The sequence below is a fragment of the Labrus mixtus genome, chromosome 10, assembly GCF_963584025.1.
Source record: "Labrus mixtus chromosome 10, fLabMix1.1, whole genome shotgun sequence".
Classification (NCBI taxonomy): Eukaryota; Metazoa; Chordata; class Actinopteri; order Labriformes; family Labridae; genus Labrus; species Labrus mixtus.
In genome coordinates, this window is record NC_083621.1 from 5,364,017 (window position 1) to 5,436,105 (window position 72,089).

At 41.6% G+C, this 72,089-nt stretch overlaps 1 protein-coding gene across 2 annotated transcripts; it reads right to left on the bottom strand.

Moving 5' to 3' along the window:
• Positions 1-9,145: 9,145 nt before the first annotated feature.
• ankrd50 (ankyrin repeat domain 50) lies at positions 9,146-50,099 on the bottom strand. 2 transcript variants are annotated; one of them, XM_061047684.1, is made up of 5 exons: positions 49,852-50,099; positions 47,314-48,475; positions 31,632-31,864; positions 11,208-14,752; positions 9,146-10,925 (listed from the first exon to the last, which is right to left on the bottom strand). In XM_061047684.1, exons 2-4 carry the CDS (start codon positions 47,832-47,834, stop codon positions 11,211-11,213), a joined length of 4,296 nt encoding a protein of 1,431 aa, XP_060903667.1. In that variant the 5' UTR covers positions 47,835-48,475; positions 49,852-50,099; the 3' UTR covers positions 9,146-10,925; positions 11,208-11,210. The 2 variants fall into 2 exon arrangements, with proteins under 2 accessions (XP_060903667.1, XP_060903666.1); XM_061047683.1 differs by having other exon boundaries at positions 9,146-14,752.
• Between the last annotated feature and the right edge of the window lie 21,990 nt (positions 50,100-72,089).

Consider the following 72,089-nt stretch of genomic DNA (forward strand, 5'->3'; position numbering starts at 1 on the left):
AACCTTTGCCAACTGTGAAATTTCCTTAACACCAGGGCGATAATAGTTTCGCATAACAAGCCGATTTCGCAGCTCAGTGCCAATAAAACACCCAGGCGGTGCTCACTTCTCTCAGTTTGATGAACAAATGCTGTGTTTCAAGCAAAAATCTGCTTTTCATTGTTGTGTTTTTTCACTCATGATGGTCAGCTACAGAGAAGCCAGGAAGGGGATGTCAAGTAGATTAGCCAAACAGAATCAAACGACCCAACGGGCTCTTTAAAATGCTTCAGAGAAAGTGGCTTTGATAAATGCCTGTAGGAGGTTCAGACATTACCTGTGAAACAGATATCATTATGTTGTGAATGAACTTCTTCACTCTGAGTAAAACTTTTCCTGTTGAGTTGCTTTGGATTCTTACACTTATTTAATATATATATATATATTTAGAGAAGGAATTAGACCTGTATGTCAATAACTGTGGATCAAGTTATATGCCGATGATACATTCATGAATCACTGAGAATGCTGTAAAAAACAATTTAAAGCTGGCGATAGTGTATGCATGTGCCTATAAAATACGTCCTGGCTAAAAATGTTGTTGACAAATTACTTTTTAATGCCTTTCTAAAAAAAGAGTGAAGTTAAACTCCCTCTTAGTTTGTTGTTTTCAGCTCTGTGTTCACACAGATGGGATGACTCTTTCTTCAGCTTGTTTATGCTTCGCTCAGACGCTCCAACATGTTTCATGCACGTCTTTTTGTCATCTTGTGAACCCCTCCCTCTCTAACCATATGGAGATCAGTCCTACAAACTGCTGCACTCGGTCAGAACAGTGAGGGAGGGATGGGGGAGGATGGGAAGCGGTGCAGTTTGTTTTGGTCTGAGAGGCTGATGCTGAAGTTTAATTATTTGTTGTTTGAAAGGATTCCCATAAGTTGCTACCAACTAGTCTTCTTTGGGATCCGATAACAATACATATGATTTAAAATAAAGAGGTAACAGATACTTAATTCATCACACAGTGTGTCTTACCCACAACATCTTCTGGACATAGAATAGAATTACTTTATTGGTCTCAAAAATTGTGGTGTTACAGCAGCATCTTATCAGAGCAAATAAAACAATATAAGAATAGCTACATAGTAAATAGGACATCTTTGAAAGTCGCATATTATACCTTTCAAAAGTGAAAGTACCTACCTACAAATATATTGGAATTTATATCATGACTTTTAATCATGAGCTATGGGGTTTGCAATTCAAGGGAAACATATTTTATATAATGTTGAAAAGATTGTGGCTATAAAACCCTTTCCAAATGACGTGCAGAAAACAACCATGATATAACTCTAGAGCAAACACAGATATGATATATGATGTTACTTATTTAAGCTAGGTTTAGGGTGAGCAAACTGATGCTAAAAAGTTGCCGCTGCAAAGCTAGCATGAAGAGAGGGTGAGGCAGCCTCTCAGAATCATGAATCAGAATCAGAATCGGATTTATCGCGAAGTACATTTACACATACATGGAATTTGTCTTGGTGTATTGAGGCAAAAAAAAAAAACAGTTAACAAAGGAAATAAGGCAAAAATGGCAAGAACTTAAATAATAAAATATGAGAGCAGTTACCATATATAATACACAATTTAAAAATGTAAAAATATAAGAAACACCAAATGTACAAAATGTGCAATGGAGCATATGTGCAGTTGACAATGAAGCAAATCTTACAGTGTTAAGAGCCCACACACCAGCCGCCAGACAATGAAATCTTTTTTTCTCCAAATATGGCTGACATCAAAACAATAACATATCTCTAAAAACTTGGAAGTAAGCTGAATGTTTAAGGGGAACTGTTGTGCTGCTCACTTAGAGCCAGGGCTATGAAGAAAACCTGTTACATACAAAGAATGGACTACTAGCAGACCATGAGGAGAGCCAATCTGATGAATTTTGAAAGTTTATTGGATGAGTAAAGTCATGCACACTGAAACTGTAAATGTAATGGCGAAGATTTGAACATTGACAACTGCAATGCAAACAAAGTATTCAACTAAAAAAGCAGGGCACCATTGTTACAATTCACCAAACCTACAGTCCTTGACAACATTTCTGTGGTTTATATTCATATGCACCTCTTAGTCCTTAAGAAACCAGATACACCACCCTGCAAGAATTGTGGAGTCACTGATTGGGATGTTATGAAAACAGCCATTTATGCATGACTGTATATGCATGTGGTTGAGGTATAATTTGCTCATTTCTTCCTCGACCCTTACCACCCCCACTCTGAGGAAGGAGGTGTGGGTGGAAGCAATCAGTCATCTACACCTCTGCAGAGCTGTCGGTCTCCCATTTGTCTCTGAGCTACGCCCACTTTTGAGTGATCCATTCAAACAATTTAATCAAATCCTCTTAAAATGTTACCTCGCCCACATTCTGTGTTTTATGCGGATGTATGTGACATTTTGGGGACTAAATATACTCTACTGCTGTTTCACCATCACACAGCTCCTGCATTGTGTCGCCATTTCATTTGATTACTGATGACAGCTGTGCTAATCATCACTGCACACATTATATAAAATAGATGTCCCTCTGGTCAAAGTGACACTGTTTACTGTACACTTTATAATGCCTTCAAAGTTTGTCGACTCTGTTACTTCCAGGCGTCATTGTAACTCACCTTCTCTTCCTTTGGAAATTGCTAGGATTAAGACGAACTGAAGACAAATCTGCTGTTAGTCACTTTGTCCTTTAGTGATAGAATACCAATGACAATACTATTGGTCACATAATGACTTGTAATCTCCAAGTAGAGTTTTCATTGTTTGCTTTTTATCTACATCTTCTCTTTTTTTAAAACTTTTTTTAAATGTCCCATATTTACAGGATGGCTGTTTAAGTCTGACGTCAAGCTCAGGATGGGGGTCTTAAATCCTGTTACGATGTCATGCAAATCTTTCCTTCACCAACTGGCAGTACATTGGCTAACAAAAATCTGGATGTATGTGAGCCATATTTCCAAGTAAAACAACATATGCAACAATAACCCATTAGCTACAGTGAGACTATAGCTAAGATTAGCATTTGGCCATTTTCTAGCTAATAACACCATTAGACAGTCGGTACTATTGTGCTATTTAATTTGCTAGTCCGACTTAAACTGGACTTTAAAATACATGTTAACATGTTAGTCTGACGGAAAATATACCGTCAAAAAAAGTCAAATTTCCTGTTGGACTAACTCAACTGGGTAATACAGTTGGGGATTCATTTACTTTTGCAGGTATATACCTCAATTCGTCCTAAACCGGCCAAGTAAATCTGCACACGCTCAACAGTTCTGGCACCGGGCTTTGACCCTTACGTCGGCTTCATTCTTGAAGACCCTGAAGTTGGTGCTGAGTTGGTCCCTAGTCTTTGAGCAGAGGCTGCTTTTTCATTCAAACAATCAACCAATCAATCAATACATCTGTATTTGTATAGCGCTAATTTATAACAATTGTTATCGCAAGACACTTTTCAAAAAGGCAGGTAAAAGACCTAATTTTGTTACAAGTCACAAGTTCTTTTTTTTTTCTTCAAATTTTTGAATATAACTTCTGCTGTAATGCAACAGATAGAATGGTGCAGTTTTTTGTATTCATTACCGTGCATTTAGTACTTTTGATGGATCTAAGAGCTGTTTATGAAAAACAGGTTATGCTGTTTGACTTAATGTGTAGAAGAAGTCTGGAACAAAAACAAGATAAAGGTATCAACATGGCAAAGAGAACATACTAAGTGTACAGAGCTGTAAAGTGTTTCACTCTTTCACTGTACGACCAACAACTAGTTTGCCGCTTGCTAACATGTTGTACCATTAATTGGTATGTGGTGTAATAGTGTAATAGTATGTAATGAATCGACTCTCCCCCACGGTAATTGTATACTGGAACAAGGACAGTCGCCCTAATCAAACTATAACCATAGCTCAACTTAAATCTGCATATAAACGTACATATATTAGACGATAACACCTGAAAGTTCCTAGTAAATGACAATTTTAGCTAGCTGACGATGTTAGCAAACATTAGCTAATTTGACTTTAATGCCAGTAACTCCTGGTTTATCAAAACAGAAACTTGAAATATGGCTCATTGTCCCTCCGGTTTTGCATTCCTTTCAAGTTGTTGATGAATTGTGACGCAATGATTTAATAGCCACTGGTCTGATTTCCTGTTGTTTAATAGATTTGAACGCTGGAAAAACAGCAGTATGGCATTATAACAACTGAGGGTAATGGTCGCCTTGTGAATTTGGTGAAGACACTGACCACGATGGAGCTTTCTCCCTGTGAGTTTCCCGTGTTTATATTTAAACCTTTCCATTCCCAGCTGCTTTGTTCAGATTCCACTCTCTTACATATCTTCTCTGCTGGGTGCAGACCTTGTAACTCAAATAAAAGTGAATTAGAGGATTATATGCTCCACAGGCTGGGAAAATTCTCTCACCTCTTGGGCTTACAAAACCTTTTGGAGAACACACAGAGAAGCTTCAAAACTGGATTGTCTTCAAGATGCCAACAAAGCTGTTTTTCTAAGTCCCTCGAAAGCTGACATTTTGGAGATACACGGTTTGCATGAGCAAGTCACTGTGAGGGGAAAGAAAGCATGGTGCTGTGAAACACTGAGCTCTCTGGTTTACAGGCAGCTGCTTTTGTCTCGCACCAGAATATCTCGGCCTGTGGAGCTACAGTCCGCCCATTGTGTGGAGCTCTGGTCCATTTATTGTCCTTGGCTTCATCCATTATGATTAATGATGCACAGTATGATGGTGCACTATAGCCAAAGCAACCACACTCAAAAGGCTGTGTTGTTGGTGTTTTGTCTCCTCTGTGAAAGACATGTTTAACTTACCTTTTTTACAATCAGTTGTTGCCCTTAGCCTGCTCAGAGAAAGTGGAACACCTGTGTACATGTTGGGCCCACTTTGTAGAGCTTCAAAGAAGTTTTTTCCACAGAGAGTTCATGAAAGCTTTTCATTCACGCTCCTTGATGACAGACTGTGGATTATGTAAACAGGCAACAAAGAGGAACACAGTCTGTATAATCTCACATTCTCCAGCTTCGTTGGCTGTGAGTTGCTCCATTGTTGTTGAGCGGAGGCTGCCTTTTTTTTTTTTTTACACATGTCCCTTCCTCTTTTTTTTATTCAAAAATCCAGCGTCCAACTTCTGCTGCAATGCAACAGATCGGCGGGGGAACAGTTTGAAAAAGAATCTTCCCTTTGTAAAATTTGCATTCATGACAGCGCATTCAGGCCTTTTGATGGATCTAAGAGCTGTGTATGAAAACAGATGAGCAAAAGCAGGCCTGTTAAGCCATCTTTTAAAAATGCCTGGTTCCTGAAGGGCTCATGAATACCTCTCCTCGTCGGCTGTGCTGCACTATACGCTGACACAAATTCAGACTAGAATGGCCTTATTGAACCTAAACACTTTGTATTTGAAATGTTGCCAACAGGGAGCATAAAATCCAGCAGGCTGTCTGTCAAAGCAGCATCTTAAACCCACTTTGTGATTATTCTTTGTTGGCATTGTGGGAGACTAAAGGTTTATAAAAGCTGTAAGTAAGATTTATACTGCCCCGTAGCACTAAGTGATCATAAAGTATCTGCAGGAGGGTGATGGGTTTTTACTTTATCAGTACCAATGACCTAATGGCTACTTGAGGAAGCTCACAGATTTCTGACTTTCAAACACACTTTTTCACACAAATTATAGGCTGGCAGAACATCCTAGTTCATTCAATTAAGAAAATGTTTTATTAATTAGGTAGTTCACTGCTTCCTATCTGAGCAAATGTGAACGTTTCCTTCTTTTAAAGGTTACATCATCTCTTTTTTTTTGGTATGAACTGCTGCAAGGCACAATCTACACAACGTAAAAAGCTTACTGGTAACAGGTGTGGTGAGGAAAAGTCTCTTGGATGAATTAGCTACAGGAGACTACACTGATTAAACTGTGACTGACACTAAATCGTGCAGAATCAAACAAAGACTTAGTAAATATAACTGTGCATGTATTTGAAACTACTCCTAAGTAAGTGGATTTCCAACTTCAACGTCAATTTCCATTCAAAATACTTTAATTGCAGGCAGTCATTTCGTCTGTTCTGAATAGTCAAGTAATTGCTAAAGGTCTGAAAAAGAATCAGAGTTTTTTTCCACACTGGCTACTCCCGTCAATCTAATTAGAAACATCGTATGACGAAGGGCTCCACATGGCTGCACTTGTGTCATTATAAAAATGGACAGATTTAAATAGCCCTTTGTACATTTTCTCCGTGAGTCTGACACTTGGCTGCCTCCTGACCAAATGACTGCTGACCAAATGACTGCTGACTAAATGACTGCTGGCATTGATCTGCAGAAGTTGACTCTATGCTCTGCCTGAAGCCAGCTTTTTTCCAGAACAGAAATTCACTAATTTGTAGCTAAAAAAGAAGTCCAATAAGATGTACTCTTTAATGTAGCAGTCGTGTTCTTATTGTGTACTTTGTGAAGTGCAGTCATATTTGCAAAGGGTTTTTACTGTTCTAAAGTCATAAAAACAGATGTGTTTATGTAAGATAACACATTTTGTGGCTTTATTCACTGTGAAATTCAGATCTTAAGGATGTTATGGCCACACATAAGAGGAAAAAGATTAGTTTTTATTTTGCATTTGGAAATAAAGTAGAAATGTACAAAATAAAATAAACCTTAAATTTTAAATTACAAGTTGATTTTTTTGTTTTTTAGTGCAAAGCAAAAGGAGAATGATGTGAACCAGTGCCATGAGTTGGACTTCTCGGTTGAAAATTTCAACTTTACGAGTAACAATTTGACCCAATTCCTGAGACTGTTTCATTGAAGGTTATACTCAGAGACCAGTTGTAGAAGAACAACTGAACATAACAGTATTCAATACAGAAACCCATTTTAGGCCCCGTGTCCACCTAGGGTTTTTTTTTTCTGAACGCCAGCTTTTTCAATTGTTTTCAAAAAGTAGTAAGCGTCGGCCTGGAGAAAAAACACAGCACCCAGCGCCTTTTTTCCGAGCGTTCCGCCTTTTTTGTTGCGCCGCACAGCCAGCGCTTTTCTGCCCGGAATAAACGCTCGGTGGACACGGGGCCTTATGGAGCACAGATGCAATTTTTCCAGAATTGTTTTGCATTAACAGCACTCTCACAGTACTTTAGGATACTTTTGAATTTTTTTTGTCAGTTTTGCTCACATTTTCCAATAATCGATTTTCTTGAATTCCCCCAAAAAACTCTGTAATTCTGGTATGCATCGGCTGGTGTATTATTGTCCTGTGACAACGTGATCTGTACTCTGTGTTGATGAGAAACAGAACACGTGTTCACAGGAACCGACACACCAGGCACAACCCTGCAAAACTGAATAGATATATTTTCAGTTTATGAGTTCTTGTTAAGTTCTTGCAATGTGGCAGCCTGCAAGGGCTTTTATTTATTTGATAAAACTTTAACCTGTGTACAACAGGCTCTGCTAGCTCGTGCAATAAAGCTAAGTGCTAATGACTAAAATCTTTTATCTAATCTTAATCATGTGTAAACCAGCTCTCATAAATCTCAGGATAGTTCATAAGATTTTGAACTTTTGGAATAAAGTTGCATTAGGCGGTTACATCTCTGCCACAACTGTCGCCGTGTTGTGAATATTGCGTGGGAGCTTGTTAGTGCTGTATCCAAAACAAGGGCATGGGGTGGAGAAGAAGCAGATGTGGCCACTGGCAGATGCTTCATAAGGAGATCCTCCAAGCTTGGACAGGACATACTACATTACATCAGTACCAGATGGTTTTCTCGTTAACACCCACCCTTTCAAAACATGCACAAAACACTGTGCTCAAAGTCCAAAAGCTGCATACAGCTTTAGCTGCTCTTTTTTCAGGAAAGGTTGGATAATGGCTGGCAATTAAGCCTAATTAGTCAAAGTAACAAATGTGTCCAATCCCTGTCCTTCGTGCTATAAGCTAACGTGCTTCATACTCAGTTAAACACTTAAAATACATGCTTCTATTCAAATCTAAATCACCTGTAAGATATGATTCATTATGACAGCCAAGGAATCCAGTTACAGTCCCTAACATATGAAGAATGTAATTTTGTAAGATATCATAAAATGTGTATTAGAGCTGAACTGATCGTCAAACCAATGCCATCTGTGTATTTGATCTCTCTGGCAGCTCCTGTTTGACTGCGATGAACTGAGTGAACTGAAGGGAAAGAGGTGGGCAGTGGTAGCACCTGGCTCACTCCTGTCTCCCACTTCAGCCTGATCCATGTGTCGTGCTGCCTGCAGTGTCCTGGTTTGGCCTTCCACCCATCAAGTGACCAACAGTGAGGAAGGTATTAAATGTAGAGCCTGTGGTTTTTTTCAGACCGAATGCTTTGGGGGGAAAGTAACACTTCAATGGATTAAAAAAAAAAAAAGGCCTCCAGGTCGAACTCTGAGAGAAAAAGAATCAGTCATTACAGATTTGTCAGATTCTGGAAGTAGCCTTCGCCCTCTCAACTGTCTTATTATCTGTCTACAAAGAAATGCCACAAAGTCAATTGATCATCAGTGCTTTCACAGGCTTTTTTGTGCCAGACAAATCAATCAGTCTGCCTTGAATTTGAGGATATTGGCAGTTCAGCTCTGAAGATAAAAGTGATAAATTGCCTTTTAGAACTTTAGAATCTAGACATATTCATTGAATGCTGTGCTTTAAGATAGTGTTGCATTTCAGACCTTATTACTGCATTTACACAATACCCCTGATTTCCTTTTATAATTATTTGCAGATTTTATTATCCACAGACTCTCATTTCAGGCATATGCTTTTATTTTGTTTTTGTATGTAACTCATCTTTAAGTCTTTGTGTACTTGTGAAATGTTTTTTGGTTGTGTCATTTTAATCCGCCACACCTGTGAGATTCAATTTTGCAGAAGGTAAACTTCCCTTTGATATCTTTTCTTCTCTTTATCAACATGTTCCCCGTGCCTCCTCGATGAGCAGGCCTTATACTGACACAACTATAATTTACTGTATGCCTTAGTTCTGTGTATCTTGTTGATACCCAACATCCATGTTAAAGGGGAGACAATGGGAAAAAAACAAAATGTATTTTTTCAGCAGTAAAGCAAATATGTTTATTAAGCACTTTAATATACATCAGAAAATTCCACTTCATATAATACAGGAATTCTTTTTAAATGAAAGTTGAATGTACATGGTAAGCTATTTACAATCCAATCACTGACAGTCAAATCAAAGATGACTGACAAAACACAGTCAAGACAAACAAGAGTTTCATAAGACTATACAGTATGTTTTCCAACACTGTTTCTAGACCTGATCCCGCCTCCAATCCTTCCATTGACCCTTCATGGCATATCATTGCGCTACTGTGTCACCAAAGAGCTGAGGGCGTTGACCTGGGCTTATAAGTGTTTTTGTATGCGATAGGTTCCTACTCCCTCTGATCCCCCCCAAAAAAATAGCTCACTGTTGACAGTATGAAAAGCCTGCAAAAATATGACAGCCTTTAAACGCTAACGCAGCTCCACACAGTTCATGACAAACAGATGTTTCGGTTCCCTCAGCGTTACAGTCGAGCACCTCCTCCCCCCCTCCTCCAGCCCCCGCAGGGTTAAAATACTGTTGAGCTGATATTCAGCTTCTCACAGGGGGGGGGGAGGGGGGGAGGTGGGACGGGGTTATGGTGTTTCTACTTTGGCTTTACAACTCTGCATTGCAAAAGAAATCATTCACAGCTATGAGTTGTCTTAATGGCTGAACCCTTTTTTTTTTTTTTTTTAAGCCGTTTTGTGCCATGCCCCTGAAATATCCAGCACGAATGACTGAAAAAGTAACCACATGACAAGAAGGAAACAAAGCGTAGATGTTGTTTCTCGCTTTACATTGGGTTATACAAGTGACTCTGTGGACAAATGCATTTCCTCAAATAGCTGCTTTCACTTGAAATCACTGCATTTAGCACCAAACTTTTGCTGATGGAACACCATGAGTTATTTAAATATTATTTTATGCACACACAAAATAATAACAAACAGGCAACTGAAAAAATCCCATAGGGACAAAATGATCTTTTTTTTTTTTTTTTTTTTTTACATTTTCAATGCACCTGCGTCTTTCTTAGATTTTTGTAACAATACAGACACGCACAAAGCCAACAAAACCGGGAGTCCAAAATAACTGCAGGCAACTTCTGAACACAGCACCATGGTAGAGCATAATGCAACACAAAATGCAGCAAAAGTGGCTTTTTTCCAAAAAAAATAAATATGCTTGTACGTTTATACTTGTGACGTAAATTGCCATAGCTATTAACACATTACATACAACATAGGTTAAGCACACTGATCAAGACTAACACAGATTATTTGGGGTCTGTAGAAAGAGCAGATGTATCATTCTGCCTTATGTTATTTCCTGTGGTTTGTGACAATGCACTCAGTGGCACATTGCTGTCAGGGTGGAAAAAAAAAAAAAAGTCGACCAAACAAAAGTCAAATAAAAACAAAAGCATTGGTATGTTTGTCTCAAACAGTTCTTGATAAAACATGGATGGGTTACAAAGTGAATAAGAACAAATGCATGTCTGTCATTTTACTCTTAAAAGTGCATACACTGTTTATTAAATAGCATTACATTAAATTAAAATGAATGTTTGCATGAATACATGAAGAAGGCTGTAACAGATGTAGGCACATTGATGTTTCAGTTCACATAAGCCTTAGGCAGCAATCAACAATTGTTCCCCGGTATTGTTTTTTGAGGTCTCCCCACTGATGAAAACATTTTTTTTTTTTATGCAGATGAAAACAGTTGCTTTGGCACATTCCCTCCAATGTCTGCATGATGAATGGCATTCAAGACATCTGAAAGAGTATAAGGAAGGATTTGGGTTAATGTTTTGCTCTGTGGGAAAAATTCTGTTTATTCAGATTTAGGCGTTCTTCATGCAGTTAAATCCAGCTAATTGTGGTTGTGTTGAGTACAATCCAGTATAACTAAAAGTCAGCCAGTGGCCTCTGAATGGACTAGCCAAAGTCTTGTCTACGTGCTGTCACCCTGACCTTCATTTCAACTCTTGAGCCAAACGCAGGATGTATTTCAACGAGAGAGCACACTGGAGGACTATTTTGCAATGTTTCTCTTACCAGCTATAATGGAGTCTCCTTTTTGTAGTTAAACCCAGGGTCTGATCCATCAATCTGCAGTTTCAGGGCTTGTTTAAGGCTGAGCTCGGTTTCCCCAATGGGATAGTTCTCTAAAACTTCTTGGTGGCCTCTGTTCTGTACAGTCCGAGGAACTGATACCCTACTCAGGAAAACCTGATTACCCTGTAGATGATATTTGGGGTTTGTCATGATACCATTCCGCTTCTTCTCTGCACAGCTCTGCTGCTGGATAAAGTACTGATCTTGGCTTTGCCCCCTTTCTTGCCGAATTGAACCACCAATCATGATCTTGCAATGGGGATCTTTCACTGAAATGTTTGCCACTGATTTGTTGAGGGCAATCCTCTTGTCAAACTGTGTCATTTCATACTCGAGAACCTGACCTTGGATGGATCCACTGTTTTTGACTTTCTTCTTGTCTCCCAGTACTACTTTACTATTGGATGTATCATTCCCGCACTTACTTCCCTTTGTTGACTTGAGACCTGATTTTAACATAGACCAATCAAATTCACTAGAAGGAGATGATGGCTGCTGACCTATGGACTTTGTTGTAGAGGAGGGGGACACAATAGACTGTCTGCTCCGGCTACGGGGCAGCGAGTGCTGTTGGATTTGTTCTGTGAATGTCAGTCCATGAAAACTGTCGATTGGCACAGTCTGTGCTGTTGCTGTGGACGACGTGGTTCTCAAGGAGGAGTTCTTGGAACTCTTCAGGGAATTATTTGAAAGGGAGGATTTCTGTCGATCTACTGTTGAATCAGGTGATTCTGAAGGGGAACTGAAAGCGTGAACAGGCCCATTGGTCAGACCACGTCCAGAGGACTGCAGATCTCCTGCCCCAGTGCTGCCAGAGCTACTTGATTTAATGGTGAGGGACTGCATTTTACCAGTTACGGACAAGGGTGTTTTCTCTTCCATAGTGTGAACTGGGGAGGGATTGCATCCATTTAGAGTCGTGGCGCCATACTTTTCCAGAAGTTTTATGATCATTGAATGGCCACCTTTTGCTGCCACTCTCATCGCTGTGCGTCCAAATTGATCAGCATGGTTCGGGTCAGCGCCGTTCTCGAGAAGTATTTGCACAACATCAATGTGACCCTCTTGTGCAGCTATGCCTAGTGCTGTTGCTCCCTGGTTGCATGTATGATCAACGTGGGTGCCATTCTCTATCAAAAACTGCACGACTTTGGTGTGTCCTTGCCACGCAGCAGACTGGAGGGCAGAGCGCTTCTCATTGTCACAGGCATTCACATCAGCATGATAGTTGATCAGCAGCCTCACCATTTCGACATGCCCTTGCCAGCAGGACACATGTAGGGCTGTTCTTCCCTCAGTGTCACATGCTTCTACATTCGCACCATTTTCAAGGAAATACTCTGTCATGGCCAGCTGATTTTCAAGTGCCAATATGTAGAGTGTAGGGCGTCCATCTGCATCTTTGTGATCAATATCAGCACCATGGCTCAACAGCAGTTCAACAATGTCCCTGTGGCCTTCTAGTGCAGCAACCCTGAGAGCATTTCTCCCATCATATCCCCTGTCATCAATGCATGATTTGTTTTCCAGAAGAATTTGCACACAGTCATAATGTCCCTCTTGTGCAGCCAGTATCAGCGGTATCCTCCCATCGTTGTCGACCTCTATGCAACGAGCCCCTTGCTCAATGAGTGCATTGCACACTTGGCGGTGGCCCTCAAATGAAGCCATGTGTAGCGGGGTCCAGCCTGCATCATCCCTGTGATTCTCATCCAGACCTCTGTCCAGCAGAGTTCTGACCACCTCCACATTGCCCTGAGCGGAAGCAATGCTCAGCACAGTCCTTCCCTCACTGTCGATGCTATCAACAGCCGCTCCCCAGAAAAGCAATGTGTTTACAACAGAGGCATGGCCCATTGATGCAGCAGCAAGAAGAGGAGTTCGACCGTTGTTGTCCGTGTGATCGACATCAGCCCCGCCTTCCAAAAGCAGATCAACTACATCCACATGTCCTTCATAGCCAGCCACAAGGAGGGGGGTCATGCAGTCTTTATCACAGTGGTCAACCTCTGCTCCCCTGTCAATTAAAAGGCTCACAACAGAAGCGTGGCCTTTGCTTGCAGGAACACAGAGAGCAGCAACTGAGAGGGCAGTCCTCCCATCCACGTCTTCGTGATTCACTTCCGCCCCATGGTCCAAGAGGTGCTCAACAATCTCTCTGTGTCCCATGTATGCTGCAGCAATGAGAGCTGTTCTTCCTTCATTGTCTGCCTTGTTGACCTCAGCCCCGTGCTGAAGAAGGTTCAGCACTATGTCCTCATGGCCTCCCCAGGCAGCTGCTCTCAGAGCAGTTCTACCATCGGCATCAGCACAGTCCACTTTGGCACCGGCATAAAGCAGAGCAGATACAACCTCTGAATGTCCACCCCAAGCTGCTGAGCGCAGGGCAGTCCATCCATCATGGTCTGTGTGGTTTATGTTGGCCTCGCAACCAATTAGGCAGTTAACCACTTTGGTATGGCCTTGCCTTGCAGCAAGTGTAAGTGCTGTTTGCCCGTGGTTGTCCTCTAGCTCCATATTTGCCCCTCTAGATATGAGCAAGTTAACCACATCAAGGTTTCCACTGTATGCAGCGTTGGCCAGCAGAGTTCTCCCACTAGAGTCACACTGGTTTACAGATGCCCCGTTGTCAAGCAATGTCCTTATTGAATCTTCTCTTTCCAGGGCCTGCTGCACAATACATGATGCATGGTCATCCTCATTGTTTACATGAGCTCCAGCTTTCACCAGAAGTTGCAAAACCTCCTGTTCTCTTGGTATGGAGGTGGTCAGCGAGTCTTTAGCAGGAGTTCCATTCCAAACCATCCAAAGAGCCAGATTAAATGGCTCAATCTGCAGATTGGAATTGACAAGGTGCAGTGCAAATTCCTGCACTTCAAGTGGTTTGAGCTGCTTGGCCCGACAAGTGTAACTCATCGCCAACATCCTATGTCCCTCCGCTGCGTTGCACAAGTACTTCTGGGTGCAATGCTTAACATCCAGAAGCCACTCTGCAAAACTGTAGTGAAACAGGATTTTAGTACTTCCAAGGCCATCAACCAACAACTTGGAGAGAATGTCCATCTTTTTCTGAAACTCTTCCATTGTCAGCGTCATGTTTTTGGTCCAGACTGCATGGTACAGTTCCTTGACAGTGAGTGGCCTGCAAGTTGCCAGGATTACATTAAGGATGGGCTGGACTTTGGCAAACTGTTTCCTGACAAACAGTCTCTGGCAGAGCCACAGGTAGAGGCCGTTGAGAGTGCCTGGGATGTCACGGATCTCCCGAAGCATGATAAAGTTTTCCACCACGCCATCAAGCACACGTTCCAGGTATAGGAAACAGCCGCTGCTTTTGATGTGGAGTTGGTTGAGCATCTCAGCGGTCTCCTTGGTCAGGTGCTGCCTAAGGGCCTCTTCCTGGTCCAGCCGGTGGAGGATGTACTGTTGAACGTCCTTGACGATGTAGGCTTTCCGTAGGTCATCAAGGCTTATTTTGCGGAATCCTGAAAGAAGAGAAAGGGACATTAGAGGAGTTGATTGACACATGTAAAGAGATCCAGAGGATTCGAGAATAAAAATTTCAATTAAAATGGCCTATAGATGAAGAACATGAAAGATGTAAAAGGATAAATGTACCAATGGCAGGCACTGGTTGTAGGAATCATGGTTTCTTTGTTATCCCACAGTCCCTCTTGATTCATTATCAAAGGTCTGACCTTGAGATCATACACAGTATCTATTCAATGATCCTGTTCCTTTTAGAAAATTATGGTAAAACAACCTTTAACTAAGGCATATGATAATTAACAGTAAAGCCATGCTGTACAAAAAAACAAAAAAAACTGAGGAATTGGGAGCACAACCCCTCGGGCTGGTGGAAGCAGACATGATAAGCAAGAGTTCACTATCTGTTCATTTAAAGAAAAACATAATCATGGTAATTAGTGCTCTTTGTTGTGTCTCATGTAGAAGCAATATCAGTTTTCATAATTTAGAGTTTGCCCGTAAGGATACAAAATACATAATTTTAGTAGAAACACGACTGAAATGATAATCACATTATATAAAATTATGGTTGTTTGTGTCTTATAAATGTATAGCAACACCCACATGTAAAGAAACTCATAAAAAAAACAAAGCAAGAATCTAAGCAGAACCTAAAGAAATGACAACTAAAATCTAAGTAAAATTGGGTCGACTGCTTATTCAGCCCAACCATTGACTGTAGATGTTATCTCTGTTGCAGTGGTTGAAAATGTTAATGAATCAAATTGTGGAGGGCAAAGGAGACATCATTTCCATGCTTGTAGCACATCAGCGCTCTGTAAGACATCTCTCCGGTGCCTCACTTATTATCATGCTACATGCTCCCATGCTCTCAGCGCAGACCTTCACAAATCCTTCCGGAAAAAAAGGGAATTATCACAGTGGGTTTTAATGAAAGATCTTTAATGGGAATTCCTCTCGGAGAGGTGGAAAATGGCTCCATAATGGCCTCCGCTAATGGGCATTAAGTGAACTTTCCCTCCATGTTAAAACAATCTGTTCATGGTCTGTGTGGCCACCACCCCGAGGGCATGTAGAGCGTTTTTGCATACTTATACTTACAGTTCCCATGGTTCCCAGGGTTACTGAGACAGGAAGTAAATGTCAGCAGAGGCTCTCAGGATTATTGGAATACTGTATTGTACTGAGAATAACAGGCCGACTGTTTCTTCCTAAACAGTTCCCAAACTTGCACCCTGGGATGGAAGTGAGAATATTAACGCTGACCTTTTTAAAGTAAGGTTATTAAACTTTCAAATTTAGGCATCTCAGTCATGACTGAACATTTTAATCTTCTGGCATTAAACTGCATTTGAAAGATTTGTTTAAAAAAAAAAAAAGGGTGAGCCACAGTACTTTAATCTTCAATCGTAAACTCTGATTACTTTGATTATATAACAACTTTTCCCTGAACATAACATGAATCAGACTCTGTCATCCAGCCCGAGGCAGTGCTCTGTTCATCTGACTGCTATTGTGTGGGTAGAAAAGACTGTGAAATCTTACTCCACACAGGGCAGGTGCTAACCACACCTGGAAGCCAGATAACAAACCTGGCTTGTTTAATGAGAGTTCCCAAGCACAGGCACTGACAGTTTGGAGAACAGATCCTGGTAAACAGAAGGAGTGATGGGTTTCTTTATCATCTGCTTCTGAGTTTGTTTAAGATAAGCGTGCCTCTGCTAACTGTGCCTCACAATTTCCTCCTTTTGCTTCGTCCTTGAGGCCTCGGTTAAATCAAACTTTGCTAATAAAAAAAACTGATGAAAAAAAAACTTTTACACCTCAGATTGGATGTTTAATCACATCATTTGATACTTGGCAAAAACTAAGAAAAGAAAAATCCCAGTCGGGTTGGACAAATGACCAACCATCAAATATTTTATGAGAATATTTAAAGCTCCTGACAAGAAGGGGGGTACAGCATGGGGGATTTGGGACTTTAATGTTATAGTCATCATAAAGACAGACAGTTAATAGATCAACCGGATCAAAACCCAAGATGAATATACAAACAAAACCTCCCAACTTGACACAAGCAATGGACAGAAATTGTATTCTTTGAGCCAAATGCCTTTTCCAATGGTAGAGGGGCAACATTAGCTAGTTATAGAAGCAGCTTGGATGTCAATATCTGCATGTATGTCTACTCTGAGAAGGAAGCTTTCTCCCAAAAAAACAAACTTTATCAAGGAATATTTAACACGATTCTACATAGTCAACCATGTTTGTGCTTTTCTAGAATGTGCAGCAGACGGTGCTGCGAGTATTAAAAGATGGAGCGCATTGTTCTGGACATGCAACAATATGACACTATTCGTTAACCTCCCCAAGCATTGTTTACTCTACTGTTTATTTGAGGAGAAAGTTTTCATTAAGGATCATTTGGAAACATAAATACCACACCCATATACCTGTGGTAGGCCTATATCCTTCAATAATATTGGCTGACCCATTTATCTGTAAGGCTTCAGAAAAGAATATTTTGCCAATTCTTAATGTCAATGTCAACAGATGTCATTCCTTGTTTGAAATGGGGATTACTTCTTCAAACACTTTGAATTAATAACGCTTTAAAGTAGAATTACCCAGTGTTTAGCTATAATTGCCCAGTCGGTGCAAAAACTCAGTGACCCCAACCCACTTTCACTGTCTCATTGTTTTCAGTGGCTGAGTGCATTTTCCACCCTCCCTTCAACCTCCTTTCTCTGTCTCCATGACCCCCTTTACCAGCTCCCGGCTCCAGCACTGGAAAAGTCACTGACATTCCAACAGAGACAGATTCACAGTAATGTACGCATGGACGCTATAAGAAAGTCAAACATTGTTTTCTTTGAGTACTAAACGAAAAAATGAGAAACAGTGTGTACGTTCAAAACCTTTACTCCCTTTATTCATTTTCACAGAGCCATGGAAAAGAAACAGGAAAGGCTCATTAAAAGTCTGGAAAAAGGCTTCTTTTAAGTTAATATCAAAGACACAGAAACACTCGGAGGTATCTAATGATCCTCGTGTGCATTCCTGTTCTCGGTGCACTCAAAAGTCCTCTGGCTACAACTTCAAGCATTAAAGCTCATATTTCAACCTCATCATCATAGAAGGTCTAACTCCTCCTCTTCTTATTTCCTCTAGCCTTTTGTTTCATGGACGTTTTGTTGATGTTAAGCTTGAAAGCCAAACCTGTGCACATGCTTCCATCCTTCTTTTAAGTGTGTGTTTGAGCTCTGGCTCTTCAGGCTGATGCACAGTAGAAAGTGCCTCTGCAACATTGGAATAAAGGATCATAGAAATACAGAAATCTGACGCTTGGTGTGTGTTTTGACTCTGTAATGCTCTCACTGGTCCTCCTGCTCCTACTGGATTTAATCCTTCTTTGGACATTCTGGGTTTGCTCCAGTGGGGACAGGAAACCCACTCGCTCAGGGAGGGAAGAGGCCGTTAAAGGGGAAGAACAAGACCCCCCCCCCCCCCAAAAAAAAATGAATCAGAGTAGAAAAAAAAAATTTCACTTTGAAAAAGAGACTTGAACAAAGTGTGACATTTTATATTTGTTCTTGTTGTTGATTTGTTCTATACACAGAGGGGCTGAGAAAAACATTGAGTGTGCATTACAGCCCAATTCTGGAGATGTTACTCCGTCATGAATATTTTCTCAGGGGAACAAAAGAAAAATGCTTCTGTGCTGCAGTGTATGATAAACAGTTTCTCTGAGAAATTCCACAGCTGCTGACACACCAATTATGAATATACAGTGTCTAAGAAAGCTGGAGGAGGGGAGGAGGAGACAGAAGTTTGACTGCAGACACCATGAGATAAAGAGAAAAAATAAAAATTGTACATGCAAGGAACAAAAAGAAAAGAATAGGCAAAAAAAACCTGATGTTAGAACAAAGCAAAATAAACATCTTCAGTTACTGAACTTGAGGGAAGATGACCTACAATTTTCCCCTTCAGTCGTCAGCAAACATCGCTCCATAAGGCTTGGAGGTCAAGAAAGAAATCATGGCACCGTTACTGCCTGACTCCTGCAGATAAAGCGCTGAAACAACCACGGGGGGGGGGGGGGGGGGGAGACGTCATCCAACCTGTATTTGATGACTGTGGTGTAACAGGAACTGCTATTAAGTACTACATAAGAATGCAAGAACTTTCATTTGGCATTAAATCTTCAAACACCCTCCAAGAACGATTTTCTTTCTTTCCAAAAAACCAAACAGTGATGAAGGCCTAGATTTTTTTTGCACCCATTAAAAGTGGGCTACACATGCTGTAGCCGAGTTTTGTATGAGTTCTGGCTATTAATGTGAGAGAGAGAGAGAGAGAGAGAGAGAGAGAGAGAGAGAGAGAGAGAGAGAGAGAGAGGATGGCTCAGAATTTGAACAAAAGCGACTGCTAAACAAGCAACAAATGACACATTCATCAGGGTGAGGGATGCAGCTCCTGAGTACAGGCCTCTGAGCCAGCTGCTGCTCGTTACAGAACTGGATACCGGCCACAGGAGACAGAGCCCCCGCGTACAAAAGAGGGACTGTTTGCCTTCTAGATTAATTTTTTCAGATGACAAACGAGGCAGCGTGCGTGCGTGCGTGCGTGCATGTGAGGAAATGACAGGACCGAGCTCAGAATTTCAGAACGACAGCGTCTCAGATCTCGGCGACGTTCTCTTTATGCGGGACAGCCACCTTATAGGTCATCTGATCTATAAAGAAAACAAGAAACTCAAGCCTCGCTCGTCCTGTCCTCGGGGCCCTTCAGTAAACCAAACGTCTGTTCGACAGCTGCAGCGTTCGCGGCTCCAAAAAAACACGAGCGCCAACCTCCAAAAACACATCCACAAAGTATGTGGATGAGAGTCAGCTCCAACAGTGTGCAAACAACAGGCCTTTGAATAGACTGCTGCTTTATAATCTTTGAAAAAGACTGCTAAGTTCCTCTTTTGATGATACACACTCTCTAATTTCTGCTCTTACAGACATGGAGATAACACTCCGTTTTATCTCGTCAGGTTAGAAAAGAGACAAAGCCAGTCGACTCTAATGGGGCACTAACTCAGCTGTGCAGAGATTACTATTGCCTGAGAAAATCATCTGAGAGCAGCAGCTACACTTTATGTGTCCCGTGTACGTTTCCTGCGCACGCTAAACGACCACCAGGCGAGACACTGAAAATGATTACACTTTAACAATTAATTTATGAATCGCCCGAGGCAAAGCAACATGAAAACACTCCTGCCACAACACGCCCTCACACACTCAGTTTCAAACGTGATGTGAGGAGGTTTCCAGTCCAACCTGTTGTGGTGCGACTGAACTAGACTGTGAAGGGGATGGGCGAGGCTAAAAGGAATACATTTAACTCAAGTTATTTTCCTTCACATTACTGAAAGAGAGAGAGAGAGAGAGAGAGAGAGAGAGAGAGAGAGAGGGAGAGGGAGAGGGAGAGAGAGAGAGAGAGAGAGAGAGAGAGAGCAGCAACATCCTTGTTAATGTCCTGCTTACCTCACGCAGTGTTTCCCCTACCATTATATTAGGGGGGCGGCCCGCCCCCCAACGGCCTCCCCGCCCCCCTTGTGCCTTTTTGTGCCTTTATTGTAGGGATAGGATAGTGGATAGAGTTGGAAATCAGGGAAAGAAGTCATTTAAGGATACCTTTCCGATAGAACAGGACAGCTGTCATTAAAAGTAACACATGAACACCAAGATTCCTTCAAGTGTTTGTGTCTGCGTCCGTCAGTCAAAACTCCCCTTTTTAGAATCTCTAACTTATGTAACGATAACGTTTCATGCTTTTTACTGCAAATAATTGTTGACTTTTATTGCATATTATTGTTAACTAGGCCCTGATATTGTGCTGTTTTTATTGTATTTGTGAGGTGACCTTGACTGTCCTGAAAGGCGCCCTTAAATAAAATGGTAATCTTAATTTTCAAATGATCTTGCTGCCCGTTTTTAATCACTGGACAGTGTTCATGAAGTGAACGATTCCTTCATGCAGTTGACATGAATGATTATTGGGAATACCTGAGGTGGAGTTATCTATTGTAAAAGTTTTGTAGGTGCAAAAATACCAAAAGAAAACAGGCACTCCCATAACTTTTCAGTTGCAGAGTTGTACGGGTTAATCTGTTTTCTGCTTCAACAGATGACATGTGTATTATAATGATTTGGCAGGCAGTGCAACACATGCATGTAATCTCTCTCCATCTGCATGCTTTTTCTCACTGAATGTTTTTCCTCGTGTTGCTGCCGAAGCGTTTGTGTTAATCTGACATCATTCAACTCAGACGTGAGCAATGTTACACATTCCAAAGCGGGGGATCTACAACGTTTTAAGTAAATGTGATCAGAGTGTTTATTCTGAGAGAAGAACTCCCACGTTTAACTGCAGTCAGATAATCTCAAAGGGACTCTTAATATCTAGAGGTCAATTTTGAATTAACAATAACCTGCACAGAGACAAAAAGCGTCAATCACCTGATCGCCCGTGCAGAACTCACCAAACATGAAGACGTTTTCTATTACAAAACAAATACAAAAAGTCACTGTATCTAGGATTTTTGAATGACAGGAGCTCGTTAAGATGGCGACAAGAGACCGAGTCATGAGGCTGTGCACCTGGCCGCATGTGTATGGAATCACTCACTGCATCCTATAATGGATCTCTATTCTCAGAGAGTTGTCATTATATATCATACAGCCTCTTTGCAGCTGCACAGATGACTGGAAAAATGTATCCAAGTGAAGAAAAATTCCCAAAAGAGAATTGGACAATTTGATTGTTTAGCCTGAGATACACAGATTTTTTTTAAAAAGGACATTAAGAGTATGAACTTTATTTGACTACACATTTTAAATACAATGTGATTGAATTTAAGTAGTGTTTGTACGGCCAATAATCCCGATGTTCATGCCACATGGCCGTTTTTATTCTTTGCAATGAGTTTAAAAGTGATGCATCTTTTAAGGGCTAAATATGTTTCATAAAACCTCTAAGTAAGCCTCCTTGTAAATCATTATGTACTGATTTTTTTCCGGATGACAGTTTTCATTGTGGCAGAGAGCTTGTGTAGAGCTGTGAGCTCCCTGCCCCACATTGGATCAAGTTTCCCTGAATCCCTGCCCGTGTTTTTTGTTCATCATTACACTGGCTGACCTCCCGCTGACCTCATTTAGCCCCATACCAGCATGTGTTTCCATTCACCTGCGCTAGAAACCACTCAGTCGAGCATGTCAGTTGTGTTTCATTAGCCGTCAAGGCATTATGGGCGATCACAGTGCAATGCCAGGGAAGGTCTGGAACCATTTTTCTGTAAGAATTCACAGGGAAATGTCTCCACAACAGTTTCAGCAAAGCTGTGGCAGCTTGCTGTGGAATCAGGTACTTGCAAAGTCATCCTCGGCATGCAGGTCAAAAGGCGGTGAGGTATGAAAAAAAACCTGGTCTTTACTTTAAATGCCTTTAAAGGCTTTATATGTGATTTTTCACACTTAAATATAATATAAATCAAGTATATCCTCTGAAAATAACTCTGTGAGTCATGACTGTCTACAATGGGTGTAACACCCGAGTCCCACTGTCTGTGATGTTTTCAGAGTCCTATCTTCAGTTTGTTTACATCGCCCGGACGGCCGGCTGACTCCTCCCCTCGTGCATAAAAGTTGTTTAATTGAGGGACTAGAGAAAAGAAGAATAACATACTGTACTCACTGCTTAACTGTGTTTCTAGATCACGCTCATTTCAGGTAAATTTACATGCAGTGTGAAGATACGAGCATAATAAAGATCGCTAGCATTAGCATGCTAACACAACAATGCAGCGCAAGTTGTTTTGGTTTCATGCTGGTGCTCAAGGGCGACATCTACTGGATCAAAAAATCGCACATAAAGCCTTTAAATGCCTTTAACCCTGCAGCGAAATCAGCCAAAGAAACGTGCCAGGAATTCCACTGCATTCATTCCGACAAAAACATATATCCAAACTTCATTTACATACCCTTCAATTAAAGCAGAAACTGACACGTCGTGCTATGTGCCTGATCCTTGAAGAAAATCAAATGTGCCTTAGAAAACTTCGGCAGGGGCATGCCACATACCAAAGGGCATCACCTCGGGAGGAGAGAGAGGCCAGCCGGCTCGTCGGCCATGTTCAGAATCATGTTTCTGCAGCGCAGCACCAACCAAAGGTGTTCCAGATACAGACACGGTAGACCCTGTAATTTGCACCGGCTGTCAGACTGCACGGCGGTAAATTACAGTATTCAGCCAGGATTATGGTCTTCAGCTCATCCAGAGTGAGGCTCGACATGCAGCCTCGCAGACGACAACTCGTACATGAATATGGACATAAATCAGCTTGTCTGTGTAAGCCAATTTAAAGAAAGGGGGGGTGGTAAGCTAATTAAATGCGTCGTCCTTGCTCTTTTAACCTCGGAGGGACAATCAATACTGAGAAGTCTAAGAGGAGATGGCTTTCATTACGTCCTGGTAGCATGAAGTTTTTGTCGATTGCGCTCTTTTGGTTAAGTGCGGCGCTGTTAAGTCTCTCTGATGAAGGCGGCAGCATGGCCAAAACATGTTGGGAGTCGGTTTTTAAAGTCGTTTTAAGTATTAAATAAAGACTTCATTTTAGGGGCCTTGGCGCGCCTTCTCGCTTTGCAGAACTGAAAATTGTTCTTGGCAAAAGTTATCTCTCGTAAAAAAAAGTACATTTACTTCATAGTTAAGTCTCAGATTCAGACACATACCAATCGACTAAATAGATGCCACAAAATGTCATTCTACTGGTGGATTCAGTAAGCAGAGCCGTCTTCGTCTGTCTTCAGGGTGCATTCCTCTGAGCCCAGAAGAAATAAACCGTCCTCGCTGCTTCACGACTGTGTTTGTGTTGTCAGCGGGCCAGAAGAGATCCTGAGGTCCCTCCAGTGAGGTCTTCTCGTTTTTACCCGATAGAAAAGTAAACACAAGAAGAAGAAGAAGAAGAAGAAGAAACACATCCAGGGAGATGTTGAGAGTTTTGTTGACCTTAGAGCAGAGAGAGCGGTCATGCCTTGTCTCGGATTCACCCTGCAGGCATCGGGGTGGGGGGGACAAAGGGGTGCTCAGAGAGGTGGAGGAGGGCGGGTCTTTTCACTTGTGATCATTGGTGGTAAATCAGCTCTGTCTGTTCTGTCTGTGAAGAAAGCTCCATTCACGACGACAGGGCAGGCTGAGTGGAGGTGGAAGATGTGGTTCAAGTCCGATGCCAGGGTGGGCTACCGTACCACTCTTGCAAACACAGGAAACAAAAACAAAAAAAAACACAGGCCCACCCTGGAGTCACATCATTTCCATTTTCAAGCGTTGCTCTTTTTTATACAATAGCTGTGGAATTTGTAATGACTTATCTATATACTGCAGAAGGTCTGCAAGAAGACCTGCCGGGTGAAAAACACTCAAAGCATGCGCTAATGTGTCATCTTCAAGGAAATGAGTAACCCCCGTCCCCCCTTCCCCCCCCCCCCATCGAAATTCCTCACATGGATAAGTGTCTTCTTCAAAAAGTGGCCACATGCTCCTGAAACATTCCTCACACTGAGCCAGGAATATAACCGTCTTAATTACAGCTGTGATTCATAACTTAGAGGGGGCTTTATGCGAGGTTTGGTGTGGCTATTTTCCAAGTTCGCTTGCTGGTAAACCCCCACACCCAACACCTGCCAAGTCCCCCCCCCCCACCTCCCCTCCCCCCCTCTGATCAACTGGAAGTCAAATTGGAAAAAAGACTGAAAATAATAACTTATTTTATGGTGGTGGAAATCAATCTAATTGAGGTTGCTATAAGACTACAGAGCAGGAATGCGGCAGTTTTAAGAGGAGCGATTATCTTTCATGAGTACAGCAACACACTGGTACTGTGTTATTAGAAGTACTGGCACAGCACATGACAAATCCTTCCTTCTTCTCCATCCTTCACTCTTGTTGGCTTGTCTCTCAGGATCTCTCTGAGCACATCTACAGCATGAGGTGTTGTTCTGTGTTCACTTGGCTCTATCGTTGTCATCTTACCACCTCGTACACTCACAGATTAGTCACAACATGCTGCCACACCAGGGCAGAGATTTGAGTGGTGATAGACTTCTTATTCCGGTTATCTTGGATCTTAAAAATGCATTTTTACCTCTACAGGAATGTGTTCCAGTATAAAAATATAAATAGCCAGTTTTGAGAGAGACTTTGAATCAGTCTTTTATCTCTTTTAAAATAGTTATTAACATTACATGTGGGATCCATCTGACAAAAAAGTTTCGGAAGGAAAATCGAAGATCAATCTCAGAACGATATCGGCCAACTTAGCAAACACAGGAAATGCTAGCTGAGACTGCAATGCTAAATGATGGCTATGTAGTGCCTACTGGAGGTATATCACTGCAGTGTAAGCACTATGGCTGTGAAGCACTGATTATCTTTATTTCATAATTGAAAAGTAGGAGAAAATGATTCCTCTACTTCGGTTCTTATTGGGTGCAGAACTTCAAAGAAGCTTCAGTTCTTTAAATATTTGCAGGAGAAGCATTTAGGTAAATGTAATAAATGTGCCTACTGAAGCACAAAATGATCAATAATAAATATTAGATTCATATCTGGGTTGGGGGGTTAGTGTGTGGACTTACTCAGCAGTTATGTGCTCAAAATGTAGAGTCTAATTTCTCATCTTAAACCAGCTCTCTCTTCCCCTCTCTCACACAGAATCATTAATGAGCATAAAGCTGAAACTTTAATCACTTTATGGACAAACCTTCATGCAGTACTCCCTGCTGCCTCTAGGACAGCGACTCCCCTCTGCTCACTACTTGAGACACAGTGACTTTGACAAGCATGTATAGCACAAAACAATATCATCGGGGGCAGATGGTAGCCATTACAGTTCAGTGATGCCTCCACACGATAAAAAGATCACACACTAGGCTGGATCAGACGCTATGAGCGGGATTATGATTCAAATGAGTCTGTAATTATTTGAATGAGACCATAAGTGAAGAGATATTTTTGCAATGAGCGTCCTCAAATGCCCCCTAAATCAATAAATGAAATCCCTGATTTAAAAACATATTGGCTTATTTGGAATGTGTAAAAGGCATTTCAGCAAAATGTTGGGACATGGTACAACAATAATGAGAGGTTGAGGAATAAGCTGTTGAAGAAATACATGTCTGAGAGGCTGTTTTCTATTTTAAAAGACCCAACCCCCTTGCCTCCCACCTCCACCCCGCCCTCTCTTTCCCCTTCTCCTTGCTCTCCCTTTCTGCCGGAGGCCTTGTTAAATTGGCACAGATTCTACCCGGCTCCCGACCAAAAATCGCTGCCTAAGTGTTTCCACTCCGCTAACCCCTATCATGGCCGTACAGTAGCACAGCACACAGAGGGGGCACAAAGAGAGCTTCTCTCCAATATGTCTGCTGTCACTGGGGGACAGAAAGAAGCAGCGCGGCTACCGATCGACTTCAGAGATTTTTTTAGATCCGAGCATGACCCGGTTTTATTTTAACCTGAAATTTTAGTCAATTTAGTCAAAGATGACACACACCGAATGAGTCTTGATCAAAAGCTGAGTGATGGTTATAATGTGAGTCAGCCAGAGGGGAAACGCTACACAAAAATTCTTGTACTCCTCCTCACAAACAGAGCAGTCTTTGTTTGTTGAGGCTGTGTTAGCCGAGCGGATGCGAGCGACTCATTCTGCAGCAGGAGTCAGAATGCCTCCTTCTTTCCTGCTCGGGGTCTCAGAGGTGTTGAAAACTTCCCCAAAGCACATTCCACACTCGAGACGGACACGAGGAAAAAAAAAACAGTTTGAGCAAAGGAAAAGAGGAATTCAGACTTTGTGCTCCTGGGGGAGAAAAGTGGCCTCTGATACAGACAGTATGTGTCAGAATCCATTGAATCAAATTCAAAACAAAGAGAACTGAAATAAAATGATCTTTTTTTTCCTTCTTTTTTTCAAAAAGGTTTTCAAAATTCAGAAAAAAAAACTAAAAAAAGAATCCAAGCAGCAACTCTGGTCCGGCAACTTCACTGCAAAAAAAAAAAAAAGAGACCTTCTGGTTAAAGGTCACTCGTCGAACGTTATCGACTCTATATCCACACAACCACAAAGTTCCCATTGGCCGCAGAGTATACAGGGAAACCCACACAACCTCCACCCCAGACTAAATGGGCCGCTCGTATAAAACAGGAGTTGGCTCCGCACTGAGCATGAAAAAGTGGAGTCTTTTTGGCAGGTCACCACCATGTCTGACTTGTAAACAATATGGAGGATATTTTTAGGGGACACTTGGCCTGGATTTCATACTCCTTGAAGTCCTTTTCTGGTCTACATTCAGTCCAGTTCCTGAAGAACTACGGAGCAGTCACACTGCTGTTTTTCATAATTCAAGCTAACAGACGTCGAGGTAACGAGGGTGGATTGTATTTGTGTGCATGTCTATGTGAGGGGGGGAGCCAGTGTAGCAGAATTTCCAGAGTTGAACTAAAAGCGGAAGCCTGAATGTAGACAAAACAAAGACGCTGCTAAAAGCATCCACAAAAGGAGGACGGCTGCTGAGGCGTACTGTAGGAGCATCTCAACGCACAAACTCAAAAGGATCCAAATAATGAAAGCAAAAGCATGGGAAAAAAAACAGATCACACATGTCCTTCACTACTTTCAAATGGGGGGGCATCAAGGGGCGCTGGTGGTGCAATGGTTAGTGCGCGTGCGCCCCATGTATGGAGGCTGTGGTCCTCTAATCCGGCCTGTGGCTCCTTTCCCCGCATTTAATTTCCAACTCTATCCACTGTCCTATCTCTCTATTAAAAAGACATTAAAAAAAAAATGGGGGGGGGGGCATCACGTCTGATGTGCGAGTTTGGCTCTGTTTCTCGCAGTTCAAGAAGGAGAATCGTTTACTAAAAGCCATCTCTGGCCAATCAGGAATGAAAGCTCTACAAAAGCTTGGCCATCGTCAAAAGAGGGAAAGAGATGAGAGCTGCTCTGAAAATAACAGAAAGCAAGAAGAGAACTGCTGTTTATCAGATTGTTCCAAGAAAAGAAATATCTCCTTCAAACTGAATCAAAAAACAAAAAAAGAACAGACAGCTCAACATCAAGGGGAGGGGAAAAAAAGAGGCAAATAGGCAATCAGACGACTCTGTGAGATACTAAGTTACAGATTCCCCATTACCATTTCCATCCACGGCCAAAAACACAGCTATATATATTCCCGCGGTGACTCCCGCTGTCGACTTTACGTGCGACAGCAAATAAAATCTGACAATTTAAATCTACGGTTGAAGCCAGACACAGCAGTCAGCTCGCTTGCACACGCACCGGAGAAGGCAGAAAATACGATTTAATGCAAATTGCTGCTGAAAGGAAATCAAATAAAAAAACTTCTTCTCTCCGTCTGTGTTGTCTGTGGGCTCAAAAAGTTTGGAGAATGCTGTGAGGATCGGCTTTACGCCAAACTGGGATACCGATCCAGAATCTAATCTAGCACGGGCACCAACGTGAGAGCTTTGATGTTGGAGGGGGAAGCGTGGGTGGGCATGTATTTGTGATTATGAAGTGGGCAGCTTGCTACACATGTTGGTTTGAATTAAGATGCATGACGCCCACAAAAGACTCACAGACCTCTGGCTCTCACTGTCAACACTGATTAGATCTACACACATCCAGAAACTGCTCTTACACCACTGTGACGCCTACACTTCAGGTTTCACTTAATCCCAAACACTGCACCCAGTCATTCACAACTTCAGCGCAGTGCGGTGTTAACACGTTGTCACTCTAATAAAAGACAGGTGGTCCTGAATGCATCGTGAAATTCTACCCAATCAATACACAGATGACACTGTGACGGCCCTCCCACCAGCAGAGCCTGATATTGTGTGTGTATGTGTGGGTGTTCGCAGGTTCGCAGACCCGGCTAGTCTCCCAGGCGTATTGTTTTTGGTATTTTGTAATGAACTTTACACCATTCATTTAAAATCCTGTATGCTTCCGTTGTTTATGTTGAGCCTTAAGAGCTGGGTCGGGACAAAAAACATATTCAAAACATTTTTTACTACTTGAAGCCGTGCATCGTTGTCTGTCTCTGTGCACCGGGTGCTTTTCTGGACTGAACTTGGACAAAATGAGTCTGAACGGTCTGATGTGCAATGGGGAGATTGGGAGGACGGTGGCAAAGGTGTTAAAAATGCTTTAGGTAATTTAGGTGTTGTTTAATCAGTATGCCAAACACTGTGTTATTAAAGGCTTTATATGCGATCCAGCAGATGTCGCCCTTGAGCTCCAGCATGAAACCAAAACAACTCGCGCTGCATTGTTGTGTTAGCATGCTAATGCTAGCGATCTTTATTATGCTCGCATCTTCACACTGCATGTAAATTTACCTGAAATGAGCGTGATCTAGAAACACAGTTAAGCAGTGAGTACAGTATGTTATTCTTCTTTTCTCTAGTCCCTCAATTAAACAACTTTTATACACGAGGGGAGGAGTCAGCCGGCCGTCCCGGCGACGTAAACAAACTGAAGATTGTTATAAGAGTTATTTTCAGAGGATATACTTGATTTATATTACATTTAAGTGTGAAAAATCACATTTAAAGACTTTAAGGTAGCACCTTCTACCTGCTGCCAATCGACGGACCAACTGGGATTTTCTTTGGAGCTGTAGATGCTCTCGGGTTAACACTGATGACTCTACATTAATAAGCCAGCCATTCTATTTGTTGGTTGTATTGTCATCAAATAGTGAAACTAATATAAGTCAGAATAAAAAATTAAAAAATCAAAAACTACAAAGAAATGTGGAAAACTTTTCTTGCTGACACAGGAGAATTTTTGGATATTTTGCATTTTGAGAAAATGACTGACTTTAATTAGAATTGGCTTGACATACTGATGAATCCACAAAGCTTCTTGTTCACTGTATTTGGATTAAATTGCTGAAGCATTTGATTTCATGTAAGTGGACTTCTCATAACTCTGTGCAGGTATATTACCGGTATTGTATTCGCTTTGCACTCAGTGAAATCCAGCTGGTCTGCAACATGCTGACACATCTTACATCTGACTCCTAGCAGACCGTGTAAGAGCATCGTAGTGCCCTTCTGAACCAATGCCAGAGACTACATTGAGCAAAATAATGTCAAACAGGTTGGTGCTGAGTACCTGAACGTTTTCTCTCAATGTGTCCTATTAGATTACTCTATTTCAACACCTAGTTCCTCTACTTTATATCTCCATTATATCTCCACATCATTCTGACAGAGACAAATGAAGAAACGATAGTGTCTGTATCAAACATTTACCGCTTTGCTGCAAAATGTAGGAAACAAAGCTGCTGCCTTAACGTTACAAATATTTACCTCATTTACAGGATGACACACGACGTGAAAAATGCAACCATGGAAGAACAGAAACAAAGACTTAAAACCTGCTAGTATATCTGTGCCAAGTCCTCCCTTTCTTCATTTTTATTTGCATAAAATATGAAAGAAAATGTGCAAAGTGACAGATTACCTTCCTGAATTTTAATAGTGTAATTCATGCAGTGAAAGAGAGCAAAACGAGTAGCACATTGATGCATCTCAAAAAGGATTGCTTAGACTGCTAAGAGTATTGCGTAATGTTTTTAAGAGGTGAGCCGAGGGCTGGAGAAGCTCCCACGGTTAGTGGTTTTGGAAAAGGTAGAGAGGGTACACACACAGCAGTCTGTGGAGGAGACTTCCTCCCACACAGACAGGTTCTTGATTAATGTTATGCCAGCTCATCACCAGCGAGTAGGCTGCCGGCCTGACATGGAGATAATAGCAGCTGGTGTGGAACAGTGTCACAGGACATCAGGGGAGAGCTGCAGCCCTTCCATGGTGACCCACGCCGACCCTAATCTCTTCAGGCGTGTTGTGATGTTAAAGCAGCGTTCTGCATCTGTACTGTTGGAGCAGCCGTGACAGAAAAGAAAACAGCTGCAGGCTTTGTTTGTAACCGCATTATCAGGCGAGATGTATCGTCTTAACAAAGATTTTTGCCTTTGAGAGGAAACAAGCATGGAGCAGTACTGACAAGTCCACATATTGTCTCATCAATCAAACTGTCCCTCCAAATCAGTTCAGCTCAACTGCCATGAAGGTATCACAATCATTTGGACGTTGATGTATTGATTTTAAAGAAATGCCACTCATGACACTTTAAAGGTGAATTCTGGTATTTTCAAACCCATTTCTTATCTTTGACATAGTTTAGGGTCTTTATGATTTAGAGGTTAAACAATAATTGATATGTATGCAACTTGATATTTGAAGATCCACAATTTGTCAACATGGGAACAAGGTTTAAAAAACCAAACATGCTGATTTTATTTGACTTATTGGAGTACATGGGTGTTATTTCCTCATTTTCTTTCATCCGTTAACCTGCTCTGTATTTCATTTTCTTTCTCTGCCCCTCCAAGGTGAAAGCTTCCCGTGTTCTTTTGTAAATAATTTCAATTGAATTAATGTCATGTTACTTGAATATGAAAAAAATCTTTGGAAGAGCTAAATTGTTAAATATACTGCGAGCATCATACCCCCCCCCCCCATCTTTCTGAAAAGAAAGTGCTCCAATGTTTGAAAGGTTGAGGGAGGAGTCTTGCAATTATTTTGCTATTATGTGTAATTACTAATGTGTGAAGAATGCTTTTCCTAAATAAAAAAGAAGAATCATAAAAAAAAACAATAAAAAAAACATGAGTGACTCTTTAAATCATTTGGAGAAATTGGGTTAACTGAGAGAAGAAAGGGACCGACAGTGTGAGCCAAAGCTGGACAGATTACCTGTGAAGAGTTTAGTGATGGCCTTGTTCTGTCGCCGTGCCGAGCAGATCAGAAGCAGCCAGGGAGGCAGGAACTCGTGGTGACTGGCCAGGAGCTCAGCGATGGTCCTGGGGGAGCCGGGAGAGGACCTCTGCTCGCCCTCCCCCAGCTGACAGCCTTCATCGATGGAGTCCACCAGCAGGAAGAGAGACTGCTGAGGAGGCTTAACGCTCAGGAGAGGCAGGAGGACACATCTGAGGACACACAGAGAAGGAAAGGACACAACAGTTACCAAAGTCTCATCTTTCTGACTGATGTGATGAGTGAGAAGATTTGTGTTATGGAAACATTTTGGAGACCCAGAACTTCTCTGGAGGTTCAATATGTTGCACTGGTTGAGATCACCTCCATGTGGATATGAGAGTTTAACTTTATTTGTAAGTAGTAAACTTAATTTAATGGAGTATAATTTCTAAACCAAATTTGAAATTAACCATTTGAGGAAAAACACTTTTTGGTCTACAAATTAATCTAGATCATTTCAGGAGGAGTGCTCGAGGAGATTCTCCTGACCTGACTGTTCACATTATGCTCCTCACAGCTGGAGACTATCCCTGTCAGACGGGAGGGGGCGAGGTCTCCTAAGGTAAGACATGACTTAAAAAAAGCATGCAGGAAGTAGCGGACGAAGCAACAGAGTGCGCTTTACGACGCTATAATGAGAATATATGCCTTTATATCAACAGTACGTGTAGTTCAACGGAATGACAACATCAAAAAAGAGTGGAGAAAACAACACACTGACCAACATGAAAACCAATGTAGCTGCTTAATTATGTGCACAGAGAAATGTAGTAATAACAGTAAATAAACGTCACCCCCCCCCCTCCTATTGGCTCGAGGTGAATTCTTCAGAGAATATCCTGCTGCGTTCTCACAGCAGCTCACTCAGACTTGCTGCAGAAAAAATACTAGGGAGAAACTAGGCAGGAGAAACTCGGGGTGAAATCTGAACAAAAAATGTGTCTGTTTGCGTTCACATATGCAGCTCCTCCTGGAAATATCAGGAGTTTTTCAGGAGTTTTCTGAAAGTGTGAAAGCCCTGATATTTAGCCTTTTATAATTCAGCGAGCCTTTTTGCTCTCGAGCTAAAAGTTCAACGTTGAGATTCTCTAAACCAACCATCACTGTGAATATACATATATGTGTAGATATATATATTATTTAATTTAAATGATCAATCTATGCACACTTATTTATGTAAATACTGTAATTGACCCATCTATCACATAACTGCATTTTACTTATCATGTGACTTCAGCATCTTTTGCACTATTCACCACTGCACTGTTTCTTAATTTCTTATTATGTTTATTGTTGATATTTAATGTTGTACATGTACATAAGAGAGCACAGTTCACTGAAGTTAAATTCCTTGTGTGTGTAAGCATACCTGGCCAATAAATCTGATTCTGATTCTGAGATAAAAAATATGTATCATGAAATCTAAACATGCAAGTCGGACCACAGAAACACTCCCTGCAACTCAAATACTGATGCCTGAATATGAACCCTAATTAAACCCAGCCCCGTGGCACCCTGCGATATAAGAAAACATGATGTATAACATTCTGCATGAAGCATGACATCAATACTCAGCAGAGAGTGGATTAAATGCTACATTATCCTTTTATAGACTCCAAACTTTCAGAGAGACATGCAATCGACATGCTTCAGTACGTGTGTGTGTTACTTCCCACACGAGCCCTCGGTGAAGCGAGATGACTAACAAACACACGCGCCGTCCTGCAGAGTTCTGTTTGTGCTGTCAGGACCTTCGTTGCCACCAACAGGCGTGAGAGGTCTGTTTGGGAAAATGTCATCTCCCAAGACTCATTCAATTACTTCCAGCTCAACTACCCATGATAAAAGATCTGAGCACATCAGTGACATTTTAATCTGTGCGTAGGTTAATTAAACAATTCACAAAGGGTTGAACGATTCATTTAATTGACATGGAAACTTGACTCAAGAGTAAAACGCACCTTCAGGGCGTTTCAAGCTTCTTCACATGACACAAAATGTGCAGATAAAATCGGTCACCTTCCGGATGATGAGACTCTTCCGCTTCACTCTTCCCTAATGGAAGTGACATTGGTAGTAAGCTTTGTCGCTTTAATGAGACTTCCACTGGAATCTCGACAGCCTGTCACTAAGCCTGTGGCTGCAAAGCTATTCCCTTTCAAGCATTTACCATTTCAGCACAAGTTCATTATCCTTAAGCACATGGGAGCCAAAATGGCTGTTAGTGAAGGTCTGTGTGGTGTCAGTCCAAAGTACAAGGACATTCACAAGAGGGTTTTTTTTTATTTATTTTTTTACAATGACTTCCCCTTGGTTACTTTACTGCAAGTATTGACAGAAACCGTTATCCTGTTTGACTCTATTTCCCAAAGTGAAGGCATGTCACACAATTTGATAACATTTGATGCCAATGAGTTCCAGTTTTCTGGCCTGCAAATTGTTTCTTCTGACACTTTTTTTTTTTACCCTTTAAAAGACTTCTAACCCTGCTAATCATGTCTGGTGTAGGGCTCACTATCAGGGCTTCTGGAGTCTTTAACGGCTTTATATAAAAATGTTTGATCCAGCAGATGTCGCCCTTGAGCACCAGCATGAAACCAAAACAACTCGCGCTGCATTGTTGTGTTAGCATGCTAATGCTAGCGATCTTTATTACGCTCGTATCTTCACACTGCATGTAAATTCACCTGAAATGAGCGTGATCTAGAAACACAGTTAAGCAGTGAGTACAGTATGTTATTCTTCTTTTCTCTAGTCCCTCAATTAAACAACTTTTATACTCGAGGGGAGGAGTCAGCCGGCCGTCCTGGCGATGTAAACAAACTGAAGATAGGACTCTGAAAACATCACAGACAGTGGGACTCGGGTGTTACACCCATTGTAGACAGTCATGACTCACAGAGTTATTTTCAGAGGATATACTTGATTTCTACATTTAAGTGTGAAAAATCACATATAAAGACTTTAACATAAGCAATGGCTTCCATGTCATCCAAAAAAGGGATCACTGCAAATAATAACCCTTTATCACCTTATTGAAACACATTGTCTACAAGGCTCTCTAAATCAGATTATTATGTTTTCTACTTCCTGATTGTTTTTTTTTTATACATATTATGGCTTAAATAGTTCTGGCTCTAAAGGCAATCCTGACAACTGTCTTTGTTGTTTTATTACTCACACAACGTTTATGCTCCGTCATGATGTCGCTCTCAGCCTTTTCAGGAACACAGTTAATCACTCCATCAGAGGGGCTGCAGCACACAGAGAACCTGCAGCGCCATCTGGGAGCCTTGCCAAAAGGAATGTCCATCCACGGGGGGGGGGGGGGGGGTGACTGTGTGAGTGCGTGTGAATGGCTGTGTCCTAGGCCTGTGTTGCCTACTGAGACAATCAAATCCACAGTGACAGCAAGTGGCACAAACAAAAGAGTCATTCTTCTCTCACAATCCTGCTACTTTTCAGGCTGTCAAAGAGTCAAAAAGACAAGGACGGCAGACAAAGAAAAGTCCACTGGGATGCCGGAGCTCGAGAGAACACAGGCTCGGGGAAAAGCTGATTAACTAACCTGCAGCTTACCTGGGCCAAAAGAAATTAAAGCAACTCAGCGACATGTCGTTCAACTATTTTGTTTCTCGTTCAAGCTCTCAGCAGATGCCCGAGTTGATGCCAATTGCTATTTAAGACTTGAAAAAAGGGGAATGGGGGGGGGGGGGGGGGGGGGGATGTGAACAGCATCTAATGCACTCACCATCTGTTGTGTTGCGTGTTCAGGGAGGCAGCGGCCTCCACTCCCACAGTTATAGTGCAAAGTGAAGTTTTCAGTGTGACGTTTAGTGAAGATGTCGGGGCCGACGGGGCACCACCGGGCAGCGAGCCAGCTCCTTACAGATTCACACAGCTCACTTTTATAGAGGCGGCGCGGAGCCTGAAATCCATGCCTCATACCCCAAACACAAGACCACACTCCCACTCGTAAACACTGACCAGGACACGGCTATACGCATCAAGAAAAAAAAACCGGATGAAAAATGGTATCCCCGTCCAGCCTTGATTCTGCTCTACTAATGGAAGAAAGACCAACTGGTGCGCTGACTGAGCCCTCAGCTTAAAGTCTTTATATGTGATATTTCACACTTAAATATAATAGAAATCAAGTATCTCCTCTGAAAATAACTCTGTGAGTCCCACTGTCTGTGATGCTTTCAGAGTTTTCAGAGTCCTATCTTCAGTTTGTTTACATCGCCAGGACGGCCGGCTGACTCCTCCCCTCGTGTATAAAAGTTGTTTAATTGAGGGACTAGAGAAAAGAAGAATAACATACTGTACTCACTGCTTAACTGTGACAGATCAAGGGAGGCCTTTTTCATTAGAAAGAAACTCTTCATCTCTTCATTTAGCACCCCGTCAATTTGGGAGAAGCCTGCTCAGCGTCTTTTGCAAAGTCAGGAGAGCTCAGTGCCACGATGCTGAACGACAACCCGCTGACTCATGCACACCAGCTCACCCCGAGTGAAAGAGACAACCGGTCCTGCAGATGCTTCCCCTCGCACTTTCTTCTTTCGACTCCTACATTATGCATAAAGTTACTGCAATCATCTTGTTCAAAGCAATCACACTGATGAGGACAATAAGTTAGTCGAAGTGGGAGCTAAATGTTCAGGCTCAGACAGCTTTTTGTTACATCAGCCATATGCTCCCCCCCCAACACACTTAATCTGTCATCATCTCACTCCAGTTTTTCTCTGATTGAACATAAACTCCAAATCGTAAGCTTTGTTACAGTTTCTGTATCCATTGAAAAAAGCTTGGGGTTTTTTTTTATAGCTTTTAACAAATCAAGGCGTGGATGCAGAGCTGCTGTTAGGAAAGCTGCGGACAGACACATTTGCATAAATTTGTGCTGAGAGCCTTTCATTAGATGAATAACCCGCTGAGGATGTCAACCATGCGGCAGTAAATTAAGGATATTTCAATCATACAAAAATTGGCCATTATATTCGTTTGTTTCAAAACGACTGAGTGGAAAATCGGCCGACATTTTGAAAAATCCTTACAAAGCTTGAACAACTGTTTCCTGTCTAGATGCAGAAGAGCTTCAAACAACATCAAAAATTGTAAATATCTCCCCTAACGTGATGTCAGCCTATCAACAGGTTATATCTCAATAACTTTGCTGCAACGTCAGATATGTGCTACAGCAGGGGTGGGGCAACTGGTGGCCCGGGGGCCACATGCGGCCCCCATCAACCCTCAGCGTGGCCCTCAGGTCAATTTTTACACATCAATTAATTGGAAACCTGGCGAAAACATGACAAAATCTGCCATAAAATCATGAAAACCAGAAATATGTCCATAATAATATTTGATCACTGGCATATGTTGAGTTAAATTTTAAGAGATAATTGATTTGAATTGTTTTTGTATCCTACAATTTGGCCATCTGGCAGGGAGAATTAAATGAATGTGGCCCTTGCTGTGACCAAAGAGTCTCATCCCTGGGCTACAGGGTCCGCTGTAGTAAATGGAAAATTTGATTAGATTATCAAATTTGATCGTCTGTTTTCGGCCTCGTCGGTGACATAAGTGTCTTGGACTGCCGGCAAGTCTTTCCAAACTGTCTCAAACAGCAACTGTAACTTGAAGGATTGCTGTGAATGTTTTGGAGACGTTGATGGTACCAGCCGGTTAAGCCTACCGACTACTGATGATCCCTGGACTTTGTTTTAACTGATAGTGAGCTAAGATGCTAAACTACAAAAAGTGGACATGCAAAAGTAATCTGCATCTTTATCGTCAGTGTGCTGCAGAAACATTACGCTCAGAGCATGTCTGCAGACTGTTAGTTTCATTTGAGGAAATCAACATAAACATTCAAGATGTAGATCCTAGGGCTGGGAAAAATATTGAGTTTTTAAGATATATTGATATATTTTCAAACAAGATGTAGGGTAAGACAATATCGTTAATATGGATATAGTTTATGTTGCATTAAAATAATGTTACAGAGTTGCCAGTTCACCTTTTCTCATCTCACTGATGATGACTGTCTGTCCCTGTTAACCCTGCTCCTCCTCTCTCTCTCTCTCTTTTATTGTATTTAAGGAACATTTTTATTTTATAATATTACTTTTTAAATTCACAAACAGGTTTTTAATGTGTTTTCACTGTTAATAAAATACATATGGATATATATCGAGTATCGCCATTCAGCTAAACAATATCAAGATATGAGTTTTGGTCCATATCTTCCAACCCTAGTAGATCCTGAAAGTCATTTTTATAGACTGAAACCTTTAACAGAGATTCAACAAATATAGATATAAGTCAGCTAACACAGAGGACTTTTGAGCTTCTTACTGATACTCAGCTGTGTTTCTTTAATCTTAAAAAATTATTACTGGATTTAAAAAGCACTTGGCTCATCTCAGGCTTTTTTTTTTTTTTTAATGTATTCATCAAGTTCTCATTCAGCAGTTTGTCAAAGGGAAACATTAAAAACCCAAAGCAAGTGATGAGGCCGGCCAAAAAGAAATGAGAAAAAAGAAACTCTCGAGCATGTTCCACTTCAGGTCGCACCTCAGCCAAGTGCTGTCAAAAGCAGGTGTTTTCCACAAGGGGTCAACGGCCTTATAACTCAGCACTAAAAAAAAAAAAAAAACCCTCTGATCACCTTTCATCAAACTCAGCCTCAGATGCTCCAGTAAGTATTTCAAAAAGTGGCTCTTTGAAAACATGCTGGACAATGCAAGAATCTGATCTCAGCATAATGGCTTTGCACGATCGATTCTGTGCTGGATCATGTGCAGACAAATGCCCCCCCCACCCCGCCGTCTGAGAAAGTAAGTCCTGGAGAGGCTGCTGAGGAGCGTGTGAGGGACGAATCAGAGTGACTTACATAAAAACAAAACAAAAAGCAGCAGCTTCTATCAGAAATGAACACTGGTTCCATGTTTGCCCCCCCCCCCCCCCCCCCCCCGGGTCCTCACAAAGATGTCTGATGATCTTTTTATGTGAAGTCTTATGATGCACCACGGGTCATGGGACTGGTCACACACAGTGATCACACTGTTCGGGTGACGATCAACCCCTCCTGAGATCTAGCCCTCTCCCACCCTTACATCATTACATCATAGCAGGCTGTGGTCGTTACAGAGCTAGCTTCTTTCACAACTTCTCATTTGGAGTTTTTAATAGTTTTCTTTTTAAAATGCAAAGACTCTCTTCACGTCTTTCCCCGCTCTGATGCAGCCTGATGATGAGTGGACAGAGTGTAAACATACTGCACACTTCTTTTCTTGGCCAGCACACAACACCCCCTCCCCTCCTGAGATAACTAATCCAAATACCTGAGCTTCTTCCCAACCCCAGACGAGGTGTGCATTCCTGGCCAGCCATCCAATACTGTCAGAGAGGAATCTGAAATTTCATCCCTTTCAACCCCCTCTCCTCTCCTCCCCTCCCCTCCCTCCACATGAAAACACAACAGTCTGTCCACATGGGCAAAAAAAAAAAACTTCCAACACAAGAAGAACACACACGAGTTAATACAGAGAGGTGAAACTGTCCAGTGCAGACCAGGAAACAAAAAACTACTTCACCTCAACTAATGGAGTGTGAGCAGCCTGACACAAACAACATGAACGTCCTGGTGTTGAGAAAAAAACCTGTCGAGCATCAGAGAAGGATCTTTCATTTTTAACTCCTCCAAACATATTTCCTCAATCAGCCCCCTCAGATTTTTCTGTCTCTCGTCCTTGGTTCTCTGACTGGTTTGAAGAGGGCTGACTCACGGGGGGGGGGGGGGGATGTCACACATGCATGTCGTCCAATCACAGTTAAGGCAGTTTTCAAATCACAACGTGATGACAGCTGCGGAGGTTGTTTGCGTAAGTTAGCCAAACCACCGTCAATCAAATGTGATCCAACCGCACCCACACAGCTCTTACTGTGTGCACATAACGCCTTCAATTCACATGTCATTGTTGCTAATTTTGCGATGAATGAACAACAAGTTAACCTTCGTAATTCATCGAGTGATGATATCAAATATTAACTGTTTCCAGTCGGTCTCAAGTTTGAATTTTGCTTCTTTTTTTTGATAACTATATCGTATGTAATGACGTACTTTCCTGTATAGGTGAGGCAAAGGATGAAAGCTTTCTGCTGCACAAAGTAATAATGGTTCTAACTAACTAATTCAAAGAAGTCTTAAAGAACATTATCTATAGAGAAACTTTAGTCAGTACTGATAGGACTAGTGGGCCTTTTCTTTGTGTAACCATGTTCTGTCTTAGATGCTGTAAATCAGACGGAGCCTTTTGTGTTTGTCTGTTTCTTTTGGGTTTCTTGTTCATTTATTTGAATTGTCTATTATTTTGAGTTAGTGAAGAAATGTTGTGGAATGTTTGTGTAGTGTGAAAAGAATAATATATAATGTGAATTTGTAAAATGCATTGTCACAATATAAACTGCGGACCTGGGGATCCAAATAAAACAAACTATTCAAGTATGAATTTTAGATTAATGTGAAAAAGAATTTGGAGACCACGACCTCCTACTACCACTCTAGAGAGAGCTGTTTTCCAAAGTGGAAATGTTTTTATCTTACAGGAAGTGATTTCCATCAGATCAGTGAAACTATAGTTTAAAAAAGCATACTTATGATTTTTTTTTCTTACCACTGTAACTTTTGCTGCTTTGCCGGGTCTTTGTAACATAACAATGAGTAAGGTCTTTTACCTGCTTTTTGTAACGTAACAATGAGTAAGGTATTTTACCTGCTTTTTGTAACATAACAATGAGTAAGGTCTTTTACCTGCTTTATGTAACATAACAATGAGTAAGGTCTTTTACCTGCTTTATGTAACATAACAATGAGTAAGGTCTTTTACCTGCTTTTTGTAACATAACAATGAGTAAGGTCTTTTACCTGCTTTTTGTAACATACCAATGAGTAAGGTCTTTTACCTGCTTTTTGTAACATAACAATGAGTAAGGTCTTTTACCTGCTTTTTGTAACATACCAATGAGTAAGGTCTTTTACCTGCTTTATGTAACATAACAATGAGTAAGGTATTTTACCTGCTTTATATAACATAACAATGAGTAAGATCTTTTACCTGCTCTTTTGTAAAGTGTCTCGAGATAACACTTGTTATGAGTTGACGCTATACAAATAACAATTGATTGATTGATTGATTGATGCACGGTAAGGATTGCCTAGCGTGACTGCGCCCTTACAATAATCCGTCCTACAGTCTCTTCAAGTTGTTCCAGTGTTTATTCACGTCAGCATGCAGCTTCAAATGGTTGACTTGGTTTATCTCAACCTCTTCATATTTTAAAGAGTAAATGATTATTCCAAAATTACTTCAAATCAAGTTATTACAAGTGACTGCTTTGCCTTCATGAATGAGTCTAAACCTGCATGAACTCCGTCTTTATGACCTGCTATTAAAACAAGCCTGAGCACCATCATGTATGAGATTCATTTATTGTGTGGGACAACAACATGAACGAGTTATGTGTGCCCACACAGGCATGTAGGCACATCCACTGACACACAAACCCACACTTAAACACACACATACACACACACACACTATCCCCCGGTGGTGTGGAGACAAGAGGCAGCCCTCAAAAATGCTGAATCATCATTGCCGCCGCACCAGTGCTGCTGTTTCTCCTCATCTGCTCGACTGGGGTTGATGCGTCACACTGGGAGCCTTTTCTCTTTTTTAACTTTCTGAAACGTGGCCTTAATCTGCAGCGAGTTTTCCACAACCCTGCACCACATGAAAGGCACCATGGACAGCTTTCATTTAGCGTCCCTTAACCCCAATAAGCAGGGGGGGGGGGCCGATGTGCAACAGTCGAAAAGTCAACACAAAAAGAAACCACAACGCTCCCTGAGCAACTTCATAAAAATGTATGAACTCAACTCTGTCTCAAAATCAGACAAAGACAGGCAACAATACTATTTTCTAATAAATTCTCATTTTGAAGGGTTTCTTTATTTTTGTAACCATTACAACCATCTTCTTCTATTTCTGACTTTGCATCCAACCTTCATTTCTAAGAACCAATTACTGGAATCCACCTGTTGAGATGTACTTTAAACTTTGCTTTAGGATGTCACAGTCAAACAATATCAAAGTTTATTGTCGACCAAATGACTATAAATCACACTGTTATCCTCAATTATCCACAGTTATTTCAAATAAAACAGGCAACGTTTTAAAAATAAATGCTTGACTAAGCCAGAGAGATTTCAATGGGTTTTTTTAATTGGTCTTGCGCAAAAAAAACTGGAGCTTCAATTTCTACCACGGACAATCTGAGGAAAAAGAAACTCTGCCCAGAAACTTCCATGTCTTGTTCGCAAATTTAAAAACCCGCTCATTCATCATTTCTGAAGTCTGTGCCCTTTACAGAGAAAAAGAAAATGTGTCCAGCTGCAAGTCAAGTCTGACTTGAGCTTGGTGGCAAAGAGCCCCGACAACAGATCCACATAAGGTCAATGCTAAACTAAACCAAAGGGCCGCTTTGTCCCATGAGCAGAAGAAGAAGAAAAAAACCTGTTGCCTTTAGTTTGACCCACATATCTGGGTTAACTCCACCTTTTTTTGAAGTCAGCTTTCCAGGAAGGAGAAAGTGAGGCATGTTGGATTGCAGAAGCCTGACTGGTTGTTTAAAACGGACTAATTCATTCAATCCAGTCAAAACATGGCAGTGGCCTTTGATAAAGCTGAGGGACAGAGACTGATGAGGCCGAGGAATGTGCTCTTGGAAATAAAAAAAAATAAAAAAAGAGTTTCAAGACTCACAGCCTTCAGATAATATTTGGTGACACTGGATTTGTCCCAGACGAGCAGACGATGTACCACAGGTATCAAGTGTATCGTCTGGACAGGATGTCAGCTTGTACTGGCTGACATGGAGCAGAAAGAAAAGCAAAGTGAAAGGTGAGACTGTCTTTTATCTGGAGAGAACTGAGGCTTGTGTGACCTTAGCTGGCAGACAGATGCCCTGCTAATGGATCACATTACTTCAGTGACACCAGACAGTTCAAATGCATTCTTGTTCGTCTACAACAACATTCAGATTCAGATTCAGATTTTTTATTGTCCCACAAGGGGAAATTTGCATTGCAACAGGAGCACACAGAAGACAAGAAACACAAGGACACAGCAAAATATCAAACCAAATAAAAACAGCGCAATAAAATCAGTCAAGAGCCCCATACCAGCATGGAAACTCAAGTTATTAAAGTGCAAAGGGGAGGTGTGCAAAGGTGCAAAAAAGAGCAACAAATAGCTAATTGTTGTTTAACAAATTAATTGCACTTGGTAAAAATGAGACCTGGAGTCTTCCTCACAGGAGCTCTAAAACGACGACCTGAGGGTCAAAGGTCAAACTCACTGTGAAGTGATGGGATCACAAGTATGGCCCTAGCTTTCCTCAGGACCTGCTGATTATACAAGGTCAAAAGCCCAACATAACAATAATTATATTAAAAGTTGATATCAAAGATACAACTCTCTCTAATGGTGCACTCACACTAGGCAATCCGTACCATGCCTAAGTACGCTTCATCACTAAACTCCAGTTAGTTTGAATAATGTGAGTGCTCCAGTCCCACACTTCCTCAGCACCTGGTACTTTTGGAAGAGATGTGCTACAGTTGCTCATGTGCCGAGCACAAGCACGGGAACACAGCGTGGACATGATGTATAAATCGATCCCCGCCTTGCATTATAAAAAAAAACCCAGTAGGGTGGTATCAGACCAAAACTTTAAACCATCATTATAGACAACTTTAGAGCTCTACAAAAAAGTAGACACAATCAAAGAGGAAACAAAAAAGAAAATTAGAATTTAGTTGTGAGAGAATTACAAAACTCTGCTTCAATACAGGGGTGCAAACTCATCAGTGATGAAAAGGGTGACATGGATCCAAACCCCCTAGGGGGGCCCGGGGGCATGCTCCCCCGGAGAAGATTTCTTTTTTTAAATATCAGCTTTAAAATGTTAATTTACAGACAATTTTTGCATTCAGACCGACTAAAGAAGCAGTGCAAACAATAAGAAAAACACAATTGCGTGTCGATATCAGCAAGAAGCATGACAGCTTGCGTCGCAGATTTAACCCCCCCCTCCAAAATGTTTTATTGCAGATCTAAATGAATCACACAAATTACCTATTTAAGTTTGCACCCCTGTAATAATATTCAACATCACATCTGTTTGGCTGCGGACTGAGGGGGTGGCGGTGGGAGCAGCCATGATGTCATAGCACAGAGTGGACGTTAAAGCCTCGTCTGGACCAGTTTCAATGTGCTAACACAGGACTGATGATTACTATCAACAAACAGACTTGTTTGTCTTTGACCAGGCCAAAGAATTTAACGGGGCCTCTTGCATTCACTCACTGAGTAACGTTTAAAACAGCAGCGAGGGGGGGGGGGGGGGGGGGCAGGTTTGTGTTTAACAAGACCCTTAATGAAACTTGTACAACATTTATTGATTGAAGCCTGATTTTGTTAATTCAAAACAAAGTATGCACCGCACAGTGAGTTTTATACCTGATGTAAACTTGAGGTCATATTGTTGGATGTTTTCCACCCTCCATTTCTCGCTCTCTTTTGATTTTTTTTTTTTTTATGTCGCTTCCCGATATAGTCAACAATCTCGTCTTCCCGGAGCCAGATAGCATCTTGAACAGCAGTGGAGCCGCTCAGATTATTTGTGTGCAACAGAGAACGCTTTTACACCTGAGATGGTGATAAGGAAATTCACCCGAGTGCTTATTTGGCCCACAAACAAAACCAGCCATCGATGATACGCTCTTGTGCCTTTTGTTGTCCGTAGATTTAGTGGCCTAAAAGGTTTCATGTGCTGCGGAATATTTGCTCCATGAAGCGAGGCTGAGAAAATGTGAATGTCTACGGGGGGGAATAAGCAACATCCACAGCCTGACACAGAGCAGAGCTGAAGTGAGGAGTCTGTCCCACGCTGGGTTCAGCCTCTGCTTCTGGCCCTACGATATAACCTGCATTTTTTATCTGAGAGGGTCAAACTGAAGTCAGAGTCATCTGCATGATTACGAGCAGATGACAACAGGAGAGCTCACTTCCTTCTTGGGAGCGAGCGTGTTAAAAAAAAAAAAAACAGAATGGCATGGGGTTGAGCTGTTGACTCTGGTGAGCGTTTAAAAAAATGATTTACCTCGCTGAACGTTTGACCTACTTCTTCTTCCACTCTGAGTGTGTGACGTCGAGATGGTGCAACAAGCATCACCAGATGGCCAGACAAGAAGAAGTTTGTGTGAGTGTGTGTGTGTGTGTGTGTGTGTGTGTGTTCAGCACTGCATTCCAGCTTGTGTTGCATACACTGCCCTGACCTATACCGTGTAGACAAGTCGTGCAAGTTACCCACATACACATACACACAGAGCAGCTCTCTTTAAAAGCCCCAGCCTACAACAACAGTCCATCTTGATCGCGTTACATGCCCGGGCACGGCGCTGGAACCCCGACAAGCCTACTGTACTTCAGTTTCAGGTGTGTGCACTTCATCTTTTTCTGCAGCGCACTCACTCGGGGTCAGTCAGTCAGTGAGTCAGTCAATCACAGTTCAAGGCTCTCTCCCTCTCGAGTCTCCGGCCACCTGAGCTCGGCTGCGACTTAAAAATATCTGACCTTTTCTTGAATCACAAGCCAAGCAGGGACAGTCCCACCCCGGCATGCCACACCGGGGGGGGGGGGGGGGGGGGGGGGAACCAACAAACCCCATGACATAAAATAAAGTAGAGAGGCTGCTGAGGCGGAGCTATGCGGTGAGTGTGAGCAGTCAAAAAAAAGGGGGGGAGGGGGAGGGGTGCATCAGGGTCAGGAGGTGGAGAGAGAAGAGAATGGACGGGGGAGGGGCTGGGTTTTGCATTTTTTACAATGTGCGGCTAAGCAAATTCCTGGATTTCAGGCGTTTACCTGGGCCTGCCGCAGAGGACTGGACGCAGACAAACGTTCATGTTTTTGATTCAGGGGACACGTGACAGATATGCAAATAAAGAAATGTGCTTTTTTTTTTCCTTTTCCAACAAAATGATAATGGATATTTAACTCCATGCAGGGTTGAGAAGGTGTGTTGTCAGAGCAGAATATGCAAGATGCTAGTTTGGATCGACAACAGGTCCAAAATGCAAAAGATATTAGTTGATAGTAGGTGTGTAGTGCATCATTTTTTATTATCTTTGTATTAAATGATTCTGAAGATCCTTTTGCGAGTCTAACAAATGGTTAAAAAAAACACTGACAAAAATACCAACAACAATTTCCCAGATGTCTTCCAATTTGCTTATTTTATGAAACCCACTGATCAAAACCTCTGAAAGGCTCATGTACAAAATGACAAAAAATGACCAATTCCTGACTTTAAAGGCTTTATAACAACTCACGCTGCATTGTTGTGTTAGCATGCTAATGCTAGCGATCTTTATTATGCTCCTATCTTCTACAATTCTACAATTCACTTAGCAGACGCTTTTATCCAAAGCGACGTACATCAGAGAGTAAGAACAACACAAGCAAGGATCTAGAAAAAAGGGAACAATGTCAGTAAGAGCAAACGATCAGCTTTGAGTCTGATTGGACACACAGGTGCTGACAGGAAGTGACCAGAGGCAAAGCACAACATTGAGGGCAGTTCTTGAGAGCTCTAATCAGTATAGAAACCATCTTATAAGTCGTCGTTATCAAACAAAAACCATCGTCATTACCATCATCATCATCAATAATATGGAGACCATCATCATTAAGTTAGTAGGTATTCATGAAAGAGCTGGGTCTTTAGCTTTTTCTTAAAGGTGCAGAGGGACTCTGCAGATCACATGGAGTTTGGAAGTATCTTCACACTGCATGTAAATTTACCTGAAATGAGCGTGATCTAGAAACACAGTTAAGCAGTGAGTACAGTATGTTATTCTTCTTTTCTCTAGTCCCTCAATTAAACAACTTTTATACACGAGGGGAGGAGTCGGCCGGCCGTCCTGGCGATGTAAACAAACTGAAGATAGGACTCTGAAAACTCTGAAAACATCACAGACAGTGGGACTCGGGTGTTACACCCATTGTGGACAGTCATGACTCACAGAGTTATTTTCAGAGGATATACTTGATTTATATTATATTTAAGTGTGAAATATCACATAGAAAGACTTTAAGAGCCTTAAAACAAAAAATATTTTGACATCTTTGCTTGAAAAATCAATTATCATTGTCAAACTATGTGCTGACAAATTCCCCAGATCAATTCTTTGTTGCAACTTCAACTTCATTAATAGTGATGTGAATCTGAGAAAAGCAGCAAATCTCCACAATTAAAAAAAAAACGCTTCAGCATTTTACTGGAAAAAATGAAGTAATTACACTTTCCTTTAATTCACTTCTCATCAGCAATAACCTCATTGATTCCTCACTTCATGCAGTTGAGAGTAAGAGCAGGACAGAGGGTCCAGAGGGGCGTGTGTGCGTGTGTGCGTGTGTGTGTGTGTGTGTGTGTGTGTGTGTGTGTGTGTGTGTGTGTGTGTGTGTGTGTGTGTGTGTGTGTTCATCTGTACCTCTTGAACGCCTCCGTGGGGTTCCTCTCGCACTCCCCCGGCTGCAGAGCGCTCTGCACGGCCGGGTCGCAGAGCACCTTCTCCTCGTACCCGGCCAGCAGCCCGCCGCGGCAGATCTGAGCCACCAGGCCTCGGACGAACCCGCCGACGCACAGCGTGTCCGAGTCGTCCGCCCGGCAGAAGTGGTACGCCAGGCCCTGCTGCTGCAGACCCCGCTGCGTCCCCTGCGCCGACGTGGGCCACAGCAGCTCCGTGCACAGCGCCGTTTTCCCGCTCCCCGGACCGCCCACCAACAACACGCCCCAAGAGCCGCCGCCGCCCGACTTCGAGGACCCCGTCCCCGTCAAGGTGCCCGGGTTCGACGCTGCCCCGCCGCCGGGCGCCTGCGGGGGCTGCTTACTGGGAGTGCTGGTCACTCCGCTGAGGTTGCTGGTTTTCTCCTGGAGGCAGTGCTGGATCTTGTGAAAGACCCACTCCCGGCAGTAGAAGCGCTTCCCCTGCAGCAAACTGGTTTGTGCCATTTTTTAAATATAGTGCTGCTGCTCCTCCTCTTCATAGGGGTCCCTTCATCCCCACCCTCATATTTTCAACTCCAACAAAACATAAATCCGAACATCCATTTTTTCCCCCCCGTCTCAGAAAGCAGGTCGCAGTCTCTCTCTTTCCCGCCCTCCTGTGTTGACGTTTGGAAGAAGAAGAATGCAACTTGAGTGAGAGCAGAGAAGAGAAGCAGATGGCAGGAAAAAGCAGCTGAGCTCGTCGGTGCGTTTCAGAATATCTAGGTCAACAAAAAAAAAAAAAAAAAAAAAGGGGGAAATCAAAAATCGAGACTTAGATTTTCCACCAACTTCTTCCACCGCTTCCCCACTGGTTGAACTGAGTGCTCCTTGTTATGATGAGGAGTGTGTTGCCTTAGCATGGCGCTGGGCATGGCAGGGGCACCCGGCTCTTGAGTGCGTCCGCTGGCAAACTCCAGAGCCACCGCCGCTCGATGCAATTAGCCATGGGAGCTGCTGATATATTTCCGCTGATGCATTTCAAAATGCTACCGGGGGTGACCGAAGCGCGTTTCCATTACATTAACGCAGAGGAGGAGGAGGAGGCATGCCAGTTACCAGAGTCAGTTTCTCCAATAACATGCAGAAACTCTCTGGCTCTGGACCTGGAAAAAAAAAAAAGAAGACAGAAACAAGGGCTGGATTAGGACACATTTAAAAACTCAACTTCATGCTACTGCAAGGATAACAAGCTACAGTCCTGGACCTGCAACAGTTTGCAACTATACTTGTTATAATGCAAGATACTGTTGTGGATATTTTCCAACCTGCAGACTATTCCTGCAGTGTGTCAAAGGTGTGCATGTTGATTTTTTTTTCTGTGCTTTTATCCTCCACATCACCGCCTGCTTGCCCTGCAACTAAATTCTTGGCAGGGGTTCGTCCAGTTTCTCTAGTCTATCCACTGATCCCCCCCCCCCCCCCCCCTTCCTCTTCCTTCCTATGTGGCTTTAAATCCCAAAACAGTCCACATCCGTCCTGAACTGTGGGGGTGGGAAAGTCCAAATGGGAGCACCTCTCTCTTTTCCTACATGTACAGGGGGGGGGGGTCCTTTAACGTGGGGTGGAAGTGGTAACCCTACAAGTGGGGGAGAACAGCTTCAGCTTTTGCAGGGTGACAGAAATCCTACATGAGTTGAGAAAAGCCTGCGATTAGGAATAATGATGATAATTATGACTGATCTTTAAAAAAAAAAAAAAAAAGGGAGGAAACTGCATAAAATGATGCTCTCGCTTGTAGTAATTGTGTTTTTTTTTTGGCCAAATGCAGCTTTTATTTTGCCCTTCATCACTGCTTAATACGAGTGCTTCTCTATAATGGAGCAAATGGCAATATTACCCAGCCTCTCCAGCCAAGAAAACACACACACACACACACACACACACACACACACACACACACACACACACACACACACACACACACACACACACACACACACACACACAGACAGACAGACACTCTCACACCGAGTCTTGCTGGCTACTTTGTAACGCTGCCAAATAACAACACGAGCAGAGATACATTTCCACCTTTCTGTTTTTTCTAAGGCTGCCTCCAACACAACAATGCTTTTTTTTAAAAACATGTGAAGTCTATCAATGGTGTGTGTGTGTGTGTGTTCTGAGGCGGAAGAAGACTAATAATCTATCAGAGCAAAAGCGACACCGATTGACTCCAGTGACTGAAAAGGCAGCACAAGTCTTTTGTATGTGGCACAGCCAGACAAACCTCACCCATTTCACGTACAATTTTACACCTACTGGGGGGGGGGGGGCGGTTTGCTTTAAGACCCCGGTCCAGACCAGCTAACAGTTGCATGCATTGAGGAAGGAAAAACTACACCTACATAAATGAAGCCGTTTCGCGTTATTGCAAGGCAACACGAAACTGTCCTGAAACTTCAATTTAGCCAATTGGAGCGTTTCTACAGTTTCAAATGTCTCACATCCCCGAACGGTTCCCCCTCTCCCCCCTCACCTCTTTTTTGATTCCTCTTGTTTGTTTTTTTTTGGGGGGGGGGGGGTGTGGGGGTTGATTTCTGCCGTCCGTAGTCAACACCCTTTCTGTCCGCGTTAAAAGAACCTCCACATAAACCAGTCGTCCGTTTCCTCCGCTTCACTGAAGTCCGTGTTTGTGCGTTTGAGCGACGTTCATGTCGTTTCTTTGAATCTCTCTTTTCCGTCGGTGTCGGCTCCTCCTGCTGCCCGACACAGCTCCACAGTGAGCCAGCCCGACTGACTCTCCGCCTCCAAACACACTCTACATTTCTCACCACTGCATGCAGAGCACACACACATTAACGAGCCGCGCAAGGCCTTATGGGACATGTAGTTTTAATTCCCCATTTGTCAGCCATTATTGAAATTAAACGAGGCGGTCTAATATTTGGCAATTGTTAAGTTTATTTCAATGTATTTATATATTTTTTAAATGCCGATATAGCATGCTCTATTTTCAGAATAGTTTTTATTTTTGTAGTTCTTTTGTAACTCAGCCTGTAGGCTACTTCGTGTTTCAAGGCAAATTTTGTACCTTCAATCAATCAATCAAACTTTATTTATACAGCACCTTTCAGACAAATTAAATCGCAGTTCAAAGTGCTTTACAAGAGTGCAGAAAAGTTATTGACAAAAAAAAGTAGTTTATAAAATCATTGAGAAACTAATGCACACCAATAAGAATTTAAAAAATATGTAGTAAAGTGAAAAAATAAAATACGACACATAAGAGAAACAAGATATTAAAATGAATACATAGGAGAAAAATATTTGAAATTATAGTGGGATAAAAAAGACAATACAATAATGTGAAGATTTGAATTGATATAAAGCACTATACAAAAGCCAGACTGAATAAATGAGTTTTAAGACTGCATTTAAAAATCTCAATATTTGTATTTAATATACCTTGTCTTTCTTGGACCTGATTTTCTAACAATCCTAATTTTTCATGCCATATTCTTTTCAGCATTAAAAAAGCACCTATAAATATTTAAAACAAATTCATTATAGCCTATAGGCTAACAAGAAATGTAATACAAAATTCAAGAAAATATAAAATCATAACAATACATTAAAATATAAAGAATAAGTGTAGGATGTAGCTTATATTTTTCAATAACCGCACTTTTATTAAATGTGTGATTATTTTTTTAAAGAACACCCCCACTGAAAACTTGGCACATTTATGCCATTTCTTCTCTTTTTTCAACCGTGGCTGTTTCAATATCTAAGAAACTAAATGAATTATCTAACTTTGAAATATTGCCTCCTTAAAAAGAGTAGCTGCATGACAGGGAAGTATATTGTTTAAACTATTTTGCACTCCTTGACATTTTTAGTCTGTTTTCCCGTTCAGAAAAGAATAAAAGACCCAAGACAATTACGAAAACAACAACAGTGGTTGCGGTCTGTCTTTAAATATTATTTGAAAGCAGTTGTTCTCTGGGCCTTGGGAAGTATACACAGTGGTTAGATTGAAAAGGTTTACCGACTGCCCAAAGTTTGTAAGAAGATATTCAAACCTAAGATGTAAGAATAGTTTTTCCAAAGTGATGACTGTCAAACAGTGTAGTAGTGAAATTATTGTGCACTGAAAACACAGAAAAATAAACCTGCTTCGTTTTAAAAAGGAACAGATTTGATGTTAAGCTTCAAATTTCTATTTTTCCTGCAGCTGGTGCTTTTTGAAAAATCCTTATTTCACTCTTGCTCAGGGGTATCTTTGTGTCTGTTTGCCCTTTTCGGTTTTCTGTTGAACATAGGTACAGCATACTTCATGTTCTTTTTTTCTAACAAAATAACATCTATTTGCAAAGAGGACCTTCAACAACCTTAAAGCTTGAAAGACACTTCCAGAAAAATAGTCCCCCCAACGATCTGCCGGCACAGACTCACACGTATGTGACAGGGAACATTTAAATTATAGTGTTGTTCCCGGGGCTCTCTGGAGTATTTTTTGAGTTGACTGAAATGTGGAATATAATTAATAACTATGTCAATAATGTTTGTTTCTCTCTGCCCTCGTCCCTGCACAGTCTCAACAAACATATTGATTAAAAAGCCATTGAAAGCAGCATCAAAACAACTGCTAGTGACTTTAAATAATGTTGGAAATGTGTAAACTTTACATATGAGCATGGTCAAAATCCAACCCCTGATAATTGACTCTGTATGTTGCTAATGGCTCAAATCTGTGGTTTGTTTGCACACACACACACACACACACACACACACAGAGGCATATTCTAAAATACACCGCCCACAAATACACACAAGTTGTGTCTGCCAGCATTAAAGAAGTGGATGCAAATGATGACATTTTATTTCACGCTTTCTCATCCGTTTGAATTCATAAAAACTCTTGAATCAAATGCTTGCTATGTTGCTTTGATAGTAACTCTGGAAAATGTGTTTTCGGTGATGCCATGAGTTGCAATAGTTTCATGTTTAAAACATCTCGTCGACTCGTTTTTCTTATTTTTTTTTGGCATTCTGCACAAGACGCTTCATTTTAAGGGCATCCTGCGTATTTCAAAAAACTGCCCCCAAGTTTGCTGATGAATGGGATCAGACAGAGCTGCAGATTGATAAGGCGCCGTCGGACAGCTGAGCGATCGTGTACTCAACAGGATTGCTTTATGGAAAGTTATCATTTCTGTTCAGTCACAGGGCTGACCACATCATTTTCTAATGACTTATGTCATTCACGTTGGAGCCGTATCTTTATAGATCTGCTGGACTGTAAGGAATGAAGCATTAATTAGATATGAAAGAAACATGCAGGGTTGTTTCTGCTATGGTCCAACTGTTATCTGTGATGTGTTACAAACATTACAGCTGACGCACCGGATGTGTGTCATTGTTAGTGAGTACAAGGCCGGTGTTTGTCCAGGTATTAAGCTTTACTTCTAGGTCTAGACCTGTGAAGGCTGTTTCGTCATGAGCCGGGGATCCGGCCGAAGATTTCTGCCTTTTAATAAGGCAGTTTTTTCTTACCACTGTAACTTTTGCTGCTTTGCTAAATTGCTCATGATGGATAGGCCGGATCTTTGTAATATAGCAATAAGTAAGGTCTTTTACCTGCTTTTTGTAATGATAACAGACAAAGAGTAAGGACTTTTACCTGCTCTTCGTAACATAACAATAAGTAAGGTCTTTTTACCTGCTTTTTGTAAAGTGTCTCGAGATAACACTTGTTATGAGTTGACGCTATACAAATAAAAATTGATTGAATTGATTGATTGACTTCTGACAATCATTTAAAGAGATTGGAGGAAAAGAGGAGAGGTAGGAAGCGAGGAGAGGGAGGACGTGAGGAGAGGATGGAAAAGAGGAGAGGTAGGAAGCGAGGAGAGGGAGGACGAGAGGAGAGGTAGGACGAGGGAAGAGAGGGAGGACGAGGTGAGAGAGGGAGGACGAGAGGAGAGGGAGGACGAGAGGAGAGAGGGAGGACGAGAGGAGAGGGAGGACGAGAGGACGAGGGGAGAGAGGGAGGACAAGAGGAGAGGGAGGACGAGAGGACGAGGGGAGAGAGGGAGGACGAGGTGAGAGAGGGAGGACGAGAGGAGAGGGAGGACGAGAGGACGAGGGGAGAGAGGGAGGACAAGAGGAGAGGGAGGACGAGAGGAGAGAGGGAGGACGAAGGGAGAGGGAGGACGAGGGGAGAGAGGGAGGACGAGAGGAGAGGGAGGACGAGGGGAGAGGGAGGATGAGGGGAGAGGGAGGACGAGGGGAGAGAGGGAGGATGATGGGAGAGAGGGAGGACGAGAGGAGAGGGAGGACGAGGGGAGAGGGAGGACGAGGGGAGAGAGGGAGGACGAGGGGAGAGGGAGGACGAGGGGAGAAGATGCAGTTTTCAGCCTGATAATAAGGTCTTATAGTCAGTGTTTGAACTCTGCATTCTCCAGTCCATAGATGTAGTTCTTTTTTTTTTATTTTGGGAAATAAAAATAAAATAAATAATCAATGGCGTTTGTTGTCTTATAAACTAATCCATGTTATATCCTTCTCTCAGTTGTGTTGCATCAAACAATCAAACAAAACTGAGTTGTGTGATTTAGAAGTGAAATTCTGTGAAATTGTCAAACTCTGTTGCATATATTTAAGCAACACAATAGTGCGAGTGAGTGAGCTGTAGCAGAAACTTCTTTTCCCCTCTCCTTCCAGCAGTGATCGCACATGGGGGGCTTGCAGGTTGATGTGTTTTGATCTGACTCAAAGCTGCTGATCTTACAACTTATTTATCGCCGTCTGAAGAATCACTTCAGGGACGTCTTCTTTGAGGCGAAGCTGCACCTGCAGGTTGTAATAACCGACAAAGGCTGATGCTGTCTGTGCTCTGGTGGAGATATTTACAGTCTGAGCTGGAGTCTCTCTTGTGTTTAGTGCTGCCCTCTGTGTTTGGGGTTAGGGTTTAATTGAGCTTAACGGTAAGTAATTGTTAGGGGTCATAAGGTTATGGGTTGGGGTTATGGCTGAGGTTTAGTTCAGGTTAATAAGTTCAGATATACACAAATGAATATAGAAACAGATGGTGACACACACTGGACAAAGACTCATAAAGATTAAAGTAGTATATGCCAACCCTGCTTCTAGAAATTATGCCCTGCTCCTATAATCTGCAGGAAGGATTTCTCCTCGCGTTCCTGTTGTTCACACTTTCTTGCCGCAGAGCAGGTCGTGCATGAATGAGGACGGTGGCGGTTGTCGGGAAGACACAGTCCAACGGGGTGGCTAGGCGTCAGGTGGTGGGTTTAACTGAAAAGCATAATCTTCCCTTCAGATGAACCAAAGTAGGGTTGTTGTTTTTCTGTTAAAGCTAAACAATCCACAGGATTCTTGATACAATCTGGTGACATGGTCTCCACTTAACCATCTCACTGTGACGCAACCAAAGTCACTCAAAACCAAGCTGAGTCTATAATAATAATAATAATAATGATAATAATAATAATGATAATAATAACTTTATTTATATAGCACCTTTTAAAAACACAGGTTTACAAAGTGCTTTGACAAAACAGCAAAAACAAGAACAAACTAAACCAAACACAGAAGAACATAAACAACAGCAAGAACATAACAAATGTAAAATACTCAAAATAATTAAATACAATTCAACAGAAAAGAACCCAAAGTGCACGATACCCAACAGACATATATAACCCGACCATCACAAGAACCATCATAAGAACCCAGGCAACACAAGAACCCAACAACACGAGCTGAGACCAAGAGGACCAAAGATTTAAAAAGATGTAAGAAACTAAAAGAGCTCAAAGCAAATAAAAAAATAACAGCAATAAGAAGGTAAGAGCAGTAAAAGAAATAGAAACAAGTCTAAATGTATTACAGACGTTCCCAAACATATTTGTGAAATGTACTTCCAGGGCAATCGGGGTTGTACCAGAAAAATTCTACAAAAACATGAGAGGTGGTCAAAACCTTCCGCTGCAGCCACATTTAGAGAGTGAGCCAAAGTGTCTGACTGAGAGGTGTGATGATGTTGTTTGATGGAGCAGAATGACTGTAGATTGACTCAGTGAGAAGTATGACTGTGACTTACTCATCTGGCATGTCATGTAGGGGTTTGCAGAAAGGAAAGAAGAGGAGGACTCTTGTAGAATGACAGTGTCGGTATAGCATGAAATGAAAAAAATCTAGCTGTCAAAACTTTTCATTTATAGGTTATCTTTCTAAAAATACAGTTGTATGGGCTGTTTGTGCAAACTGCTCGTTATTGTTCATGTGTTGTTCTACCACCGACTCTCGAGGGTCGGTGTGTACTTACCTTTACGTGCATAACTGACCTACTTGTTTTTAACTAAGGCAATCAGTCCATCCATCCATCATCTTATCCCAATACGAGGTACTGGAGCCGATTCCAGCTGTCATTGGGCGGGAGGTGGGGTACATCTGATCGCTAGGCCATCAGCTGACGGATAGAGACAGACTAACATTCACACTCCCATTTACATTTATTTGCATGTTCTCCCCGTGCCAGTGTTAATCTTCACACCATTTTCTAATTTAGTCATAGTCATAGTCCCCTGATGAAAATGTCCTTTATATTTAGTCAGATATTAGTCCTTTCTTATTGATTTAATTTAGTCAATTAGTCACTGACTAAAATTGCACATCATTTTTAGTTGACGACAATAGAAGATATTTAAGTCAACAAAATCAGACGCGAGCTTTTATTTTGATTATCAGAGGCTCCAGGGGGCAGGGCTTCACAGACCTGCAGGAGAGAGGCTCCGGGGGGCGGGGCTTCACAGACCTGCAGGAGAGAGGCTCCAGGGGGCGGGGCTTCACGGACCTGCAGGAGAGAGGCTCCAGGGGGCGGGGCTTCACAGACCTGCAGGAGAGAGGCTCCAGGGGGCGGGGCTTCACGGACCTGCAGGAGAGAGGCTCCAGGGGGCGGGGCTTCACAGACCTGCAGGAGAGAGGTTCCAGGGGGCGGGGCTTCACGGACCTGCAGGAGAGAGGTTCCAGGGGGCGGGGCTTCACAGACCTGCAGGAGAGAGGCTCCGGGGGGCGGGGCTTCACAGACCTGCAGGAGAGAGGCTCCAGGGGGCGAGGCTTCTTTACGGACCTGCAGGCTCCAGGCTGCACATTGTTGCACTCACCACACACACCTTTTTGAAGTATGCTATGGTTTACAATGATTTTAGAACAGCTGAGGGGGTACGTGATAATCCTCACTTCTAATGTAGTTTTGGTTTTGTCACACTTTCGTCAATTAGATGATGAAGTAATATTATTTATCAAATAGTCAAATAGCGGAGTTTCATCTCGTCATCGTCATAGTTGACTGATTTAAAAAGACCTACGTCAACGAATATTTTCATCAAGATTAAGACTGCCCCGTGCATGTGTGGGTTCTCTCCGGGTTCCTCCCACAGGACAAGACATGCATGTTGGGTCTATTGCTGACTCTGAATCGCCCGTAGGTGTGAGTGTGGCTGGTTGTCCGTCTCTATATGTCAGCCCTGTGATTGACCGGTGAACAGTCCAGGGTGTAACCCCGCATCTCTTCCAATGGCAGCTGGGATCGGCTCCAGCCCTCGCAAAACCCAGAACGCGAAAAGCAGTATAGCTGATGGATGGGATGGATGGATGTTTGCTCTTCTTGTGTAAAATCCTAAATATTAAAGAGGCAACTCCCCCCCCCCCCCCCGCTCCTGGATATTAATCTGGCCGCGATACGCACCACATGAGCATAATGAGTACAGAAAGCTGTTGCTTGTTGTTACTAAAACAAAACAAGTGTGAAATGATTCTCCTATTGTCGTGTTTAAAAGTTCTGTGCAACATTTCAAAAAGTTTATAGAGAAAACTGTGATCCAAATGATAACGCATGTCTGAATAACCCAACAGTAATAAGCTGATAAAGTCGAAATAAACACTCATTACTGAGCTCCGAAAAACATATTAGAGGCCCTTATAGGAATACTGCAGAGAAATTATAGTGATTTTTTTGTTATTGTAGAGCAAAACAGCACTGCATCAGGAAAATAACAGGGTGAGAAAAACACTTTAACAACAGTAGGAAGCCTGCTGATTAGGAAAACAACAAAACCCTCTCTCTGTATTAACTCAATCTCAGCTCTTAATTCTGTGACAAATCCAGCTTGATTCCCCGCGGAGCTTTTTAAAGCAGTAAATATCGCTTCAAGGACTCCCATTATCGAGCATCATTGGGTGAACTTTCCTAGAGGTTGCAGTTCTGCTGGATGTGTTGTGTTAGCATGCAGAGCGCGTGGAGGTGCCCCCCCCCCCCGGAGGCACAGAGGAGATAAACAAATCAATATATTGAACCGTCCTCCAGAGTTATCACAACACACTGATCGACCTTACATGATACTTCATCTGCTAATGCCTGTTCCTCCACAAAGAAGCAACAGAGAGGCAGGAGAAGGATGAACTGTTCAAGCCGTGTCCCTTCTACTCCAGTTAATTGAAAGGCCACAAATACTGAAATTACTTTAAGGATAAAAAGTAGTAAAGCAGCAATCAAAACATTCCAATTATTCAATTAAACATATAAATACGGTGTCATTGATTTTTACTTTTCAAACTATTTGGACCTTATTTCCTTTTCAGAATCAGAAGCTGTTTTCACATCTGCACGCCTGAAAGTATCTAGATCATTTCAGGAGGACTGCTCCGGATCTTCTCCTGACCTGGCTGTTCACATTATGCTCCTCACATGATTCAGATGATTCTGCATTCATGAAGGAACTAAGGCAGGGGAAGAATCATATTTAAAAACGATGATAGGCTGAACGACATGCAATTGGTAAGATGAGAACTTCCAAACTCCATTTGATCTGCAGAGTCCCTCTGCACCTTTAAGAAAAAGCTAAAGACCCAGCTTTTTCATGAATACCTGCTAACTTAATGATGATGGTCTCCATATTATTGATGATGATGATGGTAATGATGATGGTTTTTGTTTGATAACGACGACTTATAAGATGGTTTCTATACTGATTAGAGCTCTCAAGAACTGCCCTCAATGTTGTGCTTTGCCTCTGGTCACTTCCTGTCAGCACCTGTGTGTCCAATCAGACTCAAAGCTGATCGTTTGCTCTTACTGACATTGTTCCCTTTTTTCTAGATCCTTGCTTGTGTTGTACTTACTCTCTGATGTACGTCGCTTTGGATAAAAGTGTCTGCTAAGTGAATTGTAGAATTGTAGAGTATGGCTGACGAGACAGCTGATTAACCAATGGCAGACCCAGGAATGCCAAAATGCTGTACCTAAGGCTTCAAAAAGATGGATTGCAATCCGATGGGTGATGCAAAAATGACTATATGCACTATACTTTTAGTTCTGGTGCAATAACCCAGAACTACTCCTAGGTGTTATTGATCTTCTATAAATAAATATAAACACTTGAGTCATGAAGCATCAGTAGTAACGGCATATTTTTATACCACAATTCACACTGACTTCTCGCGGCCAATTCTTAAAGAATCTTCAATCGGCCTCCACCCTCCCTACAGAGGAACTACAAGGCCTCATGCTGCCTTTTATGCAATGTTTTTTTTTTCACACCAAGATCGACATGTGCATCCACTCCCAACCTGACGCAACCAATCGGTCAAACTCACATAATTACAATCATTTATTTTGTCGTCCCCTGTCCAACTAAATAACAACCAGTCCAACTCACAGCCCTCTGGAGGCTGGACCAACCATGAGTCACCGCGATTACTCCCCCTCCTCTGAATATTCTGAAATATTATCCATTTTGTTACTAACAGCTCGATGACGCACGTTTGGTGATTGGGGTTTTGGCCGGTTCATGTCTTCTTCTGTTTTGTGTCTCCTCTTCTCCCACACTTGGCTTCCTCTGCAAAGTGGAGTAACCAGTATGCATGTCGATGGCAGTTATTGTGAGGTTTTTTTCCGAATGTTTGGCTGAAACTAGAGCTGGAGCTATGTTTTTTTTTAATGTTTCTCATTCATGAGCTGATTATCATAAAGGGCGCTATTGCAGATATGTCTGTTTGTGAGCTGCTGTGTGATAACTGTGAGGCACCAGTGGGCTTTAGTGAAGATGTCTTAAGGCCATTCTTTTTTTTTAAATCCTGCCGCGTCAGACATTTTGGATCTTATAATCATTACCATAAAAGGCTAATGGATGACGGGGGTTAGCTGAGGCTAATGTTACTGTAGAATTAAAGGTTCACATAGGGGATGCACATTGTTTACAGTGGCAGTTCCCAATAAACAGGGGAGACAGATGCACAAAGAAAGAAAAGGTTGAGGCAGCTAAAGCAAGCTTTGTAGTAAATCTGGTTTCAAAGCAGCAGAATCCTGCAAGCTGTATGATGATGATGGTGGAAAGTTCTAGATACCCACAAACAAACAAAAGTACATTTGTTTCAGTATATTTTTTATTAAAGATGTTTGTAACTCTGGACGGAAGGTCATGAAGAACTGGGTGTAAGACACATTTGAGAATTTGGTGTTTTTAAACATAGTCTTTATTATTATTTATTTAATGTTTGTTTGTATAGGGACAATTTGAAGTAAATACTCATTGCCACACACCAGAGCACTTACAGCCAAAGCTAATTTGCAATGCCTGTCTCTAGATGGGCCTTTAAAATACATGAAACTCAACAACAAATACACAAAAAAAACATGCAGTACCAAAGTAATGAAGAGATCTAGCTCATACCACAAATTTGTTGACACTCCAATACTCCCGTTTAGAAAATACAATTCAAATTCCTCCAAAATGGTGAATATGTAGCCACACGTGTTTCAGAAAAACCAGGTACATCACATTACTGGAAGATAACAGAGGTTTTTTCATGCAGACATTTGACCTATAATAGCAGGAAAAACACCAGAAAGACACATGTCCTTTGTGATGGCTCCGTTCCACTAAGTGTCCCATTAAGCCATGACAGTGAGCCAGCGAGCACAATACCCCCGGAACCAGCTCAGCCAAATGGCATTAATCCTTTTAATTACACCTGTACTCTTCAGGCTATGGCAAGCCAAAAATGTCTGCTGTGAAAAATGTCTGTTCAACAAATAGAAAAAATTCAAAATCCATTAATAAAAGAACCCCAGGACACACACACACACACACACACACACAGAGCTGAAACTGTGCGTGCATACTTATGAGAGATGAGTGTGTGATGATATAGACGGAGGAGGGTGGACTCTTTTTTTTTTTTTTGAATTCAACCTCTGAAAGTGTTCGCGCATGTCCCTGCAGAACAAACACTGCGTCATATTACGAGGATGACTTCTACGCAATGACAAGGAAAATCAATATTTCACCACCCAGAATGATAATGTGGTAATAATGAACAATGAGGATGCTGACCGGGATAACTCATCCAGCAGCTTTGCACTCTGTCTCTGAATAGAAGCTGAGTAAAACATAATTGGCAATCATGGAACCCGAAGCTACAGGCCTGTAAGTGCTAATTTGCAATCACAGGACGGGGCAACGCCCGCACTCCAGGAGTTTGATATATCTTTGTGTGTGTGTGTGTGTGTGTGTGTGTGTGTGCGTGTGTGTGTGTGTGTGTGGTGGCCACAAAGTGCATAAATAATTTCGATGCATGATCAGTTTCTGTTATTGTAGGTGATGAGAATGTGTGCGAGAACAGATGAAACCTGACATGTACCTCTAAAGCGTTCTCAGCTGATTAGTGCGTCCATTTATTTATGGAATCATTTTTCATTTTGCGTGATTCACGAGTGCATTCAGTCCATTCCTAAACCAGCGCTCCACTCCGCTTACATCACAATGCAATGTCCTGAACCTTTCCCAGGAAGCCAGCGGACTGCAAGAAATACAAGTTTCTCCTAAATGTATACATTTTTTTATCACTCTTATATTTTGCAAAAGGGTTGCTGTGCATGAACAGCATATATTGTAGTGTAGTCAAGTTTCTTGACCGTTGCATCACTGACTTTTACTCCCTCTCTATTCTTTTATTATTATGCACCAACGTAGCACAGGCAGCTTCCTTCTTTGTGTAAACTAAGCAGTACTAGGCATTCAGATTCTGAGAAGTCTTTAAAATCTTATTTTGCTTAAAAGAACGGCAAAAAAAAGAATAATAATAAATACTTTATGGGGGGTTAGGTGCCTTGCTCCTCGGCAGTGCTCAGGAAGTGGACTGGCACCTTGACTTGAACCAAGTCCCTACAGACTGAGCTACTGCCGGTGCAGCATTTTAATATTAATTATAAGCAATGTTTTCATATTAACATAGTTAGATTGTTTTGTAGTGCGGACTGCACCCGTACTAAACTCTTTGTTTTATAAATCAATGTTGTTTTGATCCAAATCACACAGGTGTTTTCTGCAAAAAGATCCAAAACTCAACTAAAAGATATTGCTTGGAAATAAAAAAAAAAAGGGAGTCCCTTCAAGTCAAGCAGACCAGGATAAATATTTCTCTTTTGAATCCGTTTGTGTGCAAAAATAAATGTCTACATTTTTGGATTCAAAATATTTTTTTCTTCTCAAAGTTTTTCAGTCTTAAACATTAACGTCAAACATATACAACATTTGAGCGATATTCTTAACGCTATGTTAAATCAAGGGCACAGGTTAGGGTCGAAGAAGCCTCATTAAATTAAAATAACCCTAGCCCAAGTGAAAAATAGATGGGTGGAGGATTTTCCGAGTCAGTATTAACAATCAACTTTAAGGCCCTGATGTTTTATTTTCTTGTGACGATAAACCTGACACTATGAGTTCTACAGCCGCTCTGGTCTGTTTTGATTTATCAACATGCCGTACCTGTGTGCAGGTGACAGTGAGGCTTTGAGCTCCACTCTCCATCACCTTGAAGGCCATTCATTCCCAAAGGCCAGGAGAGGTTCAAATGCATTTTCTTCATCTTTAGAGCCCCAATCTAGACAGCACTAAACCAAAAAATATATTTGATGGTGTCCAGAAAATCAATGACTGTGTAGCATTTGTCTTGCATTGCATAAAACAACTGACATGTTGCTCAAAATCTCTCTTTCTCTCTTTTATTTTGAAAACCTGATTTTGTTGAGTTCCTTTTTTTTTATTATTATTATTAGGCTACTTGTTTGTTTGTTTCCTTTCAAATGACAGCTCAATCCTGCAATATTTATTTTTGCGTTTAGTTGTCATGCCCCCATTTTAGATCTCTGCAACAGCTCGCAGATTGCGGTTCCACAACAGAGCCATAATCATCAGTACACCTAACAGCGTATTATTAGTGTCCCAGTGTGTCAATTCAAATTGCATTATGGCGTTGTGGAACGGCGAGAGGGAAGCGGGAGAGGCCCGACATGTAAGCACACAACAGAAACAGTGCTGTTCGTCCTCGCTGGTTCCAACGTTACACATTGCCAGCTCGTTCCCCTCATTATATGGAACCGACTAGTGACCAGAATTCAAATGATAAAGTTAATTAGAAAATGAAAATGCATTAACAGAAATGCTTTCTAAGTTTAAGAATATGGGTGTATTATTTGACCCAAAATTAAATTGATGATTAATTTATCTAATTTTCATTTCAGTTTTCAACTTCAAAAATGCACATTCTTTGACTAAATTAAAATGAAGAAGAAAATGACATTTGCTTTTTCATTTTCAAAAAATGCCCCGCTAAATTTGTATCATAATTCAAATGAAAAAGCTAATTTTAAAATGAAAATGCAGTAACAGAAACGCGTTTTAACTTTCAGAATATAGGTGCCTTATTTGACCTATATTTAAAATGAATATTCAGTCATTCAATTTGCATTATACTTTTGCTCTGTATGTATGCATATTGTATGACATAATTCAAATAAAAACGAAAAGGTCTTTGGCTTTTCTTTTTTCACCATCCATGTGTTACACATTGCACGCGGGGCGTTGCTGGGACGTTAGTGTTCCGCCATTAAACGGCAGTCTGTAAGCGCTGTGTATATGTTTCCATTTTGTGGTGGCTATAGAGCACAAAGCCTCTTGGAGAAAACAGAGATTTTCTCTTTTTTTTGTCCTCTTTCTGATTGGACTGTCTTTCCTGCTCTGTGTGTACACCAACAGCTGACAGGCAAACGACGTGATTCACACGAGTGACCTGTTGAAAATGAGGGCGCGCGTTTGGCAGTTTCAAGGCTCCTGAGCCGCTTGCTGCTCGTTTGAAAGCAGAAAATGATGTTGTGTTCCTCAGAGCAGAGATGTGCTGGTGATAAACATGTCAGCCGTTTGGAAGATTTTTACGGGGGGGAAACTGGAAATGTCTGCTAAGAAGACGAGAACAAATTAAAATGTCATGTTTTGAAGCAAAGTCTGAATCTTTTTTTTTCGGTGAGCTTATGATACTTTAATTGACAAATTGCACTGCAGAGTCATCCATCATACGATCATCAGGCTTATAGAGACTCATAATTATTACTAATATTTTTCAACTTTTGTGACAAATCGGTCTACTCCAATTCATGCACTAAATAGATGAAGAATGAGTAAGATGTTTTACTCTGAACAACAACAGCTGATTCTATAAATTGACATTTTTGAAAAAGCTGTCTAATGAAAGTTTTAATAAATCAAAGTTGTTTTGACGGAAATTGGCAGGAAACTTTTTTTCTTTATTGCTTTGTGATTGTTCAATCAATTTAAAAAATAAAAACCTCCAAGAAATGACATATTGATTGATCATTTGAAATGAATCCCCTGCTGATGTGGTTTGTGATCGAACATCTGGCAACTCCACAGAGATAATGAGGCTAATTGATTTGATGTGGGTCAAAGGTCAAGCTGAGGCAGTCTGAAGTTCTTTTGACGACAGAGACAAACATCAGATGAGGTTGAAACAGAGCTGAAAGCTGATTGGTCAGTAGGCAGGGTTTCATAAAGGTAGAGCTCTGAACATACAGTAACATAACCTGAACACATAACCCTGAACAGGAGCAGGTTATGTGTTCAGCGTAAGTCACCATGGTGATCTACCCCTGTGAGATGTTAACCACTCATGTTACTGAAAAGCCAGAGTAACCCTGAAGTTCACATTATTCTACAATTCTACAATTCACTTAGCAGACGCTTTTATCCAAAGCGACGTACATCAGAGAGTAAGTACAACACAAGCAAGGATCTAGAAAAAAGGGAACAATGTCAGTAAGAGCAAACGATCAGCTTTGAGTCTGATTGGACACACAGGTGCTGACAGGAAGTGACCAGAGGCAAAGCACAACATTGAGGGCAGTTCTTGAGAGCTCTAATCAGTATAGAAACCATCTTATAAGTCGTCGTTATCAAACAAAAACCATCGTCATTACCATCATCATCATCAATAATATGGAGACCATCATCATTAAGTTAGTAGGTATTCATGAAAGAGCTGGGTCTTTAGCTTTTTCTTAAAGGTGCAGAGGGACTCTGCAGATCCAATGGAGTTTGGAAGTTCATTCCACCACCGGGGGGCAACAGGGGTTATCCAGTGCAAAGAGGAGTGCAGGGATTTAAACATTGGAGAGACTAAACAAGCACTACACAAAGGCATGGCACAGCATAGGAGAGCCAGCTCCTCAGGACAGGATTCTGCAGTCCATTTACATCTGAAGGACAAAGGACACTCCTTTGAGGATGACAAAGTGCGTATCATAAACAGGGAAGACCGTTGGTTTGAAAGGGTTGTTAAAGAAGCCATCTATGTTTAAGGTGGAAAAACCATCCCCCAACCGAGGTGTTGGACTGAGACACCATCTTTCACCAACCTACAATGCTGTTTTCAATTCTCTCCCAAAACAACTGAAGCCCCACTCCCACCTTGGAACATGTGACTCCAACGACCGACAGACGACTGGGGGTGGTAACGACTCCAGGTGAAACTAGGATAGCGATTTAGCTAACAATTCTGATGTGAGTCAGCATGCTAATGGTCCGCAGAGGCTTACAGGGATACTTCACCCGTTGAAACATGAATCTGTATTGACATTGGATCATATATGTTGTAGAAATGTAAAATACATTTTGAAGTTGGTGCCTTCTTGGCTGAGAAAAGGCAGAAAGTGTCTTTTTGGCTCATGTGGATGAAAGACACCAACTCCCAGAATGCACAGCACGGCAGGCCACTCCCACTAAGGTCAGAATCAGAAATACTTTATTAATACCAGAGGGAAGTTCGATCGTTACAGTTTCTCTAAAATATACAGTATAGCAGTAGAAATATAGAAATAAAAACATTTACAGACATGTTTACTTCAACACATGAGACCGTTTCCTCAACTGATTCCGAAATTTCTTCCAGAATTGATCTTGGAAATTCCTGGCAGAAAACAGACTCTATGTCTGTGTCCATAAGCAAACAGTGAGAGCACCGACACTACCAGTCCGCCCCAGCTCGAGTCGGTCCGGCTCCTCGTCCTCACCGCCGCCGACAGGCAGGCCTTATGTCTCGGCTGCTGAGCTGGCAGCGGCCGGCGGCGGCAATATAGCAAAAATCGTCATTTTGCGTCACTGGAAGTTCCTTTTCAGACTCAGAAATACAAAGATTTCCCATCTCAGGGGAAAATGAGGGCGGGATGCACGACCATTCACAAATACTACCAGGTTTCTAATGATACAAAGATTAATGCAAATGGGTGAAGTATCCCTTTAAATTTCTAGCTCTGTCCACCAGATATTTTAGAAACTGAAGAAGCCTTTGGGAGGAGAGTTGAAACGTCTTCAACCAGTCCAGTTGTCTTTGGATCAAACTTTGAACTGAAGTTACCTCGCTGACCAAAAGAGACGGCGTCGTAGTACCTGCTCCAGGTGTCTTTTATGGAGATTATGAAGAGTCCAGGGTCAAGCTGAAGCCAGTTTGAGGTTGTTGAAGTAAAGAGGAGATCCTTCAAACAACAACAGAGACCCGAATAAAGAAAAGTTAGAACTGAGCAACACTAATCTGTAGCCGGAGCATAGGCCTGTGTCTGCGCTACGGGCACCTCCAGCCCAGCAGACCGGAACTAACAACAACTCACTGAAATATTGATGTCCCTGGAGAGAGAGAGAGAGAGCAAGTGTGTGTGTGTGTGTGTGTGTGTGTGTGTGTGTGGGTATAAGTGGCACAACATAACATCCAGCTAATGCAAGCAAAGGCTCCCCTCTGTGTGTCTGCAGGCTGTATCTTTCTCTGTCACTGTCAACAACATCTGGACTCCCCTTAACCGACTGTCATGTACACATGCAGGGGTTCCTGCAGCTTGAACATTCAAAACAACAGGCTTACCTTAAAACACCTCTAAAGAGAAGCCACAATGTACAGTACACATATTTAGGAGCTTACGTCTTTAAGAACCATTTTAACCATAAACGTGTTAAAAAAAAGTTGTTTTGGTTTCAAACAAACTTAATAAAATGTGAAGTCAAAATGTTGAAATATTTCTCCTCAAGTGAGGTTTATTCATAGTATTCTCACAACAAAGGCAAACCAGGGAATAAATATGGAGCAGTGGGATGATCAGGTTTCAAAAGAGGCCAAAAGGTCAGACAGATGATGAGAACCACAATGTTTGAAGTTCAAGCATGATGTGAGCATATGTGAAATGTCATTAGGAGGCTGTCATTGTTGACCACACACACACACACACACACACACACACACACACACACACACACACACACACACACACACACACACACACACACACACACACACACACACACAGGTATCTCTATCTTTGTGAGGACCCTGTCTTTTTGCTTCTTTGTGTGGGCCAACACACTGTACATGAACAGATAAGGTGATCATTAAATATGTTTTTCAGTCTGTGTTAATTGTCTGATCATTGATGATTTCATTTTTCAAACAACAATGTGTTCTTATATCTCTGCAATAAAAAATCACGAGTATACTGATGGTGTTACCCATAGGAAGGCTTGCCAAACCTATAAAAGTAGGTGCAGACACTGCACACTTTATTGCATTAATTAAACAAGGATCGGGTTCTTTTCTCTGTTTAACTTTTAATGCCGACCCTACCCAGGGATATATTTCATCATCTATCTGATCGATAAGCACAACTCTTAGGACTGAAGGTTTTTGTTCCCTGAAGGTGTTTTCGTTTTCTTTTTTTTCTCCTAATGAAAAAAGTGGGATATCCTGATATTTAACTTTTAGACATGTCTTCATTTGTGTTTCAATTGGTGAAAAATTAGTAAATATTAGTGAAACATTTATTTTAATCAGCCATGTAAACAGCTTAGTGTGTATGTTTTTAAATGGTGAAGCAGAGGAAGCAACTTGAGGTTAAGTGTCTTGCCCAAGGACACATCGGACATGTGTCCGATTCTTCAATTTATGTTAATTATCTATGAAGAATTTTAATTATTATGATTTTAAAAAATTATTTTTGGGCTTTTAATTGAGAGATAGGACAGTGGATAGAGTTGGAAATCACAGAGAGAGAGAGTGGGGAATGACATGTGGGAAGGGAGCCACAGGTCGGATTTGAACCTGGGCCGCCCGCTCGGAAGACTACAGCTTCCAAACATGGGGCACGTGCACTAACCACTGCGCCACCAGTGCCCTTATTTTTGATACACAGCTACGTTATGAGCTTTGATTTTTTGTGGAAAGGGAGGAAAAACTGAATTTTGGGTGCATGTTGCAATGCAGTGCATTGTGATCACTTTGGTGTTCCCTCTACTTTCAATACAGCCCCATCATCAGGCCAAAACATTACAGTGTCAAAGTTGTTGCTTTAGGATGTTATTCTTGCTAAACTATCGACTCTTGCTCATGCTTTAGCGCCTGAGAACGTTCTCATAGAGCTGCTGGTGTTGCTGATTCGACTATTCCAAATCTTGCTTACCTTTATCAAAAATGTCTACATTGCACGATTTAAAGAACAAATTAAATGATTAGACTTAATGAATTCGCTGAATTCATTGATCACCAGATGTCTAAGTTAGTTATCTTACAGTAATGCTCTCCATATACAATCTAAATCAGGCCCCCTGACTGCTTTGGGCTGATGGTATAACTGCAGTTTTCCGTTCCCAAATTTGACGGAAAATTCTCATTTAAAATTCATAACCTCTGTGAATAATTTATCTTAAAACAACACAGAGAGACGTCTCAAGGCTACATGTCATATCCAGAAATCTAGGACATGGACAAGACTGGTAAAACAGCTCATACAGTTTGTGCATGATTAATGACAAACCTGTGAGGGAGATGATGACATAGGTGAGCGAGGTGTGTGATGTTTGTTCTGCACAGGATCCGGGTTTAAAAATATCAGCCTGCTTTTTGTTTCTGTTACATAACCACCACAAATCCAGTCACAGGCGTCATTCTTCTCTGCCTTTCTCCTCTTGTCTGAATCTAGACTGTTTGTAGTTTTATTTCAAGCAGGATTTTTTTTTGGGCTTAGAAGTTCAAAGGTTTGACCATGGTATTGTATGGTATGGTATGGTATGGTATGGCATGGTATGGTTTGGTTTGGTTTGGTTTGGTTTGGTTTGGCATGGTATGGTATGGTATGGTATGGTATGGCATGGTATGGTATGGTATGGTATGGTTTGGTTTGGTTTGGTATGGTATGGTATGGTATGGTATGGCATGGTATGGCATGGCATGGTATGGTATGGTTTGGTTTGGTTTGGTATGGTATGGTATGGTATGGTATGGCATGGTATGGCATGGCATGGTATGGTATGGTTTGGTTTGGTTTGGTTTGGCATAGTATGGTATGGTATGGTATGGTATGGTATGGCATGGTATGGTATGGTATGGTATGGTTTGGTTTGGTTTGGCATGGTATGGTATGGTATGGTATGGTATGGCATGGTATGGTATGGTATGGTATGGTATGGTTTGGTTTGGTTTGGTATGGTATGGTATGGTATGGTATGGCATGGTATGGCATGGCATGGTATGGTATGGTTTGGTTTGGTTTGGTATGGTATGGTATGGTATGGCATGGTATGGCATGGCATGGTATGGTATGGTTTGGTTTGGTTTGGTTTGGCATAGTATGGTATGGCATGGTATGGCATGGCATGGTATGGTATGGAATTCATGTGTAACAACAATACCATTCAGATTCTTTTGAATATTTTATCAAACACAAACGTTCCACCAGTCAGTGATTTCCTGTTGTCCAGCTTTGCTGACAGAAAACAAATAGAAAGTACAAAGGATTGAAGTTAAGTTCAATAACTAATAAAATTCTGCGGTTTTAAGGAAGGCCTTTGTTTTGTTTTCTATAACAATAAAAAACCCAAATTGAGAGTCTGAATTCCTGTATTGGTTGTTTTATGTGTAATTACAAACAGAGATCAGACAGTCTCAACTAGAAATGCCTTGAAAGCCAACGTCTTTGTAACTGAAAAAAAGGCTTAGTCATGATGTTGACTGCAAAGAATGCTTTATTAAACAGATTTCAGTGAAATTAAATGAATAAAAAGTTTGTCTTGACGTCTGGATTTTAACGTCTGCTGACATCCACTCAACATTTCTCCCAGTGTTTACAGAGGAGTTTGTCTGTGTGAGTTTACGACCGCGACTCTGGTTGTTTAAAGGACACACACTCTGAGCTGAGGCTGCAGTTTGTGTTTACTGAGGCCATAAAGTCAATTAGAGCGAGGTTTCACCAGGCTTCCCTTTTTATTGCACTTCCTCTTCTCAAATGGAGAGACTGACTGATCTGATGCAAATGCTTTTCCAGGAATGTGATTTACGTTATCCAGTGCAAATCATCATTTAAACCAGCGTGCAACTACACAAGATAACCATCAGTGTGAGAGCATCCTGAATCCTTCATCAGTATATTTTACACTGCAAAATTCAATTTGTCAATCTACCTAATGCCTTTTGGGGTTTTTAATTGCGCCTCAGAATAGTTTTTTTACAAAGCAGTGCAGTTCTCCTTATTTGATGGAAATGTATTTCAGTATCTTGAAACAGAAGAATAAGGTAGATTCCCAGATGTTACAGTAAGACAGTGAATGAAAATAGTCTTGAAAACAGCTGAATTGTCATAAAATCATTTGTCTTGTAATTTAAAAAAAAAGGAATAAAAGAAGGGTTTAGTTTGATTTCATCCTGAAGATTTCACTTAAAAATTGGGTTACAGCCGGTTGTTGTTCATCAAAAAATAACATAAACCTGCATTTTTGGCCACTTGGGGGCAGCAGATTGACGTGGCTACAAAAGTCACAAAGTACCACAAATCAAGCTGATATGCCAAACTTGTTTGCAAAAAGTTGGCAATTTGCACATCCAGCGGCTTACGAAGCACCAGTGACTGCAGGACGAATTCACACTCATGAAGCTTCATTTTTGGTCTCCACCAAGTACTGATTGAAAGATCTTGTTTTCTCGCTACAAAATGCTTTACCCAGGTGTCCCAGCTAGTTGCAAACCATTTGTGCTTGCTGTTTGATGCTGGGCTCGTATAGTGTAAATTATGGGTTTTTGGAGGTTGTGCATAGTTCAGAGCTGTAGGAGTTAACCAAAATAGTCAATTTCTGGGCCTGACTGCAAAACAATGCGATGAAACTAAGCTCAATGGACTTACAGATTCACTGTTTTTGTACCCTTTAACACTCATAAAGGATTCCTGCTTTTAGGAATATTTGATTCTGCAACAAAATACAGATGGTAAGGTGCTGAAATGTTTTGAACAAATACAATTTAATAGAAAAATGGTAACGATAATTGGCTTATTTAAGTAAAAACAGTAGAAAAAACAAGATTCATGTTTAAATTTGAAAATCATGGGTTTGTATGTCCTGCATGCACTTATTGCTGATTAAATGCTAGTTTTGATTTTAAGTTTTGCTCAGCAACCCTACATTTTGAAGTCATGCTGGTACTGTAAATATAATGGCCTATAGATCAGAACATAGATTTTAATGGTGTCCTAACCAACAAAAAAGGGAACTTTTTGCACATTAACTGTTTTAAAATCGTGCATTTAATGTTTCATAATGCACTATTGCACTGTCAGACATGGCGATGGAGAAAAGGCCAACTTTTCTCTCTGCATATCTGCTGATGTTACAAAAGGCCTGACTCTGCGGCCCTGGTCAAGGCTGTTGATAGCACAAGGAGGTCTGTGGGGGTTTGCTCTGCAGTGACCTTGCAACAAATGGCTCAATTATCCGAGGTACCAGCAGACTGCATGCATTCTTTGGTTAACCCCTCGCTGTCACACGCAGTCACACACACACTCACTCAAGTGTGCAGTGGCCGAGGAGATCAGAGGTCACTGCACTCTTAACTTTTCTTCTCTCTCTCTTCCACTTGAGCTCATTTGGTGACTTAATGACTGCTGCCTTGCAGGAGGGGTCGGCTTGCAGAGGGGTTATGAAAGAGGTAGTTGAAGTCATGTGCAGTAAAACTTCTCATAAATGCCAGGTAAAGTGTATTGAAGTCGTAAAATGCGTCATAAAGACGTGTTGCAGTTAAAAAAAAAAAGAGCTGGATTAAACAAGAAGCTCTTTATACTGTGGAAGCTGGTTTGAGTCCAGTGAATGTCATGGACAGTGAAAACCTCTGTCTCAGTGTGTGAACATCTAAATCTTTTTAATTATTCCTTAAATTTAAAACTCAGCAACTTTTTAATTTCATACTGTGCCCAAGCACGATTGCCCATTTGTACATTTGGCCCACTGGCCCCTGTCCCTAGTGTGTAACCACCCTTAAATATGCCTCTATGGCTCTCTTGTGTTCACAGTACTTAAAGAAGGGATCCTGATCAAT

What these genes read in the sequence shown, in the direction of transcription:
- ankrd50 (XM_061047684.1), bottom strand. Translation starts at nt 47,834, where the DNA reads ATGGCACAAACCAGTTTGCTGCAGGGGAAGCGCTTCTACTGCCGGGAG. An exon ending in CCCACGGAGGCGTTCAAGAG is followed by an intron (nt 31,865 to 47,313) that starts GTACAGATGAAC and finishes GTGTGTCCTCAG; the next exon opens with ATGTGTCCTCCTGCCTCTCC. An exon ending in CATCACTAAACTCTTCACAG is followed by an intron (nt 14,753 to 31,631) that starts GTAATCTGTCCA and finishes CTCTTCTTTCAG; the next exon opens with GATTCCGCAAAATAAGCCTT.